This window comes from Lampris incognitus, chromosome 16 (assembly GCF_029633865.1).
Source record: "Lampris incognitus isolate fLamInc1 chromosome 16, fLamInc1.hap2, whole genome shotgun sequence".
Taxonomy (NCBI): Eukaryota; Metazoa; Chordata; class Actinopteri; order Lampriformes; family Lampridae; genus Lampris; species Lampris incognitus.
Genome location: NC_079226.1, coordinates 10,633,949 through 10,686,451, shown reverse-complemented (window position 1 = coordinate 10,686,451; position 52,503 = coordinate 10,633,949). Strand labels below are relative to the sequence as shown.

General features: G+C 44.9%; 2 protein-coding genes and 1 non-coding gene across 6 annotated transcripts in view; 1 reads left to right on the top strand and 2 right to left on the bottom strand.

Moving 5' to 3' along the window:
* Positions 1 to 19,207: 19,207 nt before the first annotated feature.
* On the top strand, positions 19,208 to 33,272 carry LOC130126473 (F-box only protein 30-like). 4 transcript variants are annotated; one of them, XM_056296008.1, is made up of 8 exons: positions 19,208 to 19,388; positions 20,584 to 20,821; positions 21,536 to 21,743; positions 21,825 to 22,859; positions 22,955 to 23,165; positions 23,760 to 26,099; positions 26,422 to 28,484; positions 28,823 to 33,272. In XM_056296008.1, the coding sequence occupies exons 7-8, from the start codon at positions 26,484 to 26,486 to the stop codon at positions 29,024 to 29,026; spliced, it is 2,205 nt and encodes a 734-aa protein (XP_056151983.1). In that variant the 5' UTR covers positions 19,208 to 19,388; positions 20,584 to 20,821; positions 21,536 to 21,743; positions 21,825 to 22,859; positions 22,955 to 23,165; positions 23,760 to 26,099; positions 26,422 to 26,483; the 3' UTR covers positions 29,027 to 33,272. The 4 variants fall into 4 exon arrangements, with proteins under 4 accessions (XP_056151983.1, XP_056151982.1, XP_056151981.1 ...); XM_056296007.1 differs by having other exon boundaries at positions 20,581 to 20,816; XM_056296006.1 differs by having other exon boundaries at positions 20,581 to 20,821.
* A 5,381-nt stretch (positions 33,273 to 38,653) lies between these two features.
* trnar-acg (transfer RNA arginine (anticodon ACG)) lies at positions 38,654 to 38,726 on the bottom strand. Its single transcript has one exon. It is a non-coding gene; the product is annotated as a tRNA-Arg (tRNA).
* A 13,274-nt stretch (positions 38,727 to 52,000) lies between these two features.
* Positions 52,001 to 52,503, bottom strand: part of stx11a (syntaxin 11a) — a 2,465-nt gene continuing 1,962 nt past the window's right edge. The window contains exon 2 of the mRNA XM_056296363.1: positions 52,001 to 52,503. This exon is cut by the window's right edge and continues 476 nt beyond it. Coding sequence (XP_056152338.1) covers positions 52,093 to 52,503 — 411 coding nt within the window. The 3' untranslated portion in view covers positions 52,001 to 52,092.

The following is a 52,503-nucleotide window of genomic DNA, read 5'->3' as shown; positions in this document are numbered from 1 at the left end:
CATGGGGCGCCCGGGGTGGCATGGCGGTCTATTCTGTTGCCTACCAAGACAGGATCGAATTTCTTGTGTCGAGTCAATTTTATTTGTATAACCCAATATCACAAATTACAAATTTGCCTCAAGGGACTTTACAGCAACACACCCTCCCGTCCTTAGACCCTCGCGTCGGATAAGGAACAGCTCCCTAAAAACCCCTTTAACAGGGAGGGAAAGTAGGAAGAAACCCCAAGGGGAGAGCAACAAATCTTAACGTTAAATCTTAACGTTTACTTTCTGAGCTCCCATGAAGGCAGACCGTTTAGTTGCTGACTTTCTTTCTTATTTATTTTATTTTATTTCGTTTCATAAATTCCAGTTTCTAAACTGCTTAACAAACCGTTTCAGCTGAAAGTCCGTTTGTAGACAGGCCAGAATTAGTGAATAGCCGTCAGAGTGGAGGAAGGTTTACACCCGGGCGGTTGTTAAATGTCCGAAACCTTTATATTCATTCTTGTTACTTCTTTTACCCGCATTTAGTTCACATCTATTTAACACCACGTACCAGAAATTACTCTTACTCGTGTTTGTTTTTTTTGTGTGGTATTTTTACCTTTTTATTAGACAGTGGCAGTGGAGAGGTAAACAGGAAATGAGGGAGAAAGAGAGGGGGTAAGAAAAGCAACAAAGGTTACCAGCTGGAATTGAACCAGTGACGTTGTGACCATGTGGTTTGAGCTGTAACCGTCCGGCTACTGAGGCGCCCCCTCCCCATTCACACGTTGCTGTGTGCTTTGGCCCGTATCAGCAAATCATTATTACATTCTGAATTCCTATAGTGAATCAAAGGTACTAGGAGATATTGCTGATGTCCATCCATCCATCCATTATCCAAACCGCTTAGCCTGCTCTCAGGGTTGCAGGGATGCTGGAGTCTATCCCAGCAGTCATTGAGCGGCAGCGGGGAGACACCCTGGACAGGCTGCCAGGCCATCACAGGGACAATAAACACACACACACATTCACATCTAGGGACAATTTAGTATGGCCAATTCACCTGACCTACATGTCTTTGGACTGTGGGTGGAAACCGGAGCACCCAGAAGAAACCCATGCAGACACAGGGAGAACATGCAAACTCCACACAGAGGACGACCTGGGACGACCCCCAAGGTTGGACTACCCCGGGGCTGATGTTGACAACATCCAACCATTATCCAGCCGCTTATCCGAATTCGGGTCGCGGGATGCTGGAGTCTATCCCAGCAGGTATGGAGACACCCTGGACAGGCCACCAGGCCATCACAGGGCCGACAAACACACACACACATTCACACCCCAGGGACAATTTAGCAGGCGATTCGCCTGACCTACATGTCTTTGGACTGTGGGAGGAAACCAGAGCACCCGGAGGAAACCCACACAGACACAGGGAGGACACACTAACTTCACACAGAGGATGACCCGGGACGAACCCCAAGGCTGGACTACCCCAGGGCTTGAACCCAAGGACCTTGTTGCTGTGAGGCAACCGCGCTAACCACTGCGCCACCGTGCTGCCGTGCCGCTCGGATACTGCTGATGTTGACATTATAGTTTATTTACACCATTTTAATTATTAGAGTAAACAATATTTGACTATGTACACTAGCTTAGTTGTGTGGTGCAATGAAGTCATCAGGCCGGGATGCCCTTAGTTCCTTGTATTCCTGGTGAAATCTAATACTTTCTCTCTTTTTTTCTACTTTTAGTGTGTCACACAAACAAAGCACCTCCGATCACCAAACTCCATGTCCAGTTGTCCTTCAGGATATCATTGTAAGGTTAATGTAACATTACTTAGACTAGCCGCCAACCGAGGAAAAACAGGCAGGCGAGCATGGGAACAGGTGACATCACGTAGTGCCCCCAGTGCCTCCTGGTAATGCAGATTATTTAGGACCATTATGAATCGCCCAGAGAACCTGATATGGAGAGAGCAGGAAAGAGTACTGACAGCTTGTGGGAAGTGCTGGTGCACAAGAAAAAGTCACCGTACGCTAAAGAGTAAAGTGTAGAAGCACTGGTGCTGGAGAGAGAGAGAGAGAGAGAGAGAGAGAGAGAGAGAGAGAGAGAGAGAGAGAGAGAGAGAGAGAGAGAGGAGAGAGAGAGAGAGAGAGAGAGAGAGAGAGAGAGAGAGAGAGGAGAGAGAGAGAGAGAGAGAGAGAGAGGAGAGGAGAGAGAGGAGAGAGAGAGAGAGAGAGAGAGAGAGAGAGAGAGAGAGAGAGAGAGAGAGAGAGAGAGAGAGAGAGAGAGAATAAGTTGATCAATTCAAGTTATTGTGTTGTCTCTTTCGTATGGTGAGTTGAGAGTTCCTGTCTTGTGTGGGAACGAGATCAAAGCATCTTCCTGTGTTCAGCAGTGATGATGACCTGGAAAGGGCGTTGAGTGGTCCCCATGTCCCTACTGTGAAACTGATAACCATGTCAAAAGTGGGGTTTATATATGGTGAGATCCCTGTCTGGGTAATGTCAGCTTGGCACTTTTATGTGAGGCGAATAGGAGGCCACTTGTGTATGAGCTTGCCCTTGTGCACACAAAGGCAGAATGTCAGATTTAACCGCATGATGTTTCGGGAAGAATCCAAACTTGTATGCTTGGGTTCGTTACACATCACTCCTTTTGGTCCAGTGATTACAAAAGGAAACTTTGTGCCGAGGAGGCGAGCACAGGTGCGAACAGAGTAGGTTTAACCGTCCAGCATTCTGTATGCAGTGTTGATGCATCCCTATCTTAGGGCTATAAAAGGATAAACAAACAAACAAGAATTTAACCTTTCCAATTCTATTGCGAGTTAACCATCAGGACGCTATACCCTATAATCCATTGTTTAAACCTATTCTGAGAGTTCTCCTAATCTATAGCTTAATTAAGGTTATAAGGGGGCAGGGTCACTTAGTTGGAGGGGCATACTGATGATGCCACTTGTCTGTGAGTTTGAGTATGGTCTGGGTAGATTGTAAAAACGGAATTGCCCTTCTGGGATAAATAGAATCTGAATCTGAATCTAAAGATTGGATTTTCCTGAGGTGTTTTGTACATCACGTTTGCCCCGCCACCACCCCCTTTTGGCGTGAAGGCATCACTGAAGTAGGTGGGGTGAATGCATCAGACACATGTCTTGATGCATGCTCAATAATCCAGGTAAGAAAATCAAAGAAGGTTGAATCAGTTCATCTGGATACAACAACGATACGTTTCATCACTCAAGTAAGTGACATCTTCAGTCTGAACTGACTGCGGGTATCCCCACCCCCTTATAACTGAATTGTAACAACTGTATTGCACTGTATAGTTTATAAGGGTGGGGATACCTGCAGTCAGTTTAGACTGAAGACTGAATGATGAAACGTATCTGTTCATAAACGTTGTATCCGGATGAACTGATTCTGCAGCAGACACATGTACCAAGTGAGCCTCAACAAACTGTAGGTGGCGTCCGGGGTTAGACATTTGTTTCAGGCCAGGACTGATCTGGAAGGTCAGGACTGCGGGTCTGATGCAAGGAGGCGTCAGACATGTCGAAACTCATCTTGTGAACTGTCAGGTCCTGTGCATGTAGTGTCACGGGATTGAAGTCAGTGAAGGCAGTCGTGGAGCTGGCAGCAGCTTGAGGAGTGGCTGTAGCACGCCATACCTGAGTGACTGCACAGCCCCTATCTGTGTCTCGTGGTTGAGCTGATGGAATGAAGGGTGTTGGATTGTCACCACCAAGAGCCAAGCACTGAACTTTAGTTTGTTCAGGAAATGGAATGGGCAGAGCTTTGTGTACTTTTGCCCATATTTGCAATTGCTTGAAGTCAATCAAAGGTTCAAATCGGTTAAGGAGGTCTTTGTCGATGAACAGCAGAAAAGTGTCTAAGGGAGACATGTACACAGGGTTGACGATGCTCATTGGTCCAATGGTGAAGCATATCAATAATCTGTAATCTATATACTATATATCAATAATCAATATACCCTATAATCTCATTGCAGAACAGTGGTTGGTAAATTCATTGAGACAGAAACCGACCCGCCGTCCAGTACAGATTGTGAAGTACTCAACTTCAAGGCAACTAATTGTAGGCTAAGGCAAAAAGATGAGTTTTAAGTTTGGATTCAAAGGACTCAAACAGACTCCGATTGTCTGACGGCAGCAGGCAGGTTAACGAGGCCCGATAGGAAACGGCCCTGCCACCAGCTGACTTCTACATTAACCTTACAATAACAGCCTGCAGGACAGCTGGAACGCTTAGTTTGTGTGACACACTAAAAGTAGAGAAGAGAAAGTATTGGATTTCACCGGGAATACAAGGAGCTAAAAGCATCCCAACCTGATGATGTCATCGCACCGCACTAAAGCTAGTCAAAAAAATGTTTACTCTGATAATTGAAAATGATTGTTCCATATTCATGACATTTTGTTGTTCCTCCTCCCCTTCAAGAAGACTTGGGATCATCTGCAGATTTGAACGTGTGTCTAGTGGCATGGTTGCTGCGACAGTGGACGAGATGTAGAGTAATGGGGAGAGGCAGCAGCCCTGAGGGGAACCCTCACTGAGGTCACTCGGCTGAGGGATGAAACGTTTCCCTCTCATTAAACGTGGTGTCCGGATGGACTGATTCACCTTCCTTTGAGATTCTTACCTGGAGTACTGAGCACGCAGGACGACATTCTGAGGAGAAATGTTTTAAAAAGACTCTGCATCTCGTTAACGCCTCTATTCATCTCTTGTTTTGTCCCCAGGCCTCGGACGACACTCACATCATGTTCGTAAACACCATACGCAACAACGATTCGGACGTCGTGACCAGAAACTACATCAACATCACCTTCGTGTGCCGGTACCCTGTCAGCTACATGGTGCGGCAACCCAACGGCGAAAACATGATCAGGGTAGACGTCAGGTAAACCTCTTCTTCCCCAGCAAGGTTATTACAGCAAACTGAACCTAAACTAAAAGCAGGTGTGAAAAATCATGGGTGTCTGGGTAGCGTGGCAGTCTATTGCGTTGCCTACCAACGCGGGGATCGCAGGTTCGAATCCCGTGTTACCTCCGACTTCGTTGGGCGTCCTTACAGACACAGTTGGCCATGTCTGTGGGTGGGAAGCCAGATGTGGGTATGTGCACTGGTTGCTGCACTAGCGCCTCCTGTGGTCGGTTGGGGCGCCTGTTCGGGAGGGGGGTATAGCGTGAGCCTCCCCACGCGCTACGTCCTCCCGGTGAAACTCCTCACTGTCAGGTGGAAAGAAGCGGCCGGCGACTCCACATGTATGGGAGGAGGCATGTGGTAGTCTGCAGCCCCCCCCCCCCCCCGGATCGGCAGACGGGGTGGAGCAGAGACCGGGACGGCTCGGAAGAGCGGGGTAATTAGCCGGACACAATTGGGGAGAAAAAGGGGGGAAAATCCACAAAAAAAAGGAAGAACGAAAAAACATTTTAGTTAACCGCAATAAAAATAAAGACTAGACTTTAGAAAAACACCAGAACTAACTGAAATGATATTGTTTACTTACAAAACTAACTGAAATAAAAGAAAGAGATACAGAAAACGAGTTTGGTTTTAGTCTTTTGTCAGTACGCGTCAACACAGCCAGCACGAGGAGATGGTGGTGCCGTTTACCGAGACGTCTGCGGGGCGCTGCGTCCACACCCCCTCTCACGTCGTCTTGTGTTCGTATCGCGACGCCTCTTCTACACTTCTTACCTCTCGCCCGTGACAAATACCCCCCCGTATTATAATAGAAACCCAAAACTGACACTGAAACTAAGAAACACTAAGTGACCTCTTGAACGCCTCACTCTCGGCTGACTGCAGGTGCCCCCACCCTTATAAACACTACAGTGGCATAACGACCCGAACCGACGACCGGTTTCATATGCAAATTAGCGTGCCCATTAGCTAGAGTTTCAGTGGCCACGTGTACTACAGAGGACTGGGAAATGTTTGTGCAGTCGCAGCACTGGCATTGCAAGAGGACGACAGATGTAGTCTTAGCCCCCCCGCCCCCCCCAACCGGGAGTCAAAGAGGCCGTCTATGTGAAGAGGGAACGACCGTTCCTGAACTGGGGTGGGGTGGGGTGGGGTGGGGGGGCTAAAAGTACATCTTTAGCCATCTTACAATGCTGTGATTGCAGACATTCCCAAACGGTCTGTGAACAGCACACGTGGCCACTGAAACGCTAGTTAACGCTCACGTCTGTCGGGAATATGCAGCTGATCGCTGGTTTCATGTCTGTGAATGTTCTCACTCATCCGGGTCATGCTTATCCAAAGGAGTGGAATCAAGTGCAACTGGACTTGGTGTATATCCGTGAAGACGTTTCGCCTCTCATCCAAGAGGCTTCCTCAGTTCGTGCCTTTCTGACCAGACCAAGCCGGTCTGACCGGCTGGTGATGAGTTATCGCTGGTTATCGCTGGTTTCAAGACTCACGAGTCTTTATGCGTTACGTCTCGTTATAAAGAGAGTAACAGTCTTGTGTTTCAGCTCCTCAACGCTGCAGCAACAATAGAGATAAAATAGCAGCAAAACAGAACACAAAAAAGCAGTAATAATAATAAATAGTGTGTGATGTGAGTAAGCTGCTGTGTGTGTGTGTGTGTGTGTGTGTGTGTGTGTGTGTGTGTGTGTGTGTGTGTGTGTGTGTGTGTAAACTGATGAGCCGCTGAAGACCATAGCTCAGTACCAGTCAGTCCGGCACCAGGCTTAGTGTCTTTAATGTTCTTTGTTCGAAAGCCCGGTTGCTTGGTGGAAAAAGCTGCTCTGGAGCCTACTGGTCCGGGCTTTGAGGCTGTGGTACCGCTTGCCTGACGGTAGCAGCTGGAACAGTCCACAGTTGGGGCGGCTGGGGTCTTTGATAATCCTATGGGCTTTGCTGACACAACGTCCATTGTATATGTCCTGTATGGAGGGAAGCTCACGTCCACTGTTGGCCGGGGCCGTCCACACAGCCCTCTGCAGGGTTTTGTGGTTGTGAGCAGTACAGTTCCCATGCCAAGCAGTGATGCATCCAATCAGGACGCTCTCGGGTGTGCCTCTGTAGAAGGCTCGTAGAATCCTGGGCCCCATGCCGAACTTCTTCACTCGCCTGAGGTGAAAGAGGCGTTGCTGTGCCTTTTTCACCACATGGCTGGTGTGTTCATCCCAGGCGAGGTCCTCGGTGATGTGGACACCGAGCCAATTGAAGCTCTTTCGGTCATCCAACCTTGGGGGGGTCGTCCCGGGTCGTCCTCTGTGTGGAGTTTGCCTGTTCTCCCCGTGTCTGCGTGGGTTTCCTCCGGGTGCTCCGGTTTCCTCCCACAGTCCAAAGACATGTAGGTCAGGTGAATCGGCCGTACTAAATTGGTTGAGACTGAAGAGGTCACTTATGCCCCTTTTCCACGATGTGGCACCGGCTCAACTCGACTCGAATCGACTCGCTTCTGTGTCGTTTTCCATTACCGTAACGGTACCCCCTCAGTGTAGCTGGTCGTCATAGCGATGCCTGGTCAAACTGCTGATTTTGGTACCCGCTCCAGTTTTTTTTTTTTTTTTGGAACCTCGACAAAGGTGGTACCAGAAAAGTGGTAACAGTTACCAAAATGGCGGTACTTTCCAGTAATGGAAAACGAAAAAAAAGGGCGGGTCGAGCCGAGACCATGTAGTGGGAAAGGGGCATTAGATGAGTGATGTGATGGAACGATTCTGTCAGTAACTGTTGTGTCCAGATGAACCGATTCAACTTCCAGTGATTTAATTGGCAGAGCACCCACCTCTATGGCTAATTACTTCAAGAAGGTTGGAGCAAGCCGTAGTCATAATCTAACCCTGTATAGATCCAGGACCGTCATTTGCCTCTTGAAGTTAAAGATCTGTTGAGCCCAGCGGTTTTCAAGGCGTAGGTAGAAAACAAGCCTGTTAGCCAGCATCACTGAGACCTGTTGAACGCTGTATCTGAAGATGTTCGTTCTCATTTTGCTCCTGTGTAAACTTGACATCGTCTGTCTGCGGTTGTCTCCCGTGTCTTATGATGCTGAATATCGGCATGTCATTGAAACGGTGACCATCTGCAGCCATCTTTGTATGGTTGGTGTGGAATGAAGGGACAGCGACACGTCCAAGACGTTTTCGTTTTATCCCTGACGACCATCTTTTCTGTTTGTCATGGATGCTTTAAACTACGCTGACAAGTAGACGAAACTAACGGATCGTTTCTGTCTCGGCAGGACCATCACTCTCAACACAGAGGACGGGAACTTCTCCGTGTCCATGTTGCTTTACAAAGACAAGGCCTTCCAGGACAGATGGACCACCGTGCCCTCGCTGACCCTGGACGACAACATCTTCGTCAAAGTCTTCATGGTAACTCGCCCCGGCTGGCAAAGTCCACGATAATGTCTTCGTCTCGTCTTCCGCTTCAAGATACAAAGCTGATGCTCTACACACGTTACAAAATGTCACACCTGATTCCAAACTGGACACAAACTTCTTTGAGTTTATTTGGTTTACTTTGTGGGGGCGGCACGGTGGCGCTGTGGTTAGCGCGGTCGCCTCATAGCAAGAAGGTCCTGGGTTCGAGTCCCGAGGTAGTCCAACCTTGGGGGTCGTCCCGGGTCGTCCTCTGTGTGGAGTTTGCATGTTCTCCCCGTGTCTGCGTGGGTTTCCTCCGGGGGCTCCGGTTTCCTCCCACAGTCCAAAGACATGGAGGTCAGGTGAATCGGCCGTACTAAATTACCCCTAGGTGTGTGTGTGTGTGTGTGTGTGTGTGTGGGCCCTGTGATGGCCTGGCAGCCTGTCCAGGGTGTCCCCCCGCCTGCCGCCCAATGACTGCTGGGATAGGCTCCAGCTTCCCCGCGACCCTGAGAGCAGGCTAAGCGGTTTGGATAATGGATGGATGGATGGTTTTCTTTGATTTATCACTTTGACGTTATTGTGATGTGATAAAGAAAAGACCCTTCATGATGGGGAGTCTGTCACCGATCTGTAAAATGAGGAGTGAAATACATGGACTGAAATCTTTTGAGCAGTTCTTTTGGGGAACATGAATATTTCAAGTATATTGTTGTTGGTTTGTTTTGGATCCCCCCCCCCCCTCTTTTTCTCCCCAATTGTATCCAGCCAATTACCCCACTCTTCTGAGCCATGCCGGTTGATGCTCCGCCCCCTCTGCCGATCCGGGGAGGGCTGCAGACTACCACACGCCTCTTCCGATACACGTGGAGTCGCCAGCTGCTTCTTTTCACCTGACAGTGAGGAGTTTCACCAGGGGGGACGTAGCGCGTGGGAGGATCACACTATTCCCCCCAGTTCCCCCTCCCCCCCGATCAGGCACCCCGACCGACAAGAGGAGGCGCTAGTGCAGCGACCAGGACACATACCCACACATCCGGCTTCCCACCCGCAGACACGGCCAATTGTGTCTGTAGAAATGCCCGACCAAGCCGGAAGTAACACAGGGATTCAAACCAGCGGTCCCGGTGTTGGTAGACAACAGAATTGACCACCACGCCACCCAGACCCCCCCCCCCCAGTTTATTGTTGTTTAATGTATTTAATACAGTGTTTAGAACTTTCTAGCGAAGTTTCAAACCAAATATCTAATTACTTACAGAGCAAAGCAGAAAACTCTCAGGCCAAGAGAAACCCGCCAGACTTGTAGACAATTTGTGTTTTACGGGTAAAATATCAGCAAAATACTTTTGGAGGAAATGGGTTTAAAGTGTGAAGTTGTTCTACTCCTGACAGTTGTTTTAGGAAGAGGCTAAGCTTGTTGTTTGTCCATGTTAAGCAAGATGTTGTGTTGTGAAATTTTCCAGGCCACACAGGAAATTCAACACCACATCATCTGAGCGTTTGGCCCCCTATGCTCCATGTTGTTATCAGAGGTCCATATCAGCGCACAAAGACCCAAACACACACACACACACACACACACACACACTTGCACTCCAGGAAAAACACTGAACTTGAGCTCCTTCCAAATGTGTCACCAACAACGATGAACCACCACCGCCTGTGAAAATATGTTTACCTTGTGTTGCAGTTGACCCACTGTCACTCCTTGTGTGTGTGTGTGTGTGTGTGTGTGTGTGTGTGTGTGTGTGTGTGTGTGTGTGTGTGTGTGTGTGTGTGTGTGTGTGTGTGTGTGTGTGTGTTAGGTACCAGCTCATCTGAGGCTGCGCATGGAGAGATGCTGGGCAACGCCAACCAGTGACCCGTACAGCAACGTCCAGTACACTTTCATCGGTGACGGGTGTGTAGTCAGTCAGACCAGAGACGAGTTGACGTTTATTATAAGAGAAATAGGAAAATCCAGATACAACATACACAGATAGAACATACACAGATAGAACATACACAGATAGAACAGACACAGATAGAACAGACACAGATAGAACATATACAGATAGAACATACACAGATAGAACATACACAGATAGAACATGTACAGATAGAACATACACAGATAGAACAGACACAGATAGAGCGTACACAGAACATACACAGATAGAACAGACACAGATAGAACGTACACAGATAGAGCGTACACAGATAGAACGTACACAGATAGAGCGTACACAGATAGAACATACACAGATAGAACAGACACAGATAGAACATACACAGATAGAACATTTACAGATAGAACATACACAGATAGAACATGTACAGATAGAACATGTACAGATAGAACATGTACAGATAGAACATGTACAGATAGAACATACACAGATAGAACATGTACAGATAGAACATGTACAGATAGAACATACACAGATAGAACATGTACAGATAGAACATACACAGATAGAACATGTACAGATAGAACATGTACAGATAGAACATACACAGATGAACATGTACAGATAGAACATACACAGATAGAACAGACACAGATAGAACATGTACAGATAGAACATGTACAGATAGAACAGACACAGATAGAACATACACAGATGAACATGTACAGATAGAACATACACAGATAGAACAGACACAGATAGAACATGTACAGATAGAACATACACAGATAGAACATACACAGATAGAACATGTACAGATAGAACATGTACAGATAGAACATACACAGATGAACATGTACAGATAGAACATACACAGATGGAACATGTACAGATAGAACAGACACAGATAGAACATGTACAGATAGAACATACACAGATAGAACATACACAGATAGAACAGACACAGATAGAACATGTACAGATAGAACATACACAGATAGAACATACACAGATAGAACATGTACAGATAGAACATGTACAGATAGAACATACACAGATAGAACAGACACAGATAGAACATACACAGATAGAACATGTACAGATAGAACATACACAGATGGAACAGACACAGATAGAACATACACAGATAGAACATGTACAGATAGAACATACACAGATAGAACAGACACAGATAGAACATGTACAGATAGAACATACACAGATAGAGCGTACACAGAAGATCAAAATGGAGATCATGTGTTTGGTCGTGTGTGTGTGTGTGTGTGTGTGTGTGTGTGTGTGTGTGCGCAGCTAATCTCCCATACTACTGGACCTATCTGCCTAATATTTTTTGTGCACAGTCATGACAGTATGATTAAGAACTTCTCGTGGTTGCGGTGGTTCGAAACCTTTGAAAAACTAAACAGCAATGTCTCTTTCCAGAAACCATGAGCTGGTTACTCAAGATAATCCACACACCTTGTTTTCAGTAGTTTCATGTGTAGGTGTAGTTCGGTCTAAGAAAATAGTTCCTACATGAAACTACTCACAAGGTGTGTTGATTATCTTGAGTAACCGGGTCATGATTTCTGGAAAAACACATTGCTGTTGAGCATGGCCGGATTAACCCACCAGGGGGCCCAGGGCACACACGTCCATTGCCCCCCCCCCCGCTCCGTCAGATAGGCTACGCAAACAATACTAAACATTGTTAAATGTAAAACTAATGCGAATACCCAACATGGTAGTTGACGCTATGCAAGTCTGCATGGGATTCGGATGCGACTACAAAGTACAACAACATTTTGAATCACAGAACAAACGGAGATGAGAATAGCAGCTCACAGTATCGCAAACATATTGCGAAGCCTTCTTCCCACTTACAGCGGCTTGCCAACAGAATTTCAGAGCAAATGATTTGGTGAAATATGGGAATATTTTAGTAAAACTGTCTGTTTAATTATTTTTCAGTATGGGCATTCTAGCTAGCACATTTGTTTAACTATACACAATGAAACAATGAAGCTCGGGTCCCTGCATCAGTAGAGACATTGTAGCTTGGGGCCCCGCATCAATAGAGACTAGCTGGGGCCCTGCATCGTGACGCAGGGTTGGAACAAATGTCCCTTGTGGGGTATGATTGGGGATCCCTACTATATGCGAACACAATACCCCTGACCTTTTGGGGCCCCTCGTAGTCCAGGACACTCGCCCAGCATGCCCGGACTGTAATCCAGCCTTGCTGTTGAGTTTTTCAAATTTTATTTATTCATTTATTTATTTATTTTGCCGCTTTGAGCAACACAAGCTGAGTGCCATCTAGTCCCATTGTAATGGAGACAGGGCAGACATCTCCGTGGCCGATATCTCCAAAACTCTGCAACTCACACCAGAATGATCTAGAATCTGTCAGGGGTGGGCAATCTTATCCAGAATGCAGTTACACACCTGTGTCTCCGAATCGAGTTCCTCAGCAAAGACTCAAATAGCGCCACAGGTAAGAGGAAAAACATGTATTCGATTTTGGGGTGAACTGTCCCCTTAACACCAGCCGCATCACGTAGGTGGGGCGGAGCGTTTTTTTTATTTTACCTGCTACACCAACTGCATCTGTGTCACGTGTGGTCGTATGCCAGCAGAGGTGCACACTCCGGCTTCAGAAAGTAAAGGTGCTACCATGTATTTGTTCCAGCCATTCGCTTAATGAGGTGATTCAATGGTGATTACCTGGCTGAAGCGTAGTGCTAATTAAATTCAGCAGGTGTAGTGCATGGGTGGAACAAATACGTGGCAGGACTTTTACTTTCTGAAGCCGGGTCGTCCACCTCTGTGTGCCACCCATGTTTTCTGCTTCGCTGCGTGCGCGTTGACTTTGGCCAAGTGATAATGCAGTTGGTTCTGCAGAGTTTGGAAGCGTAGGCTTTATTAACTGGTACTGAATTAATGAACTAGATCGTTTTAACTACATACATGATCATGGCTACACATTGATTTGATTAATTTATTTCAATGTGCAATGAAAAAGACCTACAAGGTTGCATTGCTGCGTGACATTGCCTCTGGTACAATGAGGTATTTGTGTTAATTGTTTTTAAACAGGTTGTACTTTTTTTTAAACAGTTCTATGTAGTTTTTACCTGTTGGAAGGCCATGTTGAGAAACAGCTGTGTAGAAATAGAGATCAGCAGCGCAGCTTCCTCGGTCAGTGTAGCAGCTTCTGTTGATATTATGGACACGTTCTGTAAGACATCCATCCATCCATCCATCCATCCATCCATCCATCCATCCATCCATCCATCCATCCATCCATCCATCCATCCATTATCCAAACCGCTTATCCTGCTCTCAGGGTCGCGGGGATGCTGGAGCCTATCCCAGCAGTCATTGGGCAGCAGGTGGGGAGACACCCTGGACAGGCCGCCAGGCCATCACGCACACACACACACACACACACACACACACACACACACACACACACACACACACACACACACACACACACACACACACACACACACACACACACACACACACACAATTCATAGGGACAATTTAGTACGGCTGATTCACCTGGCCTACATGTCTATGGACTGTGGGAGGAAACCGGAGCACCCGGAGGAAACCCACGAAGACACGGGGAGAACATGCAAACTCCACACAGGGGACGACCCGGGGCGACCCCCAAGGTTGGACTACCCCGGGGCTCGAACCCTGGACCTTCTTGCTGTGAGGCGACCACGCTAACTACTGCGCCACTGTGCCTCCCAATTTAGTACAATAAAATAATTTTTAAAAACCATTAAAATATAAAATAATAATAAATAAAAACAATAAAATAATAAAATGAAAAATAATGAAAAATATTTTTTCAATAATTTTCCAACTATAAGACCATACCAGCCTTGTTGTGATAGTTTTGTAAAAACTGTAAAATGGCTGTAACACATGTTATAAGGAATTTTCATTGAACGGCAGAAGAAATCTGAAAACAAGAAACTTGAGTTAAAATATTTTCTATTTTTTTAAATTTTTTTTAGTAAATGTCTTGAAACAAGTCCTATTCACGAATCAAGCACACTTTCTTGAAATAAGCAATAGCACCTGCCAGTGGGGAAAGACATTTTTACAAACGATATCTTGAAAGAAGAATCGTGAGACTTGAAACAAGACAAAACCCCTTGATAAGCTTGTCTTTTCTTCACCGTAGTAGTAGTAGTATACTTGTCTTTTCTTCACCGTAGTAGTAGTTGTATACTTGTCTTTTCTGCACCATAGTAGTAGTAGTATACTTGTCTTTTCTTCACCGTAGTAGTAGTAGTATACTTGTCTTTTCTTCACCGTAGTAGTAATTGTATACTTGTCTTTTCTGCACCGTAGTAGTAGTAGTATACTTGTCTTTTCTTCACCGTAGTAGTAGTTGTATACTTGTCTTTTCTGCACCATAGTAGTAGTAGTATACTTGTCTTTTCTTCACCGTAGTAGTAGTAGTATACTTGTCTTTTCTTCACCGTAGTAGTAATTGTATACTTGTCTTTTCTGCACCGTAGTAGTAGTAGTATACTTGTCTTTTCTGCACCGTAGTAGTAGTAGTATACTTGTCTTTTCTGCACCGTAGTAGTAGTAGTATACTTGTCTTCTCTGCACCGTAGTAGTAGTAGTATACTTGTCTTTTCTTCACCGTAGTAGTAGTTGTATACTTGTCTTTTCTGCACCATAGTAGTAGTAGTATACTTGTCTTTTCTTCACCGTAGTAGTAGTAGTATACTTGTCTTTTCTTCACCGTAGTAGTAGTTGTATACTTGTCTTTTCTGCACCGTAGTAGTAGTAGTATACTTGTCTTTTCTTCACCGTAGTAGTAGTAGTATACTTGTCTTTTCTTCACCGTAGTAGTAGTTGTATACTTGTCTTTTCTGCACCGTAGTAGTAGTAGTATACTTGTCTTTTCTGCACCGCAGTAGTAGTAGTATACTTGTCTTTTCTGCACCGTAGTAGTAGTAGTATACTTGTCTTCTCTGCACCGTAGTAGTAGTAGTATACTTGTCTTTTCTGCACTGTAGTAGTAGTAGTATACTTGTCTTTTCTGCACCGTAGTAGTAGTAGTATACTTGTCTTTTCTGCACCGTAGTAGTAGTAGTATACTTGTCTTTTCTGCACCGTAGTAGTAGTAGTATACTTGTCTTTTCTGCACCGTAGTAGTAGTAGTATACTTGTCTTTTCTGCACCGTAGTAGTAGTAGTATACTTGTCTTTTCTGCACTGTAGTAGTAGTAGTATACTTGTCTTTTCTTCACCGTAGTAGTAGTAGTATACTTGTCTTTTCTGCACCGTAGTAGAAATATACTTGAGATTCATGTTGTTGCCATCTCACAACTCGTACATGCATGGACACAGTCAGTATTTGTTCATGGTTCCTGCTTTCTTAATACTCTGTCTGCAGTTTTAAACAGAGTAACATGCAGGTAGTACCACTAGACTGGGTAGATTTTAGTACTGATTACTGTTTTGAGAGTGATAAGTCATCAGTACATACAACAGGCATATGCACCAACATCGTATTTCAGCAGATCTCTCTGTCCAACAGCTAATATAAGAATTATATGTACACTCACATCGTGACATGGCACTCTTGGTGTAGTATGTGAGACCTTGCAACACGAGACAGGGGATGTGTTTGTGCCGTGCACGGTGTTATCCGCCTTATTTCACCCCGCCAATCACACAGTAAGCAAACAGCCCTTAGTCCTCTTAGGAGAGCGCTGTTGAAATCTGAAATAAGAGAATTAGCTGCTTGGAGAGGCGGCCAGACGACAGCTTGCAGGACTTGCAGGTCATGTGAGCCCCCGTCTGAGGCCGCGTGCATATCACTTCAGCAGCTGTGCGAGGCCTTGACAACCGGGCAGTATTTTGTACTGTGGCAACAGCACGGCAATGAAACGGAGAAGGATTTCACAACACAAGAGAAGGAAAATACTCGAACCCATCTGTCTCGGGCTGTCTCGAATCCCTTCCAACGTTCACATTGTTTTGTTTGCTTTGCTCCCAAGTGCTGCTGACATGTCATTTTTAACATCAACAGAGGTGTTTTTGAATGATTTTTTTTCTCTTACATATCACTCTCACAATCAAACTGCCTCCCCTGACTGTCTTGTTGTCTGGCTCTATTTGTCTCTCAGCTGCCCGGTGTTGGCAAACAAACAGATGCTGACCGTGCTGAAGAACGGCCAAGGCCCAGAGGCCATGTTCAGGATACAAATGTTCAAGTTCGTGGGCAGCTCTTACACGGATGTCTTCCTTCACTGCAACGTCCAGATCTGCCACAATGCACCGGGGGTCTGTCAGCCTGTGAGTGAGCTGACGGCACGCTGTGCCCATTCCCCAGATCTGTGGTCAGAGGGCCAGTTCAGACAAGCTGACTGTGTGATGCTTGGGTCCTTAAAATAGACCCAGAACTGTTTTTCACTGCCCCCCATGGTAGTTAAGTTGACTTGAATCCAGCAGCCTCGGGATGATGGTGCTTCTTAAAGCTGTGTTAAGGTGAAGAAGTTCAAGTTTGTTTACCGCCGAGGAGGTTTTCACATGTGAGGACTTTTCTTGGCGAGATGATCAACCTGACACAAAAACACGAGCGTAATGTTTTAACAGAGAAAAACAACAATGAAGACCATCTGACATCAGAAAAACATTATAGACATATTATTATAGATTGTTATTATTATGTATTATAAATATATTATGAATTATATAAATATAATATAATTGATAGTGTGGCGGCCTGTCCAGGCTGTCTCCCTGCCTGCCGCCCAATGACTGCTGGGACAGACTCCAGCATCCCGTGACCCTGAGAGCAGGATAAGCTGTTTGGATAATGGATGGATGGATGGATATGATTACAAATTATTATCTACTACTACTTCTGGCTGCTCCTGTTAGGGGTCGCCACAGCGGATAATCTGTTTCCAATGTAATAATATTTATATTATAATTTTATAATAATTTATAATTTATCCAGCCATCCATTATCCGAAACGCTTATCCTGCTCTCAGGGTCGCGGGGAAGCTGGAGCCTATCCCAGCAGTCATTGGGCGGCAGGCAGGGAGATAAATTATAAATTATTATAAAATTATATTATAAATATTATTATAATGTTATAATAATTTATCATTTCTATAAATTATTATAAATATTATATTGGAAACGGATGATCTGCTGTGGCGACCCTTAATGGGAGCAGCCGAAAGTAGTAGTAGTAGTAGTAGTGACATTATAAAGATATTCAAATGGATCCATGGTGATCTCGTGGTATCTTTCTGTTATCCAAAAGGAGATCCCCCCTCAGGCCGCGTTGATAGCTTGCTTGTACATGACAATGAGACTGTTTGTTCCCTCTGCTTCCACCATTGATATGTTTGTCAATGCAATGATGATTATTACCGTGACAGAACTGCTCTGGTGAAGATGGATTAGGGAGAGTACGCAGAGAGATCCCGCTGTCCCACACAGTGTCTTACGGACCAATCAGACGACTTGTTGCCAGCAACGTCCAACCAGGCCCGAGTATGTTTTACCTTTTCCACGATTTATCCAAATCTCCCCTGGTCTGAGAGTTCATTTTGATCGAGTAAACATTCCATATATCCACACCAGAAAGACGGATTATTTACATACAGGGCAGGCTAACGGTCTCTTCCTCTGTGCAGATGCCAGAGGTGTCCCCCCTATGGAGACCTTCATCCTTGGAGGACTGCTGGTTGTCTTGCTGCTGATCACTGGTGTGTTTGGGAGGTTATGGCTTCACTCCAGACGTTCCTACCCAGCGCAGGAAGCCCAGCTTACTCTGTCCAACATCCACCACATCTCAGAGGTGGCCTCATGAGCCAGCAAACCCACCCAGAGTCCACTAACAGACAAACCAATGCATGTGTGTACACACACACACACACACACACACACACACACACACACACACACACACACACACACACAACTTGAAAGATTAACAAGAGTGTAAATAAAATGTCTGTGTGGAAATATTTGAAAGATCTTATGAGAGGTAAGATGTCTACAAAAATGATGAGGACATCGCATACAATTCGTAACTTTAATTTCTTGTTTTGTAAGAAAGCAATTAAAACTTAATTAAAATCTTTTTAAGTGCTTTCCCCTGTGCTGTGTTCGTAAAATATGTGGTCTTGGTCTGAAATGCCTCACAAGAATTTGAGCGTCTTGGAATGAAAACTGAAGAAGGGAAATGTCCAGAGGGTATTCCCCAGCTTGGTCTATTTCTAGTGATCTCACCGAGACCCATAGATTAGTTCCTGGTTCACCAACCTAGGTTGGACAGGAGCTCTGCCATAGCCTTTGCGCTTTTAACCAATCGCACCTGTCATGTTTCCATAACATTGCAGTTAACCCGGGCCCTAAACCATAATCCTAAACCTTCTTGTGACGTTGCGCTGGGCTGCCAGGAGCCTGCGATCTGATTGGTCGAGAGTAGGGCTGGAGGCGGGGCCCCTAGCCTGTCTAGGTTGGTGAACTAACAACTACAGTTTTGGCCTACACAAACCTTTCCGAGGCACCGCGTTACAGATTTTAAGTTTCATGCAAAAAAATATATATATAATGTAAATTGTACATGTTGAACTTATTATAGCATCTATAAGATGATATATTGATACATGTAAATGGGCAAAAAACGAAGTAAAACACACATTAAGATTATTATTAGACAAACACTAAATGGTGTTAAAAATAGCAAAGCAGACATTACTTTTATTATTATTATTATTATTACCTATCTCCTCTTTCTGCAGTTGTGAGTATATCATTTTGTCTTGCTCGGGCTTTTCCTCTTGTAACGGGATTGAAAGGCGAGATCCTATTGGCCTTTCGCGCATGACGCAACGACGCACGGCTCGGGCGCGCTTGGGCTTTCTCGGCCGCCGTAAACCCAGCGGAGCTCCCAGACGCCGAGTGACCAACAGTGGAGCTCCGGTTTAGTTGTCAGACAAATGGAGCTCGAGTAAAAGAAGGAGACTTGAGCATTTAGCCGCCAGTGAGCTCTTTTAACCGCCGTAGTTATATATTTTTTTTACATGGTTGTCATCGAGAAAGAACGCGCAACTTTAGAGATTTTAGGAAAATACTTTTTGGACTGTCGTGTATTCGGGTAAGCGTTGCCCTCGAAGCCACCAGCCAGCGTTAGCATTAGTGTAGCCTAGCCTGTGGAGCCGCTAACCTTACTTCCATGCTGGCCATGTTGATGATGATGATGATGATGATGATGATGTTGATGTTGTTGTTTGTGTTGTTTGGGGCGATGTTGTCGCTTTTACTTGATCAAGTCTTACACCGCATCCTGTCAGCGTTATCGACCGCGCTGAACAGGCAAACGTTAGCTAAATCCCATTCATCGGGTCGACAACGTTATTTACCACAACCTCCTATGTGCTGTTTTTGTTTTTAGCTGTCTGCTAGCTGCCAGTTATGCTAGCAGTAGCTGCTGGCAATGGCAGCCGTCACTTAAAACAGCAACTTTTTGGGACGTGACAGTGCGGTTTGGTCTTAAAAGCTGACATATCCAAAAGTGAGTACAAACCATCAGTTCCTGAGGACGAGTGGCAAATAACCCCAACGTATTTCCCCCCCTCTTGGGTTCATTAGGCGCACATGTTCCGATTCCTGAAGTCTGGCCCGACTTGATACCAGCCTCCATTAATTGGACGTCTGCCTCCAAAATGATGCTGCGGTTCGCGTGGAGTCCGGTAAGCGGACAGACCGGAAGTCGTGGTTGCGGACGAGAGCGGGGCGGTAAAAATCAGCTGTGACCCGTCAGATTATGTGACCCCCCCCCGCCTTTAAAACGCTCCATTACGGCCACACCCCCAGAGTTGCTAATCCTAATCTCAACCACACCAAACCCACATCGAATGTCAGATGTTCCAACCCCAAAACCCAAATTTCCCTGTATCTAAACTGCCTTTTCCTGTCTGGAAGAGTGTTTTGGGGGGGGGGGGGTCGCGTAATCTGACGGGTCACAGATGTTGCTGTAACGCGGGCGGGCACCGGCAGATGTTTTCGGAATGTGCAGCCAGATGTGAAGTGGCACTGTGTCCCAAAACAGAAAAGATGGCGGACTGGGGCGGCGTAATTTTATAGGTATACGAATTGACAGAAATATATTGTGTATATAATTGAATAATGAAATACAAAACACATCTGAACAATTTATAATCATGTAAACAATACAACATCGCCTTAGTATAGCGCCGCCCTGCCGTTCACGCGCAGTTTGTGTTTTTTTTTCCCCTCTTCCGTTTGCCAACTGCCCTTTACCGTCTCGCGGATTCCATGTGATGCAGCAGGTCTGCAGCAGGTCTGCAGCAAGTCTGCAGCAAGTCGGAGGTGGGGGCGGCGAATTTCCCAAATGCAGGGTGACAGGGAACGGCTCGTTAATATTCATAGAGGAAGCACCGCCTGATTAGCCAGGTACCAGCTCCCATGAGCTGGTACCAGCTCATGGGAACCCCGACTCGCTGTCATCACAGAATCCTGAGATTTGTACACGTCACACATGAATCATCCTGAAGTGCTTCAGGTAAGGTATGTACACGTTAATGATGCATTACTTTTGTGACTTGGTAGTTATACGAATGCACGTTTTTCTTTTGTGTAACATAACAGAAAGAATACATACTTGTATGCTAGTTATTACAAATAGCAAATTTGTTGGTCGTTTTGTTTGCGGTGTTAAAGTTAGGGTTAAGTAAACATCAGCCAACATTTGCTTGTTGTCGTGTCTCAGCTGACAAAATGGTAAACGGTAATATAGGCTAGTGTACAAGAGATTCGTGATAATGTTTTACATTTCCAAGAGATCGTTTTCTGTTTTGATTTCTTCAAGAGCTTTTACCTTCTGGAGGAGCGCAGGGTGGTATTTCTTTTTTGTGTAGCCTATTTCATGCTAGCATTACAATTAAGTGGTGCCATGTTTGTCAGAAACTTGGCCAATTGGAGCAGCTGGAGCATCTTGAGGCTAGGTCTGAACAGATGGCTAAGAGTAACAGTTAAACACAAGTTATACTAATTACTGTTATGGTTATTATGAGCATATATCATCCACTTTTGTATTGAGTTATGATTTGATAAGGCAAATATGTAGGCTTTTTGCCAATTTTCTCTCGGGTACAAGTGGACTATTCAAAGCCACTAAAATAGACAGTTCTAAATAAGTTATTGTAAATGTGAGTTAAGACAATTGGTTAAGTTATGAGCTAATATGGATATACTCAAATTTCACTTAATCTGTTTAAACAGCAACTTTTCCCTGAAGAGTATGAGCAATAGTGTGTGTTCCCACGAGCCACTGGAAAGGGGGAATTTCAGGGGCTCCCTGAAGTTCCAGCTTGATACCAACGAGGAGGTCCAGAGATGGCTGGAGACCTTTCAAAGGTCATCCCAGATGACCTGGAGGGTGGCAAAAGCATATTTCGCTACTGAGGGTTCTGCTTGCCACAAGTAGAGAGTAAGAGCATTCATAAGTGACGGCTCTTTGTTTTCTGATTGTTTAAGTCACACATTTAATGAAGCCTTTCTTTGTTCTAAGGTGGACTTGCGATGCCAGCACAACACACGGCGTCCATCATCTACAAAAAAGGACACATTCTGTCCAGCTATGCTCTACCATGTACTGAAAAACTGCATTTTCGTCAAAGCAAAAAGTCAAGAAGAGAGGTGAAGAAGAGAGTGCGGTCAGGGTGGAGTGGAGAAGAGTGTCAGGAGTGATTTGCGACAGAAGGGTACCAGCAAGAGTTAAAGGGAAGGTCTACAGGATGGTTGTGAGACCAGCTATGTTTTATGGTTTGGAGACAGTGGCATTGATGAAAAGACATGAGGTGGAGCTGGAGGAGGCAGAGTTGAAGATGCTAAGATTTCACTGGGAGTGACGAAGAAGGACAGGCTTAGGAACGATTATATCAGAGGGACCGCTCAAGTTGGACGGTTTGGAGACAAAGCAAGAGAGACAAGATTGAGATGGTTTGGACATGTGTGGAGGAGAGATGCTGGGTATATTGGGAGAAGGATGCTGAATATGGAGCTGCCAGGGAAGAGGAGAAGAGGAAGGCCAAAGAGGAGGTTTATGGATGTGGTGAGGGAAGACATGCAGGTGGCTGGTGTGACAGAGGAAGATGCAGAAGACAGGAAGAAATGGAAACGGATGATCAGTTGTAGTGACCCCTAACGAGGGCAGCTGAAAGTAGTAGTAGTCAAAGCAAAAAGTCCAGGTTAGCTATGAAACAGTAAAAATAATATTATGCTTCAACAGCAATCATTTTGAAATTGCATACTGTTGAATCAAGGTGACATACTCATCTTTAGTTCAGTTTTTTGTAGATCTGGTGATTGCCCTAATCAAGAGCGGTATTTGTTCCATGTGAACATTTAAAGTCAGCATAACCACCGCTTGACTTGTGCTGAGGACTTGCGGCACCGGGATGTGTCAAATGACATGGAAGAGAAACTAAAGAAATTGTACGAAAGAGGCCAATCTCCCTTTACAGCACTGAACACCCTTAAATATGACCTTCAGGAGGAGCAGAGTGATTCTTATGTGTATGTACGTGCTGACAGAATTGTCAAGGTTTGTATTCTCAATGCATACTGGCTTGTAATGTATAGTTTACAATAAACAATGTTTGCAATATCATCTTCACCTTTCTCTTTTTGATATTGTAGGACGAGTCAAGCTATTCAGTCCCCAGTGCATCAACAGATGCCACGTACTTGGTCAACATGTCTTTGGGCACATGCACATGTACAGATGGCAGCACTGGTGCTCCCTGCAAGCACCGGCATGCAGTAATGCAGGCCTTTAACCTGAAAGGAAACAACTTACCAGCGGTCACCTCACCAACTGAAAGGAAATTGTTCTATGAGATTACAACAGGTACAGTACTTAAGTTGCTTGTCCTGAAATGTCACCTTCATTCTCTCTGTCTGTCTGTCTGTCTGTCTGTCTGTATGTCAGTTTCTTCTTCAAGCCTTCTCTCAGCATCCATAACTGACGGAGCAGGGAAATGAATGTGCACAGCCAGATCGTTCGCTTCCTTCATCCTCTCTCTCTACCTCTCCCTCTATCCCCCCATATTTTGAAGTGTTAACTTTTGGTTGGCTTGTAAGTTTGTCATGGTATGATATAAAAACACTGATGGGTGTAATTGGCTTTAAACTTACAAGGGAATTCATACTTTGGTGGTGTGTGTTAAACATTTTGGTATGAGACCACAGTCTCATTAGTGACTGATATCTTACACCAAAAAACTTTGTATTGCTTCATGACTTCTGTGTACCTCTCATCTTGTCTGTCCAAAAAGGAAAGCACAGTGTATCAGAGAACTGGTTTATAGGTTTGGAGTTTGACAGGGAAGAAACTCCATCCATTGCAAATTAATATTGTGCAGTGTTTATGAGTAATATGCAATGATTCATGTAACACACAGATACGATCTCTGATTAACGTTCTGTTGTCCTTACCAAATAGGCACCCAAGACCAGTGTGGCAGTTGATCCACCATCCGGAGAACGCTCACCACCCGGAGAAGGATCATCACCAAGGCTCAGCCAGGGAAATTAATCCTCTTGAGGATAACCTCAAATGCATGACTGAGGGGCTGTTGGAGAAACTGAGATGGGACGAAACCTTCCAGGCTCCCGTAGAAGCTTTTGTCTCCTCTTATGAAACGTTTACCACCGATAGTAAGGCTGATTTCAGCAATGTTCACATTTGGCAAATCAAGCAGTGCAACCACTACAGCCAAGCTGTTAAAGCTGCAGGCTAAGAAATGCCTACAAATGAGCACAGCAATTGGCGTTCAACCAACAGCTGTGGCTTGAAGGAAGGCACCTCTTGGAAGCAGCCAGGCACTCATCACTGGAAGACACCCCTCCCCCAAGACAGCCAGAAAAGATCATAACTACAGCAGAGGCGGCAGTGCACTGCCTAAAAGACCTGCACCACCCTAACTGTCTCAGTGTGTGACTGAGTGTGTGTCCCTGGGTCGCAAACATCTTTCTTTCTTCTTCGTTCGGCTTGTTCCCCGTTTCTCAGGGGTCACCACAGCAGATTTTGTAGTTTCCATCGGTACCCTGTGAGGGTACGGAACCAGTGGCGGCAGTTGTTAACCCTGGCCTTGAGCGATCCAGTAGTGAGCCTCAACCAATCTGATATGGTTTTGTCAATCCAAGTCGCAAACATACATAAAATAAATTAACTGTGCGTAAATTACATATTTGTCCATTTATTTTATTATAAACTTTCGGCAACTTTGGCAGAGGCTTGCTAAAAGTGTTCGCCAGAAGGCCATTTTTGCAAGAGAATGTATTATAATTAGTTGATCCTGTCCTTGAAATGTTCCACTCCTGTGTAAGTACCGAAGCCCTGATGCATAGTCTTTCCTAACCAATATTTAATAAAGTCAGCTGTCAGTTCTACACAACAAAATTAAAACCGAGTTCTAATTCTGTCGTTACAGCTTTTAAAAGCATGGCAATTGTTTAGATTGTATCTCTTGACTATAAGGTGTAGGTAAGTCTCTCCGAGATGAGGTCAAGTGTCCCCTTTCAGTTGCACAAATCAGTTTTGTGGAGAAAATTGCTGAGTTAATTAGTGGACCATCGAGACATACAAAAACAAATGGTGATATCTACCCAGTGTTTGGGGTTGCCTCTTTATGAAAAATCATGTCTTAAGAAGTCAGTTTACCTCTATATGTTTGTCACCTAAGCAATAGCCTAAAGCACGAGTGAGAGTGAGTGTGTCTTTCTTTGAGTCTTACATAGTGGATGATCGACATGTAAAAACAAGCAGCGATATCTGTGTAGTGTTTGGGGTTGCCATGGTGTTACGTTCCCCGTTAAAGGTCCAGGGGATGAGGGGAAGTAACAAAGAAAAGAAAATAATCCCGGGAGGTGGAACCAGGTGTAAAAACAAATAGATTTATTAACAAAAACTAACTCTTAAGTCAATATATACACAAAAAAGGGCAACTGAAGAAGCTGGCTCTTAACTAACCAGGCTTAGATAACCAAAACAAACTCAGATCAGACCAAAACGAAAGAAATAAGAACACTAACATAGGTTTCACCCTCCTTCTCAAGGAGTATTGAGTCTTGACACAAGAGCTCGCTCTCTGGTTGACAACAATGGCCTGCTGGCCTGCTTGCTGGCTGGCTGGCTGGCTAGCTGGCTGGCTGGCTGGCTGGCTGGCTGCCAATAATGGCCCACTAGCACTACAGGGCGTCTCTCTCCAAGGTATATACCTAGCTGATGATGGATTGGAATCACCTGGGCTTAACCAGCAGCTCCACAGGAGGCGGGGCATTACCTGGAGAGAGAAAATTACACAGACACCCAACTCACAGCTCAAGGGCCGTAACACATGGGTTTTAAAGTCTTTATCAATTAACGCAACATGTCAGAGCCGGAACATTGTATCAGCCAATCAGGTAGCGCTTCTCTTATGAGTATTAATGAGTCTTCCCCGTCACCCTGTATTTGGGAATTCGTGTGGGGGTGGGGGCTGCAGTGTCGAGTGCTCCCTTGGATCATTGAGGAACCGGTGTGACCATGAAACCCAAGTAGAGACATGAACCATTATTGAACAGCTTAAAGATTTAGTAAACACCTTCAAAGGCTACAGGCTGGCTGTTCAGGAGTTAAGTTGCAGACTAGGCAGACATCACATGTTGCCATCTCTTCTTATTTTTTCGGGCTTTTTCCCTGTTTTTCAGGGGTCGCCACAGCGGATTTTATAGTTTCCATCAGTATCCTGTGAGGGTACAGCACCAGTAGTGGCTGTTAACATGGGCCTTGACCGAGCCGGTATGGTCTGTCAATCTGCATACTGATTTAGTGAAATTTTACATCGGATGCCCTTCTTGACACAACCAGTAACCCTATAGACTTGTTGCAGTATGGTTTTAAATATTTCCATAGGATAATGTATTAGTATTATGCTATAGAAAGCAGCTGGTATAATGCGGCTATGATGCAATACTAACCATGCAATGTCTTGTACTAACAGCATAGGCCTAAATACACTGAGAATTACCAAGGCATTACTTATCTAAATACAATATTTTCATGCTTTACACTTCTAAACCAAAGAACTGTGAAACAAGTGTTGTATTTGCCTTTGTTTCAGGGTTGAAAACTTCACCCCTTGTTCCAGCAAGTGCCGCTTAGTTTTGGAGCAGCAAGGTGAAAATGGAGAGCCTCCACAGCCACTGCCTGAAGTGCGTCAACAGAAGATGCATGATAAGGCCAGAGACGGGGGTTTCCTGTGACCTCATTGGCTGTCCTCTTGTCTGTGGAGCTGTCTTTCATGCATGCAAAGTAGAAGAACACCGTTTACTGTGTCCATATGAAAGGGTGCCTTGCCTAAACAGCGGTTTTGGATGCCCGTTCAGTGTTGCCAGGATCAAGATGGCAGAGCACCTAGAGACGTGCCCGGCAAGTGTAGTGTGTTGCACCATGGAGTGGAACCGGTGGCCCGTGAGCTATGCCGACCGCAAGTCATATGAAAACTTGAGCAAAGACTTTGATGACGTGGAGCAGCTTGACATGGCCTTGGCCCTGCAGGATCAGAGGATGCTGCTGGAGTCCCTAAAAGTGACGACTACTGTATCAAAGAATGGAGAGAAGCAAATGGAAGAAAGTGAGAAGATGGCGGCAGCATCTGGTGTAGCGGAGACACAGCTGAGCAATGGAACAGTGGACATGGAACAGGAACCTTATAATGATTTGTATGCTGCCTCCGTGGAGACTAGCAGAAGTTTAGTAGCTGCCTTGGACATCCTCACTAACTCCAAGGATGTTGACGTATTTGTGGGAAATGTAAATGGGGAAAATCCCAAGAACAGAGCTCTTCACAGTGGAGAAAATGGCGATTTTGCTGCTGAAGATGTGAAGAATGTAGACATGAAGGAGAGTGACTCTGACTCGGACTGCGAGCTTGGAGCCGTCGGTGGGGTGGACAGTGATGTGGGGATAGATGGGGAGGAAGATGACATTACCTGGGTCGAACAGAGCGACTTTGTTGAGTTGTTTGTTGAACCTGAGAAGGACAACGTCATCTGTGACCAAATTGATGATTCCTCCCTTGTCAGGCCAGAGATGCCTTACCATTCCATGCCTGTTGTTGTACCAGTGCCCCCGGAACCACAACCAGTACCATTGTCACCTCCCATGCCCTTCCTGCTGCCTGATCAGTTAAGAAATAATTTATTACAACACCTACCAATTGAATTGGGGTATCGGTGCCTGGAGCGCAAGTTACAGAATGTGGACTTTCTTCGAGGAATGAGTGTGTTTACCTTCAATGGGCGACGAGCTCTGCTGTCAGATCCTTACTTGTTCCGAGCTAAGATGGAGGACAAGGCAGTTGACACTTCTGACTTGGAGGTAGCGGATGACCCCATGGGTCTCCACGGCATAGACCTCATCACTGCTGCTCTTCTTTTTTGCCTCGGGGATTCACCAGGTGGTCGAGGAATCTCAGACAGCAGATTTGTTGATGGCTACCACATCGACTTTGGTACTCAAACCTTCTCTTTTCCCTCGGCCATTCTGGCAACCAACACCATGGTGGGGGACATCGCCTCAGCATCTGCCTGTGACCATGCCAGCCCACAGCTCTCCAACCCCAGCCCTTTCCACACCCTCAGGTTGGACCTGGTGCTGGAGTGTGTGGCCCGGTATCAAACCAAACAGCGCTCAATGTTCACTTTTGTGTGTGGACAGCTGTTCCGACGGGACGAATTTTCGTCCCACTTCAAAAACGTCCACGGGGACATCCACGCTGGGCTCAACGGCTGGATGGAGCACCGTTGCCCCCTGGCCTACTATGGTTGCACCTACTCCCAGAGGCGGTTCTGCCCATCCGTGCAAGGTTCCAGAATCATCCATGACAGGCACCTTGGCTCATTTGGTGTGCAGCTGGGCCTACCATGTAAAAACGAGGACATCCTCTCGAAGAATACCTGCAGCTTTGACACCAAGTGCGACCATGTGAGCAGTCTTCCATTCGAGGTTCTCCAGCATGTAGCCAGCTTCCTGGATGGCTTCAGTTTGTGCCAGTTGTCCAGAGTATCCCGCACCATGAGGGACGTGTGCGCCAGCCTGCTGCAGATGCGTGGCATGGTGGTTCTGCTGTGGGAGAAGAAAAAGCTTGCTGACGGGTCTACATCATGGCAGATAACAGACAAGGTTATTCACTTTTTTAATGAAACCCCCACATTTGCGCTAAGATTAGGAAATAATAAAATCTTAAAGATCACAATCAGAATTTATCTTATTGCCAATTTGTCATATAGCACTAATTTGAATTGACTTCTTTGTTATTGTAATACTTCGATATCATGCAGAATATAAAATAAAAAGATTTAGTGTCAGAGATGGAGAAAAATTCTTAAATACAACGAGTAAAATAAAGTATACAAGTTTGGTTTTCTCTGCATATTAGGAAAGTTAGTTCCACTGCTGTTCACTATGCTACCTGTCTGCATGGAATCTGATGTGCTCTGTCTGTTGTATTTGTGGATCAGGTGTGGCGGTTCAGCACCGCCTTTGGGACGGTGAACGAGTGGAAGTTTGCCAACATTGCCAGCATGGCCGACCACCTCAAGAAGTGCCAGTTCAACACCATTGCGCGGCGGGAGGAGGCAGTCCCCCTGCCGTGCATGTGTTTCACCAGGGAGCTCACAAAAGAGGGGAGGTGCTTACGCTCTGTCCTCAAACCAGTAGCATGAGCAAATCTTTTTTTGTTTTAGAGATGTCTTGGACTTTTTTAACCCATCATAACTATAAATACAGATAAATTTGATTCTAGCGTTTACAGTCATTACGGATTTGAGTTGTTCTCCAGCCTCAAAGTGTATGTAAAACTTGTGGTTCACTGACGTTTTCCTGTTTTAGACTTGGGGTGTGGGGGGCAGAAAAATCACATCAATGAGGAAGTAAACATGAATAGCAGTGGGACAAACGTTTCAACTAGAAAACGTCACATTGTGGTTGTAGATTTGGACTACGAATGAGAGAACTGAAGTGTCTGGACTCGCTTCTTCCACTCCGACAAAAAGACCCCGAGTTAGCTAAAATGGAGCCTCTGTAAAACGATTTACCAGTACCGGTGAACTGAAGATTTACTTTTACGTACTCTTGACAATGTGTATATACTCATTGTTTTGATGTAGAACTTTTTATTTTTATACCAAGAAGTCAGTACTGTGCTGCGTCGGAGACGAGAGTGGATCCTTAACTTATGCTAAAACACTTGATTTCTAATAAGCAGGGAGTTCTGAATGTCTTTGACAAGATTTCTCAACGTCTCCCTGCTAGAAGTATTACCAGTATCTTATCTAACACCAGGTTTTTGTATCTTACCCACGCCACCTAGTAGAGTGACCATACTTTTGTGATGCTCGAAGCTTGGTTTTCATTGAGATTACATGACTTAAATTCAGCATTTTAGGATACTGACCAAACATCAAATGTGTTTTTAAAAAAAAAAAGAAAAAAGGAAAAACATTTTATTTGAAAGGCCAAATATGACCACTGTAGCTGCTAATTTCTCTTAACCAGCACCAGGTATTGTGTAGCTCCGCAGTTGGGGACGAGTTAGTTTTTCTAACAGGTGGTCGGCCATCTTCTGTTCACTCCTTCTCGTTTCTGGCAAATGTGCTGGCATGTTTGGACAGGGAGGGGAGTTAACTAACACTAGCTACCACCCAAAAGACAGTGTATTTTAGTTGTGACAGGCGAGTTTGTCTCTTCTAAGGTGAAGGGGTGAACAAACAGTGCAGTCTTTATGAGGTGCAGGTAAACCGCAAGATAAACTTTAAAAGAGAAGGAACACCCTGCTGTTAAATAGTTAAGTTTGTTTTTTTGCCAGTGTTGCAACAGCTTTGTCTTCTCTACTGGCTACTTAGACAACATTTTCAGGAAAATTTTCAAAAAAAAAAATTGGTAAAATAATGAAAGTTATTGGATTTTTGGCAGTTATTAGCTGTAACTGTGACCGATTAGGTGACTAGTATGTTTCCCTCCCTGATGTCCGACCTCATCCAACCCTGCTGGTCGGGTGTAATAGAAATTTCATGGGCACACCCCGCGTCACCGACAATGTCCGTTATATATCATGTTTGTATTTTAAATGTTTATCCCTCAGCACTACCTATTTGCTGTGTTCAGATGTTGTTGGCATCTCAGGGTTGTAGCATGAAGCTGCGTCAACGAGTGCTGGATGTGACTAGCAGAGAATGACATGTAGCCTACAGAACTAAAGCGAAGACTTTTGTCAGTTACATGATTACCACAGGAGTGTACCACTCAGTATTATAGCCTAGTAGTGTGTGTTGCAGTGCTGATGTAAAGCTGATTTGTGTTGTCTTGGAGAGATCTGAATCAGTCATTGGAATCCTGATGTTTTTATGTAATTGGATGAACGAGGCTGCAAGATGAAATGGTATTTGAATGTGTTGTAAAAACATGAAGTAATCCTCATTCAACACCAATCAATGAGTTTTGACTGTTTACGTTTTGATTTTTTTTTCGTGAGATGACTCAATGTTCAACAAATTTTGAACATTTTGCATTTTGTTCCCCTATATAAAGAATAGATGAAAAATTTTCATCCTGCTGAATGCAAAGTGGGTTAAAGCTGCATTAAGCAATATTTTTGATATTTACAGTGAATCAAATGACTCCCTGTAATGTGAAAGGATTGTAGCACTGCCGATTGCACTGAGAATCAACACTACAGTCACCAGTTTTCCGTAAAGCAACACCAAGTAACTTTTTGGATTTTACCGTCTTTTTTACATCCGCTGTCGAAAAGACCAGCAAGCCCCCCCCCCTTTCATACTATAACAATATATGTTTAAAAGCTGCTATGCAAAAGAGCCACAGAAGAAGAGGAGCTTTTTGTGCCATATAGCAATCTATTTCCCGGGAGATTTGTGTCCAGCGGAAGACAAAATGCAAAGGGCAGATGACAGTTCTAGGGCACTGATCTGAACGGCGATTGTGCCATCTTCCCATAGTATCACACTACTACTACTACTACTACTACTACTACTACTACTTTTAGCTGCTCCTGTTAAGGGTCACCACAGTGGATCATCCATTTCCATCTCTTCCTGTCCTCTGCATCTCCCTCTGTCACACCAGCCACCTGCATGTCCTCCCTCACCACATCCATAAAACCTCCTCTTTGGCCTCCCTCTTTTCCTCTACCCTGGCAGCTCCATATCCAGCATCCTCCCCCCAATATACCCAGCATCTCTCTTCCACACATGTCCAGACCATCTCAATCTTGCATCACACTATGCCAACAAAATGAATTCACTGATATGTAAAAAAAAAAAAAAAGCTGGTGCTGCTTTTACTTTCAGCTTATTGCTTGGGTTTACTGGTCACGGATCTCCCTGTAGGCCCTGTGATGGCCTGGCGGCCTGTCCAGGGTGTCTCCCCGCCTGCTGCCCAATGACTGCTGGGATAAGCTCCAGCATCCCCGCGATCCTGAGAGCAGGATAAGCGGTTTGGATAATGGATGGATGGATGGATGTCCCTGTCTTACCAGCCCTCCAACCCCCATAAAACCACGGGCAAGCAACTAACAACTCAGAAGTTCAGAACGCAACTGCTGCCTTCAGTCACCCACCTCCACCAGTGCACATACTGTGCAGGTAGCTGCTGTAAACTGCTGTCTGAATGTAAACACATTAGGTACAGCGAAACCATAAAGACAGCGGTGATGGTTAACTCTGTTGAGTCTAATACATCCTGACTGGACATATTAGCCTATCACACCTGCTTCCTCTCCACTCCTACACAAAAGAAGAGTGATCATGAGCTGTTTGTCCCAGTTAGGCCACCGTAGATATGAGGAGGGGAAGGGGGTGCGGAATCTCTTGGCTTAACCACCGTTTGCCCGCTAGTGGTCAGAAATCACTTAATGCAGCTTTAAAATTGGCAGTGAAAAATCACCAATAACGTGAGGCAAATCTTTCTGGTTTTATTTGAAAAAAGTTTTTTTGTTTTTTTTTTGCTTCATACCTTAAGTAAACTTGAAAGTGTTTACTATAAATCCTATAAGGTGTTTTTATCCTGCTCAGAATTGGTCCTAGTTTGTGTTACTCCCTCACTTTTTTACTGGTACTCCTGTTTGGAATGACTACCTGGTTTGTTAAAGTGTATTTGAATCCATTTTTGTTTGGTGTTTTGTTTTTTTTGTTTTGTTGCACATGATGGTATGAATTGTAAGTTGGAATGCTGACGGGTTTTCCTGCTCAACTGACGGATCTGGTTCTCCCTCGTGTTTTGCATGTGAGTGAGATGGCTTTGAAAAGGAATAATTGTTCATTCATACTCTTTTATATTGTTTTCTCAGCATTAATATTGTCACCCCCCCTCCCCATTCCCCCCCAATTGTATCCGGCCAATTACCCCGCTCTTCCGAGCCGTCCCGGTCTCTGCTCCACCCCCCTCTGCCGATCCGGGGAGGGCTGCAGACTACCACACGCCTCCTCCCATACATGTGGAGTCGCCAGCCGCTTCTTTTCACCTGACAGTGAGGAGTTTCACCAGGGGGGGGACGTAGCGCGTGGGAGGATCACGTTATTCCCCTCAGTCACCCCCCCCCCAACAGGCGCCCCGACCAACCAGAGGAGGCGCTAGTGCAGCGACCAGGACGCACACCCACACCCGGCTTCCCACCCGCAGACACGGGGATTCGATCCTGCGAATTGTCAGTTGTTGTTTTTTTAAAATTCATGACCTATATTTGTCCCCGTTCAGGCTGATCATGTGGGCGGCTGAGCAGACCCCATGAAAGGCGTAATGCGGCTCTGCCGGGGAGCATCGCTACATTTACAATGATGAGACAAGCAACAGCGTATTTCGGAGACAAGTGCCTGGTTTGTGTCTTGGATTTATTAACAGTTTACGGGTCCCAAAATGTACCCTCATCTTCATTGTCATTAAAAATTTTGTTTTCACCCGCTGTTAAGTGTTTTTACTATATATGAAGTCAACGCCACTAATTTTTTATTCTGCTCAAAAAAAATATTGTGACGTGGTTAAGTAACGGACTCCTTAAGACACCCTTTCGGAGTTAACAAGTAAGCTTTTAATGACCGCAAGTCAGAACAGACACAAGTTTGTATGGGTCTTCGCCCCTCCCCTTTTCCGGCCACCGAAGCGACCCCATCTACCTGCCTACTCTTTACCCTCATGGTGGGTAGCAGCATGTTATCCAATCTAGCTTCTCTCATAACGTCCCCATTACCTTCCACCACATCACCGCTATCTGTAACAGATGTGTCCGTTTTTAACATGTTCCATATCCCACAACATAACCAAAACATCGACCGCTCAGTTGCATTGTGGGTAATATGTGAATGAACCTCGGGGCAGAAACACTAGTAGGATTCGCCACAATATTTTAAAAAATCGATTTTTAAAGCTACAATCCTGAAGATTTCGGTGCACACAAAATGGCCTTTTTTATACTTTCTGTCTCTGGGGTATTTAAGATAACGGTGTAGAGGAGCTCAAGCAGGAGTCGTGACAACTTTCTCTTTCGGCTACACAACGTGCACCATTTATTCCTTCCACCATTACAACAACAACAAAAAACCCGCGCAGCGGAAGTGTGTCACTGTAAACGCCAGTGGTGTGTGATGTGGACGGCTGGTGTCTGGTAGGACTTTACCAGGAAAAAATAACAGGGTGCGTTGTGTTTTCCATCTTCATCATAGTGCCAAATGAAGAAGAAGAACGCAGGTAGTGTTGAGTCTGAAGAAGAAGTGAGGTTGTTGTGTTTAATAAGCAGATATGACAGAACAAGCTGGTAGAAGACCTTTACCAACTGATAGTACAACGGCAATAACTCAAACCAGGTTCAACCAGGTTTTTCTGTTTGGCGGTGGAGAAGGTGCTGATATATGTAACCCGGTTATTATTGTAGCGAATTCGGGGGGACAACGCAACTGTAGTGATATAACGCCATGTATATCCACTGGAACTACACTAGGTGTTATGTACTACCCGGACTGTTATTATGGTTACACCACTACCATGTGTGGTTATTACGTCTGCCTACTGAGCCACGATTAAACCTGAGTTCTATAACCCGGTGTGGTCATTGATCCTCGACCAATACTACCCCAAGTATTACTTCATGGTGGCAGCGGTAAAGTACTCTCTATGAAGAATGAAGATATGATAAAATTGTCCGTGGATAATTTCTGTCATCATTCAAGCAAGAGTGCGCCGGAGCTGAGCTAGCCGCAAAGCTAATTAGCTAGCTAGCAACAGGAGACGTCATGGCATCGCATCTACCGACGATGAATTGGTCAGACCCGGACCTGGGTGAGGCAATTTCACTGTATAAACAGAAAATGACTCTGTATTTAGAAGATGAAGAAATAAATGGCGCAGCTAAACAAGCTAGGAAAATATGTCGTGGAATCGGAGATAAAGGATTAAAAAGACTGAACGCCAGTGGTCTCACCGATGATGAAAAGAGAAGGCAACCTCTGTGTAATGACTGTACAATGCTGATCAATGATTGTACCACATTGGAATTGTGTGATATGTTGGTTTATATAACCGAATGTTCTAGAGTATTTTGATACTTTAGAAATTGAAAACTAAACAGGGGGGATGTAGTGATATAATGCTATGTATACCCACTGGAACTACACTAGGTGTTATGTACTACCCGGACTGTTATTATGGTTACACCACTACCATGTATGGTTATTACGTCTGCCTACTGAGCCACTATTAAACCTGAGTCCTATAACCCGGTGTGATCATTGATCCTCGACCAATACTACCCCAAGTACTACTTCAGCAACCACAGGAGCTGCCGCGGCCGGGAAGCGAACTCGTATCGCCCGCACCGCAGGAGACATCGCTAACCTCTCGACTGAAGGGTCAGACCCGCTAGCCAGCGGCCAGCGTGTCTACTTATCCATGCACGTTACAGTATTTTGGTTTCATATATCCAAAGGAGTTGAATCAACTGCAACTGGACTTGGTATATATCCCTGAAGACGTATATGAAACCAAGTCTGTGAATGTTCTCATTCATTCAGGTCATGGTTATCCAAAGGAGTTGAATCAAGTGCCACTCGACTTCCGGGAAGACGTTTCGCCTCTCATCCAAGAGGCTTCCTCAGTTCGTGCCTTTCTGACTAGACCAAGCTAATGTGACTGGCTGCTGCTGAGACTCGGATCCTCTCGGAGTCCTTATGGGAGCTGTTGATATGCGTGGCTCCACTGTGCTCCGATGTCCAGCCGCGCCCGTCGCCATCGGAGCTATTGATTTGCAAATCATCGGAGCTTTTGCAAATCAATAGCTCCGATAACGACGGGCGCGGCCAAACATCGGTACACAAAAGAGCCACTCATGTCCATGGCTCTGTTAGCGACGGGCGTTGGTAAACATCGGAACACAAAGAGCCATGGACATCTCTAGCTCTGACAACGGCTCCTAGAGGATAAATACTGAGTCTCATCAGCAGCCAGTCAGACTCGCTTGGTCTAGTCAGAAAGGCTCGAACTGAGGAAGCCTCTTGGATGAGAGTCGAAACGTCTTCCCGGAAGTCGAGTGGCACTTGATTCAACTCCTTTGGATAACCATGACCTGAATGAATGAGAACATTCACAGACTTGGTTTCATATAGTTTATTATGTTGGTACGGTTGTACTATATTGAAATATGTATTATTATATCCGTAACCGGTTATTTTCTTGCCCGGTGCGGGATTCGATACGGGGTGTACTGCGCCACAAGGTGACATCACTAACCGCTCGGCTAAAGGGTCAGACCCGTTAGCTAGGGGCTAACGTGTCTTATTAGTAGTTTACATATCTGTTGTACGTAAGGCCAATCAGGAGTAAAGGGGGAGGGGTCACGGTGAAGGGAGGGGCAAGCGGTTGTGAAGGAGGGAGAAGAAGAAGAAGAAGAGGGGTGAGACGGGAGGCTCGAGGCTTGTGAAGAGGAGATAGCCGGAAAACGTCAGTTTTATAGTTTACACGTTTAATCGCACAATATTCCAAGGTGTCAGCTATAAACGTGATACTGGTGGATGTAAAGGGAACGTCGGTTAGCTGTTGCTGCGTCATTCTCCAGTTCACCGTGACTGTCGTTAGCCAGCTAGTTAGCTAAGCTAGCTGGTGTAGTAGCCATGTTGGCTAGTTCGGCGAACGCGGCTACTAAAAGAAGACTCGCACGGGACCAGACACGCCCATAGCGGCTTGAGCCACCAGGGTTTGCTCACACGTCCTCTGGCTACGTGGGATTCTCACGTGGGAACAAGCCACCCGCGCCCGGACTATTCGCGCGCGCACCGCCATTTCCTGTCACCGTAGGAACATTCCGGAAGTGCCTTTCTCCTGACCTGCGCGAGTACGTCTGTCCGCTTAGCTCGCTAGAGTGACGATAACGTCGGTTGGACACGTGAAATCAGGCCTGCAGCGAGGGTGGGTTTTTGAGGACCTTGTGGAGTTAGAAAACAACGAGACAGGAGACGTGAGAGTAGACGTAGTCGAGGTAGTTTACTAGCTCCAACTTTGCATGTCATACGTTCGACAACGACACTGAACTGTGTACCGGAAGCGAAAGTGCATTATCTGACCCCTCGCCTCTTCCCTTAAAGGTACACCGTCCTCTTAGGTGAATGTCTCTAGTTATATACATGTGGGTCACCACAACCTCCTCATTAGTTTGATAGATGCCGGCTTTAGCTTAATCTTTCATGTGTTTGATGTGGAATATTGAAAAAGGTGCCTACTTTAATTTTGTATTCGACCTGTTTTGAGCCTGATATAGTGAAAGTGCACTATTTATTTATTTATTTTACAATAACTAAGTATTTCGAGTTGCAACTTTGTCTTGTTTGATTATATCATCCATCTAAAGTTTATTCATTTCATGGGAATCGGTGTAATTAGGGAACCCACGCTAAGATGAATGTAAATTGGCTTATAGTGAGAGAAACCTAGGGCCCTGCCCTCTATAGTCACGGGGTAAAAGGGGGCTGCTACATACAGCGCACAACCCCCCCCAAACCCCCCAACCCCCCCCAAAACAACCTGACGTTACCACCAAGACGTTAACCTACTTCCGTTTCTCTGTGGTGAAATATACGCCACTGGATAAACTGGACGGCAATTTAAAAAAAAAAAACGTTAGCTCCACTGAGGAGTTTCTGCTAGCCTCTTACCTCGTTATCTTCTGTCTGACGTCATTATTTGATACCGTACATGTCAGGTGACGCCGCGTGTCGTCTGTCTCGTGCGCGGCTCCCGTCCGCCTGCTCGCTTCACCGCGGAGGGTTCGTTCGTTTTAGCGCCAGTGTAGCGAGGGGTGGGTGGTGGCTTGCTGGCAGCGCCTTGGTAACACTGACAGCCGTCCCCGTGTCTTGCTCCGGGATACAATGGTCGAACGGAAAACAAAACGAGCGCTCCTAGAAGCTACGGCAGAAACTGCGGCAGTCTGAGCCACTCGGGACTGAAAGTAAATTTGGAGAGGAAAAACCGGTCTATAATATCGCGTCTCCTCTTTTCGCCAGCAGAAATAAACTTGATTTGCCATTGTATTCTTACAATGAGTGTGTTCTCTGCGTGTGTATGAGCAGTGGGCACTGCGCGCGTTAGTCGACATAACGCCGGAAATACAAACTCCAGATCGTCGTATCGAATCCCCGTTCGGGCATAAATCGTTACGGTCGTAATCTGAGTACCGTGCGTTCGTGTTGTCAAAGTTAATAACGTTTCTAACGGTAATAAACAATGATGCGTGGTAATCAGCAACAGTCATATAGTAGTAAATACTTCAGTAATGCTTTATTAATCCCACAAGTCCTGCGGTTTTATAAAGATGTATGGCAGCAACTAAAGTAACCGAAACGAAAACCTGTGTGAAATCCAGAGCCAAACCAAGGACCTTATGTGACGACGACGACAAAGAATATGACAAATACGAGGTTTATTGGGAGTTGTCAACATAGTGCGAGAGTTCAAATAATCCTGTTTTGTGTAGATATTAAAAGCTGTACATTTTTGAGTGAAGTGGTTGTCATACCTTAACTAAATACTAGTAAGAGGAAGAAGACATAGAAGAAAGCAAAACGCAAACATTAGAACCCGTTTTGCGTTTTGAAATATAACAATAATAATAATAACAACGTGTAGCATGAATCATTTAATGTACATGTATAAATAAAAGTGCAATAAAATCTAATGAAATATAGTGCGGCATGAATAACAAAAAGAACAAAACAAAAATACAGGTACAAACCTTAAACACAACTGGCCCCCCACGACCACCACCACACACACACACACACACACAGAAAAAGATCCGAGCCAGCCAGGAGTCGAACCTAGAATCTTCTGATCCGTAGTCAGACGCGTTATCCATTGCGCCACTGGCCCAGTGTGGGATGGTCCCTTCTGGCTTTCGTCTTATGTAAGCATGAATGCTGGCCTAGCATCGCTATCATGTGACTTTATTTTCTCCACACACTGCCGAAGTGCATTCAGCCTTTTGTCCACAAAAGAAAAAGCACAACGGCCAAGTCAGATCTGTGTGGTCTTCTGTGCTCTCATCAATATCAATAACGTGTTTGTTTTTTCGTGGACAAATGGCGTCACGGCGTTATAAGGCTTCGTAGTGATTTTACGTGTTTCGTAGCACGAAAAGGCATCCTGCCTGCAAAAAAGGCTCTGTTAAACTCGACGGCCACAGTCTTTAAGCCTTCTTGTTGAGGGACACTACAGTAGCATAGCATCTCTCCCTTATTATCTAACAAATCCAAAACATGATTGCCTCATCTTGTGTACAAATTTGAAAGACAATCATGCTTATTTTTGTTAATATGAATTATTCCAAAGAAGACAAATTATGAAGGTAGCACATTTTCCCAAGCCAGAAGGGCCTGTTGATGAAATCTGGACAATTGGACGTTTAGTTCTAGAGCAATAACAGAACAGTATAGATTAAATTCCAGATTGATCTGTTTTACAGTGTGTAATGGCTATAGACTGATTAAAATATGGATTGTATGAAGGATGGCTTCATGTTACATTTCCTGGGGGAATCTTGACAGGTGAGAACCAAAACGCACGACTCAGACAGGGATATTCAATAACACTCAGTTTAATGGACGAAAACCCACCTTTTACTTGCCACAAGATACAGGACACAGGGCAAATAGATGAGAACAAAAGACAAAGGCGAGGCCAGGTGAAACAATACTAAGAACAAAGACACTGGAGACTCAGAAGAAACCCATGCTGGGTAGTTTGACACGGGTTACACAGGTAAATACAGACAAGACCAACTGACGCCGAGAGACGGGAACACACAGACTAAATACACAGGCCTGTAAATGAGGGGAGGGGAAGCAGGTGTGGGAATACATATATAAAACTGGATTATTTTGCTCCTTATTTGTTGAGCACTATCCCTACCATTGAGTGTTTCTTTTAACCACGTTTTATATATAGATAGATAGTTAGATGGATAGATAGAGCTCCCTTATCCAAACCGCTTATCCTGCTCTCAGGGTTGCGGGAATGCTGGAGCCCATCTCAGCAGCCACTGGGCGGCAGGCGAGGAGACGCCCCGGACAGGCTGCTATTAATATATAATATATTAATATATTAAATTTGTGTGTGTGTGTGTGTGTGTGCACAAAAATAAATAAATGTCCTAGGAAAGTCCCATTAAAGTCCCCTTTATGATCTTACGAAAGACCAAAATAGGCACAAAAACAAATAAATGTCCTAGGAAAGTCCCATTAAAGTCCCCTTTATAATGTTACGAAAGACCAAAATAGGATGTTCTCAATACGCTTTTGTAGGACCAAATGAGAACGTTACCCCGGGGACCAAATAGAAACGTTCCCCGGACGTTACATTTACGTCACACACAGAACGTCGCACCATGACCAAACAAGAACTTGTTGCGGACGTCAGTAACGTCCCGCTACCGTCCTGGTGGGGACCAGTGGGGGATGTTATAAATGTCCTGTAAATGTCCTGCAGACATCCCCACCCAGCTGGGAAGTCCGTCTATGGCCTCAGCTCCGCCTGTAAACCTCTCAAGTCATTTTACCATGCTACCAGCTGATGCCATGGTTTACCCTGTTGATGCCACCATGGCCAATGCTGTTCCCGGGGCTCCAGCTGGGACTATTGCTGCAACAAATGCCCCACCTGCTGCGGTAGCCGACTCACCTCCCACTGCTGCTGCTGCCACCACGGGTCCTTCTGTTGCTGTTTTTGTTGTAAAGTGTGTTGGGACACCTCGGTGTGATAATGCACTTTAAATGAACTCTGACTTGACTTGCATGGGCCCCCCTGCACTATGTTCCCTGGTGTTCGGGCAGGTTGGTAACTCCCAGTCCCAGTGCCACTTCCTCAGGCCAACAACATTCATCCCCTCCCAAGGAAGGCTGTCCCTGGCAGTGCTGTCAAGTCACCCACTCCTCTCCTCCCCCACACTACCTTGATCATTGGGGACTCCATAGTCCAAAACATCAATTTCATAAATGTGATGAAGTGCTGCGTTCCTGGAGCCACTACTTCTGATGTCCTGGATAAACTCCCAGGACTCCTTGGTTCACTTCCAACAGTTGTGAGCGTAATAGTCCATGTCGGCTCCAATGACACTGCCCGTCAGCAGTCCGAGCTGACAAAAGGGGGTTTTATCCATCTTTTTAATCTCCTCGACAGTTGTGGAAAACCCGCTTTTATTTCTGGCTCAATTCCCACACTGGGTCATGGTTTAGCAGAATTCTCAACCTTCATACCTGGCTCCAGGCCATGAGTAAAGTGCACAAGATTGTTTTTATTCGCAATTTTGACTTGTTCTGGGAGCACTCCTGTCTGTATAGAAGAGACCGTCTTCACCTGAATATGTAGTTGCACGCTTGCTGCTAATTTGCAGCACGCTGTTGTGTCGTCCGCGAGTGACTGACTATTTACATCGCACACAGGCCTCCCTGAACCCTTTTCCCCCCCTTTGCACACAACAATGACTATCATATCTTTTGCTCACACCGGCTCCTCCCTGTGGTATGATCACACTGCTGTTCAACCTCTTTCCTTTCCTGATCGTATTACCAACAGACATCATTACCCTCACTGTCACAACAACAAGCGACATGTGAATCAGTCCAATCTCTGTCCTTTGTCTTCCTCAGTCCTCACAACCTATGACAAAACAATGTCATATGAAACTGGTTTTGTTCAACACTTGTTCGCTCAATAACGAAAGCCTCATTCTGAATGAATTTATAATTAACAGTAACCTTGATTCCCCTTGCCTCACTGAAACCTTGCATAAACCCCTGGACTATTTCTCACTAAACCAGACCACACCCACAGGATGCAATATACATTGATAAACCTCATCTTGAGGGGCGAGGAGGTGGTGTTGCTGCTGTGTACAGGAAGGACGACAACCATTTCCATTCCTGCCGCTCATCCTTTCGAACATCTTGCCTTCAAACTCTCTGGCCCCGCTCCCTTGGTCACTGCCATTATGTACTAGCCCCCCCCCCCAAAAGCCAAACCCCTCCTTTTTCTCTGACTTCTTGATTTTCTGACCCAGTTATGTGCCATCTCACCTGCCATTCTCCTGGGTGATTTTAATATCCATGAAACTGACTGTAAATCTGCCATAGAATTCCTGGAACGGCTACAAGGCTTCAACTTCACACCATATCAATGTCCCCACTCACTGCCGTGGTCACATCCGAGAGATGGTCTGCTCCACAGGTCTCACAATACTTCCGCTCTCCAGCGTCAACCTCAATTTCTCTGGCCACCTGGCAGTCACCGTGGACATTGATGTCCCTATCCCCATCCCAAAAATCAAATGCAAAATATCCTTCAGAAACCTCAAATTTATCTCCCCCTCAGCACTTTTTGCCTCTCTTGCCAGTAAAATGTCTGCCCCCCCCTCCCCCGCTGTCTGATAATCCCTTTAATCTTGTCAAGTATTATAATGACACACTCTCCTATCTTGATCAGCTGGCCCCCATTAAAACCAAAATAGTTTCATTCACACACTCGGCTCCCTGGTATTCTCCTGAACTCCATCAAATGAAATCCCGTAAATGCCAGCTCGAAAGACTCTCCGGGTACACTGGTTTAACAGGGCATCTCCAAGCCTACTACCTCCGACAATACAAAGATGCTCTCATCACAGCCAAGTCCACCTACTACTCACACCTCAAACACTCCGGCTCCACCAACCCCAAGGCTCTGTTTTCTACAATCAACAGACTTCTCAAACCCAGTGACAATGCCTCCAGTTCCTTCACAGTTAAAAAGGGCAGCTCTTTCCTTTCATTTTCCCAAACTAAAATTGACACCGTCTGCAGCAGCCTGACGCTGGATGCAAGCCAACTTCCTCAAACTAAATTGTGACAAGTCTGACTTGGTCATCGTTGGTCCCAAATCCCTTACCAAGACCACTCAAAACTTCTGCCTCACCATCGATAATTCCACTCCATCTCCCTTCCCACACATCCGTAGCCTCAGAATCCTTTTCGACAGCAACCTCTACTTTGAACACCGCGTCAATCAAATCACCAGAACTGCCTTTTTCCACCTAAAAAAAAAACATAGCTCATCTCCACCCATCACTTTTCTTCTCTGCTGCTGAAACTTAATCCATGCCTTCATCACAGCCAGAATTGACTACTGCTACAGCATTCTTTACAGCTCATCACCCGAAGTCCTAAACAAACTCCAGTACATCCAGAACTCTGCTGCCTACCTTCTCACCCACTGCTGCTCCCGTAACCACATCACCCCTGTCCTCCAGAACCTCCACTGGCTCCCATTCCCACAACGGATCAGATTCAAAGTCCTTCTCCTCACTCATAAAGCCTTTCATAACCAGGCCCCCCTCCCTACCTAAGTGCCTGCTCTACCACCATACTCCTTTGCAGCCTTTGCTCCTCAGAAGCCAACCTCCTGTCTCCACCACACAGGACCAAGCAGCGGACCCGGGGCGACAGAGCCCTCTCCATAGCTGCCCTTGCCCTCTGGAACTCCCTCCCCAAGCACATCCGAGATTGCACCGATCTGTCCACGTTCAAATCATTAATCAAAACTCATCTTTTCAGAATTGCTTGCAATGTATGATTAATGTTGTGTTACGTGCGTTTGGTGTCCTGCTTTTATGTTTATCTTGTGTAAAGCATCTCTGTGTACCTTGAAAATACAAATAACATGTATTATTATTATATTTAGAAAGCCATGTAATTCAAATTCAAGCAGTTATTAAAAAACAGCAGCAAATGATACAAATAGATCAATGAAGAGTCGAGAACACAGAGGCGACAGAGCAACTGAGTCAAAGTAATTTTGTAAAATTTTGATTTTTAGAAGAGAAACAGTCACCAAGTTATCAACTATATCATATATGTTCTGTGTTGGACATATTAAAGGACCTATTTTTGTACAGACACCATTGTAAAGCTGAGTCCAGCAGTGGCCCTGTGTCCAAAATCTACAAAATGAAGCCAGTGAGTAAAATGGAATCATAACTGATATTTTATGATGGAAAAAAATATGAAAATAAATTCCAGGTTGTAAAAAAACAGAATATTTAAAATCATACGCTGAGTGTGACCTTTTGTTTTTTGTTTTTGTTTTTGTTGTTTTTACATTATTGACATTTCATTCATTCCTTTAATATCCTGTCACTCAATCTGATTCAGGTTAGCAGGGGGCCAGAGTCTGTCCCAGCATGCACTGGGATGGAAGGCAGGAAGACACTATGGACAGATCACCAGTCCATGACAGGGGAAACACACACACACACACACACACACACACACACACACACACACACACACACACACACACACACACACACACACACACACACACACACTTTTCACAAAAAGAGACCATTTACAGACACTTTGCCTTTGGAATTAGGGAGGGAACCCATGGAGAACGTAAAAACATCACACAGATGGACTAAAATAAAACTGCAGTGAGGGGACAGGAAGTAACCACTGTTTTGAGGTCAACTTATCAATCAATTTAAACCTTATTTATATGGCACAGTTTCTATATTAAAATGCTTTGCAATGCACTTTACATGAAGTCAAGTCAATTTTATTTGTATAGCCCAATATCACCAATTACAAATTTGCCTCAGGGGGCTTTACAGCAACAAAAGACCCTCGCATCAAATAAGGAACAACTCCCCCCTCCCCCCCCCAAAAAAAAATGAACAGGGAGAAAAAATGAGAAGAAACCTCAGGGAGAGCAACAGAGGAGGGATCTCTCTCCCAAGATGGACAATGTGCAATAGCTGGTGTGTGTACACAATTTACAGACTACACCATTGAAAGAGGACAACAGAATTATAATGGAGTTATAAACTATATGAAGAATATGACGAGCAGTGTCCAGACACCACCGGAACTGCCCAGAACTCGAGCCACACATCCACCATCAACCAAGTAGTGTCCAGACGCCACCGAAACAGCCCAGGACCCAAGCCACACGACCAGAATCACCACGTAGACAAAAAAAAGACACAGTCAAACATCTGAATAAGAGAGGGATATAAAATTGAAACAGGATAACAAAATTATATGTGTTTATAAGCTATATAAAAAGAAAATCTGACTTGACAGTGTCCAGGTGGCGACCACCATCACCATGGAGATCTGGGAGGTGGACACGCAAGCACACAAGGGAGACTCACATCACACCACACACAGAACAAGAGAAGGGACAAGACATCATTCCAAGAGAGAGAAGAGACGTGAGAGAAGAGAACAGTTTGTAATTGTCAGTCTATTCTCTATAATCTCATCAGCAGAACAGTGCTTGGTAAATTCATTGAGACAGAAACCGACTCACCATGCAGTACAGGTTGTGAAACACTCAGCTTTAAGATAGTTAATTGTAGGCCAAGGCAAAAAGACGAGTTTTAAGTTTGGATTTAAAGGACTCAACAGACTCTGATTGTCTGATGGCAGTAGGCAGGTTATTCCACAAGAACGGGGCCCGATAGGAAAAGGTCCTGCCGCAAGCTGACTTGTTTTTAACTTTGAGTACACACAGGAGCCCAAGATGGAATGTACGGTTTAACGAGCCCAGGCAGCTATGATGGGGCAAGCCCATTTAGGATTTTATAAGTAAGCAGAAGGACCTTGAAGTCTGATCTAACATGGATAGGAAGCCAAAGAAGGGAGGCAAGAATCAGAATAATTCTAGCTGCCGCATTTTGAACCATCTGAAGACTTTCCATACTAGCATTTGACAGACCTGAAAACAACATTACAGTAATCAAGTCTGGATGAAACAAATGCATGTATTAGAGTCTGCGTCAGCCATGGGCAGGAAAGACTGAATTTTAGCTATGTTACATTAGTGGGAAAAAAAGGCAGTCTTGGTGATTTCTTTAATGTGCTTATCAAAGGAAAGGCTGGGGTCAAACATAGCACCAAGATTTTTGGCTGCCACACAATCATAGAGTTGTTGATTGTTATTGTTACTTGATCAAACTGGTGTCTGTGTCTAGCAGGGCCAACGCTCAGCATCTCAGTTTATCTGAATTTAAAAGCAGAAAACTTAGTGACATCCAATTTTTCACAGCAGCCAAGCAGACCTCTAAATTAGTCGTTTGAGTATGATCATCAGCCCTTGTCGGCACATACAGCTGAGTATCGTCAGCATAGCAATGGAAATTTATTCCATTACTATGTATAATTTGGCCAAGAGGTGAAATATAAAGAGAGAAAAGTAGAGGGACAAGAACTGAGCCCTGAGGTACACCATATTTAACGTCAGAGAATTTTGATTTAATTTTATTATAGCAGACACAGTGTGTTCTTCCAGATAAGTAGGATTTAAGCCAAGAGAGCTAAACCAGAGACACCAAAATTACAATTTATTCTGTCTAATAGTACTATATAGTGATCAATGGTGTCAAAGGCTGCACTGAGGTCCAGTAGTAGAAGCACAAAAGTGGAATCAGAGTCCATAGCTAGTAGAAGATCGTTCACCACTCTGGTCAGAGCAATTTCAGTGGAGTGACAGGCCCTGAAAGCCGATTGAAAAGGTTCATAAAGATGGTTTTCTTCTTTAAGGGTCGAAAGTTGTTGATACACAACGGTCTCTAGTACTTTAGAAAAAAATGGAAGGTTAGAGACTGGTTGATAGTCATTAAGAGACCCTGAATCTAGATTCGGTTTTTTGAAGTAGAGGTTTAACCACAGCAGTCTTAAAACAGCTTGGAACAGTGCCTGTAGTAAGTGATAAATTAACAATGTCTAGCATTGTGGGTCCTAGGAAAGGCCAGAGGTCTTTGACTAAGCTCGTGTCAGCTTCTAAAGAACTATTTGTCTACTTGACCCTGTACCAGCAAAACGTTTTAAAGTATCAAAAGAGATAATCTCAAAAGTTGTAATAACAGGGACTATCAGTGACTCGTTGTATAGATATGAATTCGGTAAGACAGGATCTGCAGGAATTGCTAGAGTTGAAAAATGTATTTTGTTTATGAGCTCATCAGTCTTATGGCAGAAAAAGTCTAGAACTCATGGGCCGTGAATGGTGAGCAGCTACTAGATGGCTACTTTTCAGTAAGTTTAGATACAGTGTCAAAGAGAAATCTGGGGTTATGTTTATTAATATTGATTAAGCGAGAGCGATATGCTGCTTTTGCAGCACATAAAGCATGCTTGTATTTCAATAAGCACTTACGCCAAGATAGGTAAAAAAACTTCCAATTTTGATGAAGTGAGAGTGAGGGGATAAAAAAGGTTGTGGTTCAACAAGAGAAAACGGAACAAAGGAAAATATCTGAACTGGCTTTGCCGCCTCCATGAAACAAACATGGTTCTTACTAGAGGTGTGGACTTGAGTCACGTGAATTGGACTCAAGTCAGCCTCAAGCCACAAATTCGACAACTTCAGACTTGACAAATTGAATAATTGAATTGAACTCGACGTTGGCTGCAAGAATAATGTAACACCAATGACTCATGACTTGGTTTGGCCTTGAGTCTTTTGACTTGAAACCTTTTTTCTTTTCTTTTTTAACGTTTCCCCCCCTTTCTCCCCAATTGTACTTGGCCAATTACCCTATTTCCCAAGCCATCCCAGCCGCTGCTCCACCCCCTCTGATGATCCGCGGAGGGCTGCAGAGTGCAGACTACCACGTGCCTCCTCCGATACATGTGGAGTCGCCAGCCGCTTCTTTTCACCTGCCAGTGAGGAGTTTCGCCAGGGGGACGTAGCGCGTGGGAGGATCACGCGGTTTCCCCTCCCCCCGCACGGGCGCCCCGACCGACCAGTCGGAGGCTCTAGCGCAGCGACCAGGACACATACTCACATCCGGCTTCCCACCCGCAGACATGGCCAATAGGTTCTGTTCTGGTTAGAACTGTAGTCCGCTGACTTCCGGTTTTGGCCGCGGCAGTCATACCAGTTTCCAGTTTATTGCGGTATGCGATCATCAATGGCCTATTGTTCGCGATGCCTAGAAGATTTACCACGGGGAAACGTCAGCGACGTGGACAGAATTTCGACGCACCTACAACCACCAGCAAACGGGTGAAAGGCTTCAAGTTGTACATGTCAAGTTACATCCACAATTACAAGGGTAATTACAAACTCTACGAAGAAAAACAATAAGTTTACAGACATCAAGCTAGGCTTTAAACTAGGCTAGAATATAGGCTTAATTACTCACCCTTGTAATTCTGCACACGTCGTTGACATTTATCAGTGTGTAACCCAGGTTTCAAATAGAGCAATAAATATATAAATATTACATAAATAAATATTAAGTTCATGGTAATTCATCCATGGTAATAAATAATGTAACGATCACGGATGAATAGGCTCGGTAGCCCTTGGCTAACGGGTCGGACCCTTTAGTCGACTGGTTAACGTTGTCGCTTGCGGAGTGGGAGACACGTGTTCGCGTCCAGGCTGTGGCGGTTCCCGGAATGCCCCCCGAATTCACTACATCGGTGTCAGAAGTGGGATGGTGAGACCGTGAGGTCATCGGAAGCGCGTGAGGGAGCTGATACGCTGAAGCGAGGACGCGCTTCCCGAAGGAGGGGGGGGGTTAGTGTAACGTGCATGGATAAGTAGACACGTTGGTCATTTAGTCGACTGGTTAACGTTGTCGCTTGCGGTGCAGGAGATACGGGTTCGTGTGGCGGTTCCCGGACTGCCTCCCGAATTCGCTACAATAGGAAAGAATTTGATACATGGTAATAGAAAATGATTTGACAACCCCTTTAAAAATGGAACAGGACTTCCCCTTTAAGCTCCTCCCCACACGGCCTCAGTGCAGCTAACGACACTCACTAGACTAGAGCGAGGCTAGCTAGCAACGACAGAAAGAAAAGGTGTAAGAAAACGGCATTAGCTAGATACATCTAAAACGGGGAATTGATCAAGTTATTCAACAAAACCAGAGCTGGAGACTGTGGGAAGATTTAGAACTAGACGCTTTTGGTACGTTTCCTTTCGTGTTATTGGATTTGAATGAACACGTTGTACTTGAGTTAGCTACTGTAAAAGCTGGCTAACAAGGTACTGAAGCATGACTCGGGAAAAGATAGGATAGATGCTTGATTCGAGAAGTTCATAACTGTGTTTTGTATTTTGATAAGGAAAGAGGAGGATGCGCTTGTTCTTGACATTTTGCAAATTTATTTTGTGTCACTGAAATAATTGAAGTAGCCTAGTTGACGGCGAGCACAGTCAAGAACTGACGGCGAGAGAAGAAGTATCTCTCCGCCACAGCCATTTTAGTCAACTTTTGGAGTAGAATATACTGTAGCGAATTCAGGGGGCAACGCAACCACAGGAACTGCCGCGGCCGGGACGCGAACCCGTATCGCCCGCACCGCAGGAGGCATCGCTAACCGCTCGACTAAAGGGTCAGACTCGCCAGCCAGCGGCCAGCGTGTCTTCTTATCCACGCACGTCACACCATTTATTTTGATGATTGAAGCGTTTTGTAAGCACTGTTGCGAGAAATGTTATTTTTTGTATGGCCTGTTGTGCAGGCCAGGTTTTCTGTCCCGGGAGCGTTTCCCAGGACTGAGGTATCGAAGAGGATTCTTCATCGTGTGTGACTGGGAGACAGCACGCGTGCACGTGACACCAGACGGCGAGCCACCCCTAAGGAATTCTGACCCCCCCCCCACCACTGAAAGAACACGGTTTGACCTATCAAAAGCTGCCCACTGCTTTGCCATTGTTGCTAGGATTGGATTTTCCCTCACTCACAGTGAGACTTGAACCGAACTGTTGACATTGAACTGAACTGAATAGAAAGGGATACCCTGTTAAGTGTAACATTGCAGTTATTGAGGTTAAATTGTTAATGTGGCTGACTGTATATTGATGTTTTGAGTTGAACGGTGAATTCGAATGGTTTTTCCTGCAAGGTTTAATCTTAAAGGGTCAACTTACCTGAAAAAAAAGGGGATTTTAGAATGTAGACTTACCTGATTCACCTGAAACTAACAAGAGTTAACTCAAGGGATAAAATAACTGAAACAAAATAGGTCTAGCTTGATACAATAGACTGTTATCCTAGGAAAAATATAGACCGGTCTCATCTTAATTGGAAAATATAAAATAGATAATTGACTAAACTAATTAGAAACCTGAACCTAAAACAACTTAATTGGGATTAAAAAAGGGATTCAAACCAGGGATCTAAGTATGAATGTGTGACACATAGCTGTGAATAGTTTTCATGTTTCAAGGGAATTTACGCTATTTTGTCATTAAATTGACAGCTTTTTTCCTTTGGTAGCCCCAGTCTCTGGTCTGATATTTTGTCGCTCAACCACTCCCTACGAGCCTAGATCTAGTCCAGTGTGAGATAGTGACACAAGTGTTACATGTGGTAAATCTTGTCGGCATTGCCAGCAGTATCTCATTGACGATAGCATACGGCAATGAACCGGTATGACTGCTGGGATTGAAACCGGAAGTCAGTGGGCTACAGTTATGCACAGGATGCATTGTGTCTGTAGGTATGACCGACCAAGCCAGAAGTAACACAGGGATTCGAACCAGCGATACCCGTGGTAGGCAACGGAAGAGACCCATTGGTTAGGCAATGGAATAGACCGCTATGCTACCCGGACAGCCCCGATACCTTCTTCAAACCAAGTGCGAATAATATAGACATACCAATCACTTCAAACCTGAATATTAGTCATACCAGAGCTATTGTGTGCAGCCTGGTTGTGTGGCAAAACATGTCATTGAGACTGACTTCTTAATGCTGAGTCAATTTGAATACATTTGCTGGTGTTTCTGGTTTAGGGCATGCTACCTTTGCTGCAGCTCAGTTCACGTCATTCTACCAGAGAACATGTCAGTAACAGCTGTGGTTCATTCTTCATGTGTGAGACCTTTCAGTAAACATGAAATATAGTGTTTTAATCTTACTGCTACTTCATTTAGGCTACTACATAGGACGCTGACCCAATGTCCAAAGACGTGCTCTGACCACAGCGTCCAGCCCTCTGTACCACCGTATTCCACATGTCTAACTAGGTGTCTTTGTGTGTGGAAAAAGAATAGAAACCCTTGTCTGAAATGGTACTCTGACTAACTATGCCTGTCAGAGAGTTCCTTTGAATACAGATTGTGTCAGTCAGGAAACCATGACACAATACTGAACCTCATCATGGGCACAATACACAACCTCACGCTTACAAGGGGAGGCAACAAAATGAGGTTAGGCCGCGTGAAATGGGGTGAACAAGCCCTGTGATAGCCACCAACATCCATATCAATGGGGGGTAAACCTAATGGAAAGTTGTACAACGAATACAGCTCGATCTTGTTTGCTGAAGATAGGTTAAATGGCCACAGAGGCCTTATCGTGTTCACCAAATTTCAAAAGTGTGAGGCCGTGTATGAAAAAAATAATAATCTAAAAGTGCAGCAATGTTCTCAGGATGTAAACTCAAATGCTCCAACGTATAAATTTTAAAGTCAATATAAGATAATTAATAAGAAACAAATAATGAAATGATATTTTGTATTGCTTAAATATGACATATGAACACGTTTCTTTTTAAAAATCAGACTCGGCACTGAAGGTGAGTGCCAAAAGCACTGAAGTTTTGCAGATTCATGGTGAGGCAAATATAATATAACAGGAAATACAATATCCTTTTTCACACTGTACACATTTGCAAATAGACTTGTGGTCTGAAATGAAAACGCAAAGACATATATAAGACTTTTTTGTTTCAGTTTCCTGAGACCAGCTCGTCAAGAACATCGAAGGCCATTTCATCGTTACCGTGGCATGAAGTGAGCTGGGGACGAGTCTTCATTTAAGCAAAAATAAATATGCAAACTAAAGCAGGACACGGTTGGCTGAGGCACACTGGAAGTTGAATTTCCGTAGTCATATTATCATCCTGTTCAACAACTTATGCCAAAAAAAACAAAAAAAAATCACAAACATTTTGAATTTTACCTCTTTTACTTCTAAATCTAATCACCTTAACTTCCTATAAAATCAAGTTTTTGTGATTGTATCACCAGGTCCGAGCAGGCGGGCGAGCAACACTGCAACCAATAATATCATAAAAACGTTATGCATCGTCCAATCAAATCACACCCCTCCCTACATTTTGTCCCACCCTAATATCCTGTTTTACCAGGAAATACAGCATATTAATGAAGCAAGCTACGCTCTGAACGCCGTAGGCTTGAGACCTTCCTTGGTGGAACGGCGTTATTTGATGGCATCTTGCTATCGACAGCAGGGGAAACAGCAGCAGAAGAGACGTTTGCACGGGTTGCTCTCCTTGTACCTCACGGCCTTCTCAATCTGCCTGGTCCCCTTGGCCACGTAGTCTATAGTGGCAAGCACGTTGGCCTCCACATTGTCCAGCATGGCGCCCTGCTCCTCTACCCGCAGGGCCATTTGAAAGAAGAGCTCATGAATGTCCCTTATCCGACTCTCCAGGTCTAGCAGCTCCCGGTGGCGGTTCTCGATCTCTGTCAGCGCTGACCGCGCCATCTTCCCGTCGGTCAGGAGGTTCTCGGAGAACACGTTCCACTTCCCCGTTTCGATCATCTCTTCGATCTGCTCCCGTGAAACCTCCTTCCCCATGATCTCCGTCTGCCGCTGGATGCGGGTCTTGCAGTTCTCCCGCTGGAC

What these genes read in the sequence shown, in the direction of transcription:
- LOC130126473 (XM_056296009.1), top strand. Translation starts at nt 26,484, where the DNA reads ATGGAGAGCCTCCACAGCCACTGCCTGAAGTGCGTCAACAGAAGATGC. An exon ending in CATGGCAGATAACAGACAAG is followed by an intron (nt 28,485 to 28,822) that starts GTTATTCACTTT and finishes TTTGTGGATCAG; the next exon opens with GTGTGGCGGTTCAGCACCGC.